The sequence below is a fragment of the Heloderma suspectum genome, chromosome 6, assembly GCF_057233095.1.
Source record: "Heloderma suspectum isolate Gila_16-S chromosome 6, 16-S_ref, whole genome shotgun sequence".
Lineage (NCBI taxonomy): Eukaryota > Metazoa > Chordata > Lepidosauria > Squamata > Helodermatidae > Heloderma > Heloderma suspectum.
Genome location: NC_139463.1, coordinates 111,647,737 through 111,719,825, shown reverse-complemented (window position 1 = coordinate 111,719,825; position 72,089 = coordinate 111,647,737). Strand labels below are relative to the sequence as shown.

Here is a 72,089-nt window from a genome sequence, read left to right as displayed (position 1 = left end):
ATGACAAAGACAAAGACTTCAAAATATGTCAGCTCAGGCAAATTAGGTCAAAGTGGGCTAGATGAAACACCTATCAGGTGGATCCACAGTTGGCTACAGAATTAGATTCAAAGAGTGCTTCTCAATGGGATCTTCTGAAATTGGGGAGAGGTAACAAGTGGGGTGCCACAGGGCTCAGTCCTGGGCCCAGTGCTCTTCAACCTCTTTAGTAATGACATGGATGTGGAGGTGCAGGGAATGCTGATCAAATTTGCAGATGACACAAAATTGGGTGGGAAAATTGGGTAGCTAATACCCTGGAAAGACAGAAACAAAATTCAAGGTGATCTTGATAGGCTGGAGCACTGGGCAGAAAACAATAGAATGAAATGTAATAGGGATGAATGCCATGTTCTGCACTTAGGAAAAAGAAACCAAATGCACAGATACAAGATGGGGGAGACTTGGAACAGCAATACTACAAGTGAGAAGGTTCTTGGAATTATGGTAGATCACAAGCTGAATATGAGCCAAAAATGTGATGTGACTGAAAAAAAGGCAAATGCCATTTTGGGCTTCATTGATAGAAGTATAATCCCAGGAAGTATTAGATCCCGTCTACTTAGTGCTGGTTCGGCCTCATCTATGTCTAGTTCTGGGAACCACACTTTAAGAAGGATGCAGACAAACTGGAGAGGGTTCAGAGGAGGGCAACAAAGATGATCAGGGGACTGGACACAAAGCCCTATGAGGAGAGATTGATAGAACTGGGCATGTTTAGCCTTGAGAAGAGATGACTGAGGGGAGATATGATAGCGCTCCTCAAGTACTTGAGAGGCTGTCACAAAGAGGAAGGCCAGGATCTCTTCTCAATCAACCCAGAGTGCAGGACACAAAATAATGAGCTCAAGTTATAGGAAGCCAGATTCTGGCTGAACATCAGGAAAAACTTCCTGACTGTTAGCTCAATATGATAATGGAACCAATGACCAAGGGAGGTGGTGGGCTCTGGCACACTGGAGGCATTCAAGGTGAAGCTGGACAGCCATCTCATCTGCCAGGGATGCTTTGACTTAGATTCCTGCATTGAGCAGGGAGTTGGACTCGATGGTCTTATAGGCTCCTTCCAACCCTACTATTCTATGATCCTATATTTGCTCATAGATGGCTAACGTGTAGCAGTGGGAGCACAGAATCAATGAGACTATGGCACACCTGGGCAGACGCTGGAAGGCTGCTGGACCAAAGTAAGGCATAGAATAGGGCTAATACTCCTATCTACCTTTCAGTGCTACACTGCTGTTTGCTCCCCTGAGCTCAAAAGGACTTCAGTCGAAATGACACCAAAGCATTTTAAGGCGCATATGTACTTTACTCAGCATACCATTGGCACTGTACAATTTTCTTAAACTCAGTTATTCCAAGCTACATCCATCCAGTTGTTATTTGCATAAAATTTTGTTGTGTGGTGCTTTGCTCTCTATTTTCAACTCTTTCACTTTATTGTTATGATGTATTCTTCTTATTCTGTTTGTATTGCTGTTTTTATCAAATTTTTGTATACTGCCTCTAGTGGATGGAGGAGTGATTTACAAATGTTTAAATAAATAATTTCAAGACATTGGCATGTTCATATGTTATATATCAATTTACAATATATTTTTCCATATCCCGTAGGATGCAATTCGATAGTCCCCGGGAGGGCAACCCAGTGATATACGGTTCATCTCCCCCCCACCCTTTGAGGACTGAAAAAGAGGCCCACCCTTGGAGGAAAAAGTCCTGAGCTCTTCCAGCTGCCATAAAAACACACTTAGTTAGTTAATCACTGATATCAGAAGTCCAACAGCAGAGATGAAGACTCCATGTTGACGTCCAGATGTACACCCCCCCAAAAAAACAGCAGCAGATCTACACCGGTTCTGTAGCTGGCATAAATTAATTACTTCCCATTAAAAAAAATATGGAGGAATTTAAAGAACAAACAAAACAAATGCATTTGTTTAGGGCTGCATTGAGGCTAATCTACCAGCTTTATGGCCGCAAATGGCATCCACTACGCCATTTGCGTCAATGTTCACGCGATAGGCCTCGCAAATATTTGCGTAGCCTATCATGTCTAAAAACAGGGACGCAAATGACATAGTAGTTGCTATTTGCGGCCGTAAAGCCGGTAGATTAGCCTAAATGCAGCCTTAAATTTAGGCTAATCTACCAGCTTTATGGTCATAAATGGCGCCCACTACGCCATTTGCATCCGGAGCCTGACTTACAGAGATACGGCATGGCAATGGCTGCCGGCCGTATTGACATTCGCCAGCGAAGCGGAGCTGGCGGCCAGCTCCGCAGGATCAAGGCAGAGCAGAGCCAGCCTGGATGGATTCCCGGGGGGAGGAACAGATCGCCTCCACCCCCGCAGACTCCCCCCCCCAGAATAAGGTAAGTGATCTGCCCATCCCTAGGTTGCACTATATGTTAAAAATACATATCTCTACACAGAAATACAGGAGGATGAGCTTGGTAGCCCTATCGAGAGAATCTGGGTTAAAATAAAAGGAGCAAAGAATAAAAGGAACCTGGTGGTTGGAGTCTACTACCGGCCACCCAATCAGGGAGAAGATAAGGATGAAACTTTTGAAAAGCAAATAGCCGATGTTTCAAGGAAGCATGATGTAGTAGTAACAGGGGACTTCACCTACATTCATAGTAAAACATAGAGGAAAGAAATGGTGGTTCAGCTATTAACTAAGGATGGCAAAATGATAACAGATGACAAAGAAAAGGCAGAAGTGCTCAATTCCTACTTTGGCTCAGTCTTCTCCCAAAAGAGGGTCTATGACTCCCCTGGAAAAGGCAAAGTACAGGCTGAAGGGGCAGGATTGCAGCTTGAGAGCGATAGGCATATGGTCAAGGAACACCTCATTATTTTGAATGAGTTCAGATCTCCAGGGCCAGATGAACTGCATCCTAGAGTAAGAAAGGAACTGGCAGAAGAACTCTCAGAGCCACTGTCTAATATCTAGGGATGGGGGAGAATTTCTCCCCGAAACTTCGGGGGGCTGAATGCCAACACATTCGGTCATCCGAAGGTTGTTCGGGAGAAATTCTCTGCCCCCCCGCCCCCCCCCCCGGGATGGGACTTACCTTTTATGAATGTTGCTCCCGGTGGCGGGTCCCGGCGGCGGTTCGGCAGGTCATCATCAGGGGCGAGGGCGGCAGCTGGTCTTTCGACCGGCTGCCGCCGCCGCCATTACAAGAAAAGTAAAAAAAAACAAAAAACCGCCCCTGTGATAGGCTACGTAATGATTAACATAGCCTATCACGGCTAGATTTGCAAAGTCAGCCGTGATAGGCTACGTTAATTGTCACGTAGCCTATCACGGGTGACTTTGGAAAAAAAAAAGCGCATACGCAAATGGCAGCCCCCATAGGGAGCTGCCATTCGCGTTCCTTATTTGGTCCCTGTAGTCTACGTAAAGATTTACGTAGACTGCGGTGAAAATAAGGGCAACGCTATTTGCGTTGCCCTTATTTTCGCTGTAGTCTACGTAATCTTTACGTAGACTACAGCGACCAAATAAGGAACGCGAATGGCGGCTCCCTATGGGGGCTGCCATTAGCCGTACGCATTTTTTTTTTTTTTGATCTGGATCTGGATGGACTGGAGCGCTGGGCAGATTTTTTTTTGATCTGAAGTGATCTGGATGGACTGGAGCGCTGGGCAGAAAACAACAGAATGACATTTAATATGGATAAAAGCCAAGTTCTGCACCTAGGAAAAAGAAACCAAATGCACAGTTACAAGATGGGGGAGACTTGGCTCAACAACACTACAAGTGAGAAGGATCTTGGAAATGTTGTCAATCACAAGTGGAATATGAGCCAACAAAGTGATGTGGCTCCAAAAAAAGTTAAATGCTATTTGGGGCTACATTAATAGAAGCATAGCTTCCAAATCCCAGGAAGTACTAGTTACCCTCTACTCAGCACTGGTTAAGCCTCATCTGGAGTACTGTGTCCAGTTCTGGTCACCACACTTGAAGAAAGATGCAGACAATCAGGAGAGGGTTCAGAGAGGGCAACAAAGATGGTCAGGAGACTAGAAACAAAGCCCTATGAGGAGAGACTGAAAGAACTGGGCATGTTTAGCCTTGAGGGGAGATATGATAGTGCTGTTCAAGTACTTGAAAGGTTGTCACAGAGAGGAAGGCCAGGATCTCTTCTCGATCATCCCAGAGTGCAGGACATGGAATCATGGGCTCAACTTACAGGAAGCCAGATTCTGGCTGAACATCCTGACTGTTAGAGAAATATGACAATAGAACCAATGACCTAGGGAGGTTGTGGGCTCTCCCACACTGGAGGCATTCAAGATGAGGCTGGATAGCCATCTGTCAGGGATCTTCTGATTTGGATTCCTGTGTTGAGCAGGGGATTGGACTTGATGGTCTTGGAGGCCCCTTTAACCCTACTATTCTATGATTCTATGATTCTTTCCATATTCATTTCAGTTAAAAGTGTAGAAGAAAATAAGATGTTTAAACATTCAAAACGGAGACATTTGTAAGGACCAACATCTACTTTCAGGAATAAAAAAGGGGTGTAACTTTTTCAAGATGGGGCCAATTCAGACTAGAGGCATGTGTGGTGAAGGGGTGGGGTTACATGTTGCAATTATCTCCCATGATAAGGTTTCCCCACAAAGAGAAACATAGCATGCCAGAAAGAATGTCCCAGCTGATACCTAATGATCTAGTTATGTCCCTACTCCCATATTAGTGTTCTATTTATTTTTCCTCATTCTGGTGAATGCTACAAAAAACATGTAATCACCCATTGCATTCGGAAGATCAGGGGGAAGTTTTCTGCTTAGCATCGGTTAACTGCCCCTGAAACTGAAGTCAGTCTTGACAATAATATGTAACCTGAGAAGACATAAAGATACTCTCCATTCTCTTATAACTGGATATGCATGTGAATAAAGCAGTATATGTGGAGAATGTTCTTTCCCTTGTCTGAACAAATGGAAGGTATATTTTAAAGTTCATGAAAGGTGTGGCTCTTTATATCATGACACTTTCTATCTCAAACACAAAACCACATCTGAAAGGCAACGGAATCATGACAGGTTTCTTAAACTCCCATGCATCATGCACACATCTTACCTGTGGAAACTTATAGAGGCTCAGTATGGGTGACATGTGGAGATTGACCTCAAAGTTAGGTCCCCCAATGACTGCTATTGTGTTGTCCTGGTGATCACATTTGTAGTTAGGGATAAATCTGCTCCGTGTGCTGAGAAGTTGCAATGAGGCAAGATAAGTCAAGATTGCACTAAAATGGCTATTATAGATATGGAAGCCCAGGGTGACATTGGGTAAGATCCTGGAATTTTTTATTATCTCCTTTACAGCAAATGCTATAGCCAGGATGTTCTGGTAGACCTGAGGAAGTAGCCTGTAATAAGGGAAGTTATGCCAACAGACTATGACTTCTGACATATCTATCTCAAAAGCATTTCTGACACTGGAAATCCTTTAGAACATTTGAGTAAGTAGTACACATACAAACATATACAGAAGGTCTCGCTTTACTGATATTGGTCTTGTTTTATGGACTGGTCGCTCCCACTCGTGCCCACTCACACTCTTCAGGACTCCCAGCGATCCCATTTGGTGAGCGCCTACCATTTTCGTGCCTTTGATTTCTACGTAAAACAGGAAGTTAAAAATGTGCATATTTAAATATGCACAGTTTGGCACTGGGGAAGCTAATAAGCACAATATAAGAGGGATTATGGGCACTCAATAAACGGGATCGCAGTGAGCCCGGGGAACTCGCCGAGCACGTGGGCTGCCTGAGCTCATGTCCAGGGCGGTGCGAGCGGGGCCGCTGCTTCGGCGAGTGCCCAGAAAAACTGAGGTAGGGTGAGTTCTTACATCCCTAATTCCATCCTTATCTCAGATGATCTGGTCCTCCCAGACTATTTCCCATTTTCTCCCTCATGGTGACATTTTCCCATACCCACCCTGGTCCTTCTGCCAACTAACTTACTTTCTTTCTTTCTTTCTTTCTTTCTTTCTTTCTTTCTTTTGCAACATTTTGTCCCACCTTTCCATTTCCAAGAGAAAAGTGATCAGGGAAGCAACAATTCAAATTCAGATACACATGGAAGTTTTGATGAAACTTTGAAAAAAAAATCACTTCGCCCAGTTTATCTTATGCACTCTTAATAAGAATGAACAGCACACTTGAGGGAAAGCATGTTCCAGTGATTGAGGGTGGGGTGATGACGTTCCTTCTCAAAAGCCAATCGGCACTAGCATACACATGTTTTTATTTTTATTTTATTTTTTCCCGGAGAAAAACTAGCTAAAGTCCAGTGTGGTCCTCCATACAAATGGGCTCATTCTTATACTGCCTGCTTGCTTGCCAAGACTGACCATTTGTGTTTACCATATAGTTTGGCAGTTCTTAAACTAACAGTTGTTGACACATCTTGGAGAATGATGCTTGGAAAGAATATGAGGTCCGTTGATCCTCTGAGGAGAAGAAGAAAAAAGGAGCGGGAGGGGGGAGGAGCAGAAGTAGGCTGCTTTTCCAAGAAATGGAAAGATGCAGGACCAACTATTCCGCATTAAGCCAATGAATCTACAACAAATTATGCAATTGTCCTACCTAGGAATGTGACATCTCTGAGATATCCTTAAAAAAAAAATACCTTACACAATTTCATCAAACAATTCATCAGAGGGACGGTTTTCAAAGGCTATTTCACTGGAAAACATGAAGATCTGAGAAATTATGCCAGCAATGATGAGATCTCCTGACTGATAATACTTGTGAAGAATAGCAAGAGGGTCACTGATGGTGCATTTCAGGGTAGGAATCTTGCAAGTCAGCAGAGGAAGCAGCATTAAGCCCAGGATTGCAGACACTGCCATCTTGCATGACATGTTACTTCTAGACAACCATTCACTTCTCCTCACACAGCCATTCATGAGGCCCTGAAAAGCACAGCTTGACTTGAAGGGCTATTCAGTCAGCTGATCCGTAGCCTGAACAATGCAGTGGAATATGTCAGAGTTTCAGATCCTTGCCTGTGTCAAGTGCCTGGTATTAATGGCAAAGGTAATATTAATAACACACTTTGGTCTTCAAACATAGTTTTGTTAGTGGACCCTTGAACCCCTTGAGAACTTCCATCAGACATAGAAATAAATGAAGATTCATTGGATAATTATAGTGGAGATAATCACCTGTTCAGCACTGCAGCCTCCCTGTGACACTGCAGGGAACAAAAAACCAAAACAGAACATAGCACCATGCTTATTAAATCTCAGCAGAAGTCTTCTGTGGGATATGGTAGCACAGACACATACATTCTCTACCCGAGGGTGAATTACATCTCAATATGTCACAATTAATAAATCATGGGTGAGAAAGCTCAGTCCATGGACTAAATCTGGCCCTTCTTGGGTCCCCATCCAGCACTCTAGGGTCTCCAAGATGGGCATGCCCCCTTCTTCTGGCCTCACACCTTTTCCTCCAACCAACAATCATTTCCCCAAACTTTTAGCTACAATTTGCTGGCATTTTTGGTGTTCTGTTTCCCCCATTTTTGACTTCAGAGCCCCCCACCACCAATGATCGAAGAGGTGGGGGGAATTGACAAGTTATTTGACAAACACAGAGTATGGCCCTGTGGGGCTAAATGAAGTATTTTGTATAGAGAGGATGAAAACTGACAACTATATTTACTAGAGGGGAATATACTTCTGTGGGGCTACATAGTGGACAGGTGGACTTGCAGTTGTGCACACTTGAAGAATATTACCATCTATATCTATATCTTTATCTACAGTATATCTATCTATATGTATATGTATATGTATATGTGTGTGTGTGTGTGTATATATATATATATATATATACATACACACACATACACACATACATACATACACACACGTACACACAGAACCCCCTTTGCACAGATTTCAAGATTCCCCCACCAAAAGAACACTTTGCGCAAATAACCATTTGCACAAATCACTGGACATGAAAATACGCAGAAAACCTTTCCAGAATTGGGGGGGGGAATCTGCTCTAGTCCAACACCACTTACCAGAACAGAAACACTGTGGAATCCTGTCAGGCTTAAATGGAATGGAATTCCCAGAGTCACATGTCCCTAATATCACCATTTACCTCTGGCAGCCCACGTTCAAGTTGAGGGATCCCCTCCAAACTGGACACATGCCCTCAAGCCTCATGACTTTGAGTGCATGTTCTCACTAAAGGGGTTTCTTTCTCCATCCACATGCCCCACTGCCTTTAGAACAAACCTAGAGGATCACCTTTTACCATGAAGTTACCTTGGGGTGCCTTTACCATGAAAGAACACCTTGGGGTGTCCAACATTGCATTACCTGTTCATCCCCTTTCCAGTACTGCCCTGGCATGGTACTGCCCTGGCCTCTACTTAGTTCCTTTCTCTGGATGAGCATTGAAGCAACCCAACCCCTTAGCCATCAGTGCATGCAGATCTTGGTTGATCTTTCACCTGGCTTTGTCCAGGCCTCTGGGGTCACCTCCCTACCACCATCTGGGGAACAATGCCGACCAGTTGATGACAATCCCTGATCATGGGAACTGGATCACTTTCAGGTCAGCTATGGGGTGTAATATCGGAGTTTTACCCTTCAACAGTCCAAGATCATTGGCGCTCAAATGGCTTAACAGCACATGAGGCTGAAGACCCCCATGTTCTTGTGTGGTAGCTGGGGTTCACTGGTGCCAGCACATGCCATGCTCGCCCACCCACTCAATAGTGGCCCACTTGTTCAGGCCCAGCTGGCAACCAAAACAAAAGGCCTTGTGTGCCTGCTGTCAGCCCAGAACACCACACTGTTGATGCAGAAAATGATGTAAGCTCAGTCCATCTTTGCCCTCAAGCCTGCAGAAGATACAACAGTCAATCTCAAATAAAATTCCAACTTTACTGCTGTGTCATGTAATGACTAATCTATGTCTAAATGTAATGAGTTTCCTAGAGAGGTTCACCTGGCACCTTTGTTCTGCTCTTTCCAGTGCCAGCAGGGGAAGGCCTTTTTTTATTTCCCCAGGCATTTCAGCATTTTTGTCTTTTAGCTCTGTTGTTTTAAATCTGCCCCTGCTGCATTGCTTCTAGGTTTTATTCTAGTTGTACTTTTATACTGTAGGTTCGAGCTTGTATATTTTATATGGCATTGTATGCTGCATATTGTGGTTTTATTTTGTGTAAACAGCCCAGAGAGAGCTTTGGCTATTCGCCAGTATAGAAATATAATACATACATACATGCATACAAACATACATACATACATACATACATACTCCTGGACACTGTCTCCCCATACCCTGAATCTTGTTGGCACTGTGACAGAGTTGTTCTCGTCTTGGGATATCATGCTATAGGATTTGGGTATTTAATGATCACAGATCATCAGTTAACCATCCTATGCATATTCCAGGTACAAAAGGTGTTGCCTAGGAATCTCTAGGTTATAATATTCCTAGTATTAATCCAGAGAGGTGTTTTGGGTTTGTTTTTGTTTTTTTGATTTTTATGAATAGAGGACTCTGAGATCAGACATGTCTTTTTATCTTTTATTTCAAAATATCTAACATTTTCCCCCATATTTTTTTAATACACTGCCTTGCATAAATATTCACAAACACCCCTTTGACTTTTCCACATTTTGTCGTTTTACAACTTGGAATTAAAATGGATTTAATTAGGATTTCTTGTCACTGATCTACATAAAATAGTCCATGATGTCAAAGTGGGGGAAACATCTACATATTTTACAAAATGATTTACAACAACAACCCTGAAAAGCCTTGATGGTGTAAGCATTCACCCCCTTTGCTGTGACACCCCTAAATAAGCTCTGGTCCAAGTTGCAACCACCTGCCTTCAGAAGTCACTAGGGGTGCACGAAAGTCACTTACCTGGTCTCGCAGCTTTTCGCGGTGGGGGGGAGGCGCTTTGCTGCTCTCCCCACGAAGTTCAGGCCAGAGGGGGGAGGCTTCCCACCTCGCCCGGCCAAAATTCAGGCCGGGGGGGAGGCTTCCCGCCTCGCCCGGCCGAAATTCAGGCCGGGGAGGAGGCGCCTCGCCTCGCCCGGCCACAAAATTAAAAGTTAAAAAAATAAAACGCCCCCGTGATAGGCTACGTGACGATTAACGTAGCCTATCATGGCTAGATCTGCAAAGTCAGCCGTGATAGGCTACGTAAATCGTCACGTAGCCTATCACGGGTGACTTTAAAAAAAAAAGAAAAAGCACGTACGCAAATGGCGGCCCCCATAGGGAGCCGCCATTCTCTTTCCTTATTTGGTCGCCGTAGTCTACGTAAAGATTTACGTAGACTACAGCGACCAAATAAGGAACGTGTATGGCAGCTCCCTATGGGGGCTGCCATTATCCGTACGCACTTTTTTTTTTTTTTAAGTCACCCATGATAGGCTACGTGACGATTTATGTAGCCTATCACAGCTGACTTTGCAAATCTAGCCATGATAGGCTATGTTAATTGTCATGTAGCCTATCACGGGGGCGTTTTTTTTTTCTTTTATTGGAATGGCGGCAGCGGCAGCCGGTCGAAAGACCGGCTGCCGCCCCCGCCCCGGACGAAGACCCGACGAACTGCCGGCCGGACCCGCCGCCGGGAGGGACATTCGGGAAAGGTAAGTCCCATCCCGGGGGGGGTGCATGGGGCAGGGGGGTGCGGAGAATTTCTCCCCGAAACTTGTTCGGGGGGCCGAACACGTTGGCGCTCGGCCCCCTGAAGTTTCGGGGAGAAATTCTCCGCCAACCCTAGAAGTCACATAAGTAGTTGAATGGAGTCCACCTGTGTGTAATTCAAGTGTCACACGATCTCAGATTAAATAATCTGTTCCTGTTGGAATTCTCCAGAGTTTGTTGGAGAGCATTTATAAACAAACATCATCATAGAGACCAAGAAGCTATGAACAGAAGTCCAGGGTAAAGTTTTGGAGAAGCACCAAGCAGGGTTGGGTTATAAATAAGTAAATCCCAAACTATGAACATCCCCTGGAGCACCATTAAATGAAATCCATTATTACAAAATGGAAAGAATATGGCACAACCATGACTCTGCCTAGAGAGGGTTGTCCATCAAAACTCAGTGACTGGGTAAGGAGGGCATTAGTCAGAGAAGCGACCAAGAGGCCAGTGGTAACTCTGAAGGAGCTGGAGAGATCCTCAGCTGAGATGGGAGAAACCATAAACTGGATGCTCCATAAAGCTGGGCTATATGGAAGAGTGGTGAGAAGAAAGCCATTTCTGGGGAGGGGAAAAACCAAAAAAACAAACCATATCAAATCCCATTTGGATTTTGCCAAAAGGCATGTGTGAGACACAGAAAACATGTGGAAAAATATCTGGTCTGGATCAAGACTGGATCACTGCAATGTGGTCTATGTGGGGCTGCCCTTTAGGCTGCTCCGGAAGCTGAAGCTAGTGAAGAACGTAGCAGCTTGGCTGCTGACTAGGGATGTACAGATTGTCTAAACTCCTCTCTGTCTGTGTTTCATGGATTGTCAGGCACCTTTTGTCCCGTCGTCCGCTCAGAGACAGATGCGCAAATAATTACATAAGTATTTACATTAAGTATTTACATAATTTACCTTAGCATGTAACATTTAGAGTATTCTCCTCCATTCTATTCGATGTTTCCTCAGCAGGAATGCATTTTTTTTTTTTTACTTTTCTTGGAATGGCGGCGGCGGCAGCCGGTCAAAAGACTGGCTGCTGCCCCTGTCGAAGCCCTGCCGAACCGCCGCTGCGACCCGCCACCGGGAGCGACATTCGGGAAAGGTAAGTCCCATCCCGGGAGGGGCGGGGGGGGCGGAGAATTTCTCCCCAAAACTACTTCGGGGGTCCGAATACGTTGGCACTCGGCCCCCCGAAGTTTCGGCGAGAAATTCTCTGACACCCCTAAAAAATAGGGATGGATGGACTCACCCATGCCCAGCTTCATTGGGCGCTTGCCGAGCTACCACCACCCACCCCTGTTCAAGATGCCACGCGAGCTTCTGGACAGCCTGGCAAGTGCCTGATGAAGCCGTAGGACCATCCAACCTCATTGCCATTTTGCTCCAGTCATGCTTTCCAAGAAACTCAAGCAGCTGGAGAGGCTGCAATGACAGAAAGGAGAGATGGCAAACTGCACACATACCTCTCAGCCACTTCCTTACAATGAGGTAACGATTGAAACGCTGCACCCGGAGAAATTTCTCCAAAATTCTCACCCTTCCCCACCATTTTCAGGTGCAGTTCCTTTGTGCCCCCACCTCCCACCCAATGAATGGTCAGAAATAAATAGGTTAAAAAATTCAGCCCTAGTGTGGTGTATGGTATGCCCAGAGGGTGTGTAGCAGATAAAACCACTCTCTGCCCCATTGCAGGCTGAACTAGCCACAGAGATGGTGTCCTAATGAGGCAGATCAAGGGGCCACAGGGGAGAAGGGGGTACACAGGACCGTCCATCCTCATAGCCATTTTGCTCCAGTCATGCTGCAATGTTGCATGAATGGCCCCTTTACAGCCACCAAAACACAGCATTCCCTTCCCAGAAAAGCCCAGTCTACCATTGTTGCACAAAATGACCACTCGCTATGAGGGCTGAGGGCTGCTGGGCACTCGCTCAGGTGCGGGGCACTCTACGAGCAGGTCCGCCAATGCCCTGCAGCTTGGCAAGTGGGGTCCGGAGTGGGAGCAGAGGGGAGTGTGTCGGAGTTCACCCCCCCACATGACATTTCACAACATCCCTATTCCCAAATGGAAGTTCCTCTAACTAGAAAAGTGCAGATTTCAGTGAGGATTTTAAAAGGATGCACCCAAACTGCATCATGTTTGCCCATTGACTAAACTGTGGAAATGAGAAAAATGAATTTTATGTGCATTTTAAACTCTGCCTCTTTCTTGTGAACACGTTTCAAACATGAACTCACACTAAAGGATGGCAGGGTGCTGTGCACTGCAGTCCATCATACTCTAATTTTGATTTGCACCCTTCCTTGGATTAGTCAGAGATTATACAATAATTTATAACACATTGTTCTTTGGGGAAGGTTTTCTTTTTCTTTTCTTTCGTTTCTTTAATGTTCTTATCATGCTATAACATCTTGGGGACCATGTATAATCTACAATACTTAAATACACAATGCTTTTGAGTAATGTTTTCTCCACATTTCTGATTGTTGAAAAACCTCATCTTGTCTCAGGATTTCACCACTTTCATTCTCTCATTTCTTGCCATTGTTGGCTTCCCCTTTCCTCAAAAAGAGTTGAAGAGAACTGAGGTAGTGTCGTGGACCTTCCTGAAAACATTTGTCACTCATCTCTAACCCCAGAACATGACACCCATGTTTAACAATGCATATACACAACCAGAGTTGCTTCTGTAAACCTCAAATCAGCAAATACTGCACTACTCCTTAGTCATGCTGACAGGTTGAAATGTCTGTTTTGCATAGAACTCAAAATGGTTGTTTAAGCACTAATTTATACATTTAGCAGAATCAGGGGTTACGTTTTCCAGAATTCAAACTTTTTGGGATTGCAGGTGTGTCCCTGTGTGTGTGTGTTATATGTGAGTAGAGCTCTCATGTGAGAATGCACACCCCTTAAAAAACTTCACTGCAGAGAGCTGGCAAGCAAATTAAGAAGAAGGTCAGACTCCACAGTACTCCCAGGCATTTCATCTTCTTCTTATTGTTACATTTCATGGTGAACTATCTAAACATACAAAAGCCTAGCTATATTCTGAAGAGTTTGAAAAACATTACCAGATGATGTTGCTGCTGGCATGAACCGGCCCTGAAACACGACTTACTTGTGATACTCTCATGGCTTTAGGGAATATATGAATGAGACCCTCCATTATTTCATCATTCCTGAATAAAGGAATACCCATGAATTATTTTGTTCTAGAAGTCTGACAGAATCATGCTGGATTTGACTTTGAGGCAATATGCAAGGTGTGTCTCTTTATTTCAGTCATGCCACTTTCTCTCTCCAAAACAAAAAACCCTGATAAGAAATAACGACTTATTAAAATCACATGTTCCATGTGCAGTGCTTACCTGAGGAATCTTATACACGTTCAGAATAGTTGCCATGTGGAGAGAAACTTCAAAGTCAGGTCCTCCAAGAATTGCTATTGGATTGTCCTGGACATCACATTTGTAGTTAGGAATGAATCTATTCCACGTGGAGAGAAGACCTATTGATGCCTGGTATGTCCACCTTGCAACAAACTGGCTATTATAGATGTGGAAGCCCAAGGTGTTGTTGGGTAACAACTGTGAGTTTTTATTGATTTCCTTTACAGAAAATACCAACGCCAGGATGTGCTGGTAGTTCTGAGTCAGGATCCTGCAATGAGAGTTGCACCCTGTGTCGAAATCCATCTGCTTTGTGTGGTATATCTATAGTGATGAACACTAGACTTAACTTTAATGTCTTTGGACTAAATGGATTGCATGCAAAGTGGTAAATAGTACCAGCTCGAGCTTAACATGCAAGGATGGTGTGCTTGGTTGGACTCAGCTGCATCAATTTGAAATCAGCATTAAAAAGTTTTCATAACTAATTTATGTCTCACTGATTTCAATCCTATACATGTCTACTCAGAAGTCAACCCCATTGAACTGAAAGGGATGTATTCACACATAAATTGATTTATATCATTCCAGTCACCATCAGTATCAATAAATACAGTAACTGAATAGTAGAAATGCAAAAGATGCACTGGAAATAACCTGAAATATTTAAAAGTAAAAGGGGGGGGGGGCATTGCTAACAGGTCAACTGCAGAAAAGCCATTATATGAGAATGGAAGGTTTTCTTACTGCTATTGGGGGTGAGTGGGTATGCTCTAGCCCTTCCTGTCAAGAGGTCTGTGGAGAATGATATAGACAGTATGTTGAAATGTTCATCTGACACAACTCAGTTAATTCTTCAGCTACACCCAATAAAGTGTAAAGTATTCTTCTTTGGCTTTCTACAACAGTTAAATGTTGGGATGCGTCAAGTGAAGTTCCAGCCATAACAGCGTCTTTTATTTCCTACATCTGGGGAAGTATCTTGGACTTTTCCCCCCAAGTCCTTCTATAATGGTGATATTTTCCCACTTCCAGACTGCTCTTTCTGCCAAAGTTATGATGATCAACTGACTTATGTTAGCCTTTAACCATATTCAATGTATATGAATTTTCCACATGAGTGAAAGGACAGTGAAGGAAAACAAAAACAAAAACTTCCCATGAATCTATGACACATCCTCCACAATGGCCTGCATAAAGAACCACCAGCCAGGACTAGCTCCAAGTGTCAGTATCATCTGGTGGGATCCCTCCTCCACCAGGAAGCCCTGGCAGGGTTCTAATTACCTGTCTCACCAGATGATGTGGTCTGCTTGCCATTTAATATCTAACAACACTCCTGATAGGAGGTGAACGCAGGGCAGTGTAAGGAATTTAAATGACGGCTATACTGAGATACCCAACTAAGCTTGGAGTGCTGGACTGGAGGCTTTTAAAGTTGGGTTCCCAGAGCAGGAATCAGCCATGAACCTTGTTGGTATACTGGGGCTCTGGGATTTGTCCAAAGGATGCCCCATTCTGGTTCTGACTCTGTAACAGTCAAACATTAAATAAGTGTGTTGCACTACTGCCCACATTTATTCCAACTGATCATTTGTGTGCACCATATAAGCACACATTTTATGGTGGGGGTTTTTTTCCCCACTGATTATATAAACAGGCTTGGATCATTGCCTGGAAGTATGAGAATTGTGATGATGAAAATACTGACAACAGTGAAGATGAAGGCTTACCTCTTTTTTTCCTGTATTTGTACTGCACCTTTCTACCAATAAAAATAGCACTCAAGATGAATACTATAGCATTCATCTAAGAAAGAGGAAAGTGCAGTACCAATGTAAATAACTCCCTCCTTTGGGTGTGGGTTCACTATCAGACCGTAATAGAGGAGTTTCCCTCTTAGTACCCCAAATAATTCCTCCGGGTGAATTCCTCAGGCTCAGGACCAATATGGAGGGTGTTGGGCCTTTCACCGATTCAACATCCTTCACAGTCCAGAGCATTACGTGCTGAGGGGCCCGGTTGCTCCACCGCCACTCCAAGCCTCATGGCTTTCTTCAGGTGAATGCGGCAACCCCAAGTAGAGGGGGTGGGGTGTCCCTGCCCTTCTGGCCTTGTGGCCCTGAAATAGGCAGGACTGGCAAAGCCTCCCTTCATCTCTAAAGATGCCTCTGCATTCTCACCCACCAAAGATAGTCAAGGCAGTTTCAAGACCAAGTGGTTGACCTTTGAGGAGTCTCTTCTTCACTGTCAGTGGCCTCTTACTGCATTACTACCATGGGAATGCAGTGGCAGCCATCTCCTCTGCTCCTTAGTTATTCTTGCCCACAATGCCTCTGAGGAGGGAAGGTACATCAAAATTAGGGATGTATGAAAGTCACTTACCTGATCTTGCAGCTTGCTTCGCAGTGGGGGGGAGGCGCTTCGCTTCTCCCCCCGAAGTTCAGGCGAGGGGCGGGAGCCGTCCCGCCTCGCCCAGCTGAAATTGAGGCCTGAGGGGGAGGCTTCCCGCCTCGCCCGGCCGAAATTCAGGCCGAGGAGAAGCGCCCCGTCTCCCCGGCCACGAACTACGAAAGTAAAAAAAAAGACCCCGTGACAGGCTACGTAACAATTTACGCAGCCTATCACGGCTAGATTTGCAAAGTCAGCCGTGATAGGCTACGTTAATCATTACGTAGCCTATCACGGGTGACTTTGAAAAAAAGAAAAAAGCGCGTACGCAAATGGCGGCCCCCATGGGGCGCTGCCATTTGCGTTCCTTATTTGGTCCCGGGAGTCTACGTAAAGATTTACGTAGACTATGGCAAAAATAAGGGCAACGCTATTTGCGTTGCCCTTATTTTCGCTGTAGTCTACGTAAATCTTTACGTAGACTACAGGGACCAAATAAGGAACGCAAACGGCGGCGCCCCATGGGGGCTGCCATTTGCGTACGTGCTTTTTTTTTTTCCCAAAGTCACCCGTGATAGGCTACATAATGATTAAAGTAGCCTATCACGGCTGACTTTGCAAATCTAGCCGTGATAGGCTGCGTAAATTGTTACGTAGCCTGTCACGGGGTCTTTTTTTTTTACGTTAATTGTTACGTAGCCTATCATGGGGTTGTTGGGTTTTTTTACTTCAGCTGTAATGGCGGTGGCGGCAGCCGGTTGAAAGACTGGCTGCCGCCCCCGCCGAAAACCCACTGAACTGCCGCCGGGACCCACCGCCGGGAGGTACATTCGGCTACAGTAAGTCCCATCCCGGGGGGGCAGGGGGGCGGGGAGGTGGCGGAGAATTTCACCGCCTATTTCGGGGGGCCGAATGCGTTGGTGCTCGGCCCCCCAAAGATTCAGGGAGAAATTCTCCACCATCCCTAAAAGAATGTGGCATCCTTTATGGTCATTATTGGGGGAACACATGCCTGTAGCCCTGCCCAAATCTATGGGGCAGGGGGCAGCTATGATTCTGCCCCCAAATGCACTTGAAAAGATTGCTCAGTATGGCGTAGCTCCTTTCTCAAACACATTGTGGGAGAAACAAGCTGAGGGGCAGAGAAGATTGCTGCTGCCATTTTCACAGAGCAGTAAAACATGTTTTGAAAGTAAGAAAGAGAGAGAGAGAACCCTGTGAAGTACAAAGAGGAGCCAATGTCTTACGGACTGCTAAAACTTTTAAGTTCCCACATGCCCTGTGTTTCGAAAAAAGCATAAGATTTTTGTTAGTACAGCCCAAATAAAAAACAAACCACAACAAAGGAACAAATGAAAAACCCTATACAATTAAGCTCAACTGAATGAAAATGGAACAAATTAGTGGTAGATTATTTACACTGCAATTCTGTACATGTATACGTACAACAAAATGTCCCATACACTTGAATGTGGATGATTAATTTCAGATAAGGGGACACATGGTTGCAGTCTTAAGCCTCATTACTTACTCCAGGCAGACCTAAGCTAGACAGGGGCTATAGAATGTTATCTTCCTCCATTGTTTCTTCTTCTCAGATGCTCCTTAGTGTTCAACTCAGGCCTCAACACAATGATGTAGCATTTTGGAGAGAAGATACAAATCAGTAAGCCTGCACCGGAGGCTATGATTGAGAAGGCCTCCACTGCAACCATATATTTCCCCCTTGTGCTCAGGTAGGTGGGAATAAAGGACAGCCAAACACTGCAAAAGACCAACATGCTGAAGGTGATGAATTTGGCTTCATTAAAACTGTCAGGCAACTTCCTGGCTTGGAAAGCCACAGTGAAGCTGACAATGGCCAGTAAGCCCATAAAGCCCAGGACACCGTAAAACATGGTGACTGAGCCTTCATTACATTCCCAAACAATCTCCTTAGTCATAGAGTGCATATTGAAATCTGGGAATGGGGGAGAGGTTGACAGCCACACAGTACAAATAGTCAGTTGGATAAGGAAGCAGGAAAGAACGATGGAAGATGCCAGTCTTTTCCCCATCCATTTCCTCATGCTGGACCCTGGTTTGGTGGCCATGAAAGCCAGGACAACTATGATGGTTTTGGCCAATATGCAAGAAACCGCCACTGAGAAGATGATGCCAAAAGCAATTTGTCGAAGGAGACAAATCATAGTCTTCGGTTGGCCAATGAATAGCAAAGTGCAAAGGAAGGAGAGCAGGAGGGAGACAAGGAGAGTGTAGGTGAGGTTCTGGTTGTTGGCTTTGACTATGGGTGTGTCCCTGTGCTTAAGGAAGATCCAGAGCACCAAAGCTGTGATGAAAGAAAAGGAAAGAGCAACAGTGGCCAAAGTGATCCCCAAAGGTTCATCATAAGACAAGAAGCTTATCTTTTTGAGAATGCACATATCTTGGTCCTTATTTGGATACTGATCTTCTGGACATTGAAAACAGTCATCCATGTCTAGAAAAGAAAGCATCAGGTTTGAAATATGACAGTCCTATATTTATTGCACAGAAATAATCATGGCTCCATTGGTAATACTGCAACCTTGCCTGCGAGTTACAGGAAGGGGGCAGTGTTGCAGTTAGCTAGCTAATGCTTGGGAACTGGGGGCATAGCTAGCCTTAGGAGCTCTATAGTCTACAGTGTGGTAATAGAGTATCTCTGCATAATAATAATACCTTTGTGTAATAGATAACATTTAGAGTAAATTTCTCCTCTGCCCACCCCTACTCACTGCGCAAGCTGCTGGAGGGCAGCTGGAGGGCTTGGCAAGTGGCCAATTTATTTATTTATTTATTTAATTTCTATACCACCCAATAGCCGAAGCTCTCTGGGCGGTTCACAAAAATTAATACCAAACACACAATAAAACAATTTAAAATCTATAGAATATTAAAACCACAATATAACAATACAACCACAATAAAATCTAGCAGCAGTGCAGGAGTTTACAATACAGATTTAAAACAGCAAAGATAAAAATTTAGAAAGCTAAAATGCCTGGGAAAATAAAAAGGTCTTCACCTGGTGCCGAAAGGAATACAATGTAGGTGCCAGGCGAACCTCACTAGGGAGCTCATTCCAGAGCCGGGGTGCCACAACAGAAAAAGCCCTCCTCCTGGTAGCCACCAGCCTCACTTCCTTTGACAGGGGCTCACGGAGAAGGGCCACTGATGATGATCTTAAGGTCCGGGCAGGCACATATGGGAGGAGGCGATCCTTCAGGTAACCTGGCCCCAAGCCATTAAGGGCTTTGAATGTTAACACCAGCACTTTGAAGCAGGCCCGGAAATGGACTGGCAGCCAGTGCAGCTGGAAAAGTACTGGCATAATATGAGCTCGCAGGCCAGTCCCTGTTAACAGTCTTGCTGCCCTATTTTGGGCCAGCTGAAGTTTCCGGACCGTTTTCAAAGGCAGCCCCACGTATAACGCATTGCAGTAATCCAGACGAGAAGTTATCAGAGCATGGATAACTGTAGCAAGGCTATCTCTGTCCAGATAAGGGCGTAGCTGGTATACCAGCCTAAGCTGATAAAAAGTGCTCCATGCCACTGAGTTCACCTGTGGCTGAAGTGACAGTTCTGGATCCAAGAGCACCCCCAAACTATGAACCTGATCCTTTAGGGGGAGTGCAATCCCCTCCAGAACAGGTTGAATATCACCTAGCCGGGCAGACGAACCACCCACTAACAGTACCTCCATCTTGTCTGGATTGAGTTTCAGTTTATTAGCCCTCATCCAGTCCATTACCGTGCCCAGGCACTGATTCAGAACAGCCACTGCCTCACCTGGTTTTGATGAGAAAGAGAGGTAGAGCTGAGTGTCATCTGCATATTGATGGCACCTCAGCCCACACCTCCGGATAACCTCCCCCAGCGGTTTCATGTAGATGTTAAACAGCATGGGGGATAAAATAGAGCCCTGTGGAACCCCATGGCACAATTCCCATGGCACAGAGCAATAATCCCCCAGCACCACCTTCTGGAATCGGCCATCCAAGTAGAAGTGGAACCACTGTAGTGCAGTGCCCCCAACTCCTAACCCAGACAACCTATCCAGAAGGACACCATGGTTGATGGTATCGAAAGCCGCTGAGAGGTCCAGGAGAATCAATAGGGTTGCACTCCCCCTGTCCCTCTACTGGCAGAGGTCATCCCACAGGGCGACCAAGGCAGTTTCCATTCCAAAACCAGGCCTGAAGCCCGATTGAAATGGATCTAGATAATCCGTTTCATTCAAGAGTGCCTGGAGCTGTCCTACAACCACCCGCTCAAGCACCTTGCCCAGGAAGGGGATGTTGGCCACTGGCCTATAATTGTTAACATCTTCTGGGTCCAGGTTAGGCTTTTTCAGGAGTGGTCTAATTACCGCCCCTTTTAAAGTGGCAGTCACCACTCCCTCTCTCAAGGAGGAATTTACAACCTCTTGGACCCAGCCGGACAACCCCTCCTTGTTTGATTTAATAAGCCATGAAGGGCAAGGGTCAAGCACACAAGTGGTCAATTGGACTTGGCCAAGCACCTTGTCCGCATCCTCAGGCCTCAGTAACTGAAACTCATCCAATAAAACTGGACCAGACGGTGCTCTGAACACCTCTACCAATGGAACTGCATTAATGGTGGTGTCCAATTCATGACGAATCTGAGCAACTTTATCCTCAAAGTGCCGTGCAAATTTGTCACAGTGTGCTACCGAGGGTTCCACTGTCTCTCTCCCTGGCCCAGAATGTAACAGGCCTCAAACCACTCAGAAAAGCTCTGCTGGATGACACTGAGAAGATGCAATGCTGGTGGAAAAGAATTCTCTCTTTGCCACCCTCACCGCCACAGAGTAGGCTTGATAGTGGGCTCTTACCTGTGTTCGGTCAGACTCAGCACGAGTTTTCCTCCACCTGCGTTCTAGCCATCTCCCCTCTTGCTTCATTGCCCTCAGCTCAGGTGTATACCAAGGAGCTGGCCAGGCTCTGCTCAGAGGGAGAGGGCGCTTGGGTGCGATCGTGTCAACCGCCCGAGTCATCTCTGCATTCCGCAGAGCGACCTGGGCTTTGACAGGAGCACCAGCCATACCAGTAGGAAAATCCCCCAGAGCCCTCTGGAATCCATCAGAATCCATTAATCTCCGGGGGCGGACCATTTTAATAGGTCCCCCACCCTTGCAGAGGGGAAAGGCTGCCAGAAGTCTAAACCTCAGCAGGAAGTGATCTGACCATGACAAAGGGTCAGATGTTAATTCCTCCACTTTCAGATCACCATCCTCCTGCCCAGTTGAGAAAACCAGATCAAGCGTGTGTCCTTTTATATGCGTTGGGCCGATGACATGTTGGGACAGCCCTATGGTTGTCATGGCGGCCATGAAGTCCTGAGCCGCCCCGGATACAGTGGCCTCGGCATGGAAGTTGAGATCCCCCAGGACCATCATCCTAGGGGTCCTCAACACCAAGTCCGAGACCACCTCTGTCAGCTCAGGCAGGGAGTCTGAAGGGCAGCGGGGTGGGTGGTACACCAACAGAATCCCTAATCTGTCCCGGGTACCCAACACAAGGTACAAACACTCAAGATCTGCACTCGAATGAGCAGGAAGCCTGGAGAGGGAGACTGAATTCCTATAGACCACGGCAACCCCCCCTCCCTGACCCTCAAGTCGGTGTTGGTGCTGCACCGAGTACCCAGGAGGGCACAGCTGGGAGAGAGTGACCCCTCCCAGTTCCCCCACCCAGGTCTCAGTAATACATGCGAGGTCAGCCCCCTCATCCACAATCAAATCATGGATGAGGGAGATTTTATTTTGGGCTGACCTGGCATTCAGCAGCAGCACCACCAGACCCGAGGGCAGACTGGTAAGGTTGCCAGGAACCATCAGGTTGGGGGAAGAACCAGAAGAGGGGACAGCTGTAAGGTGTCTAGCCCCTCTTCTCCTCAGCTGGCCTGTTAATCCCCCAACGCCATACCTCCCCCTGCCCGTGACCACAGTTATGGTGGCATCTCCCCGACCCCCTGAGTTGTCCAATAGTCCTCCCAGGCACATATTAAAATGTTAGGATATAAAATGCTCAATGATAACCGAAGGGCCACACATCCCCATGGAGAGTAGTGATTATATGCAACATGGTGGCTGCTCCCCATTCTGCCTAAGACCTTCTGATTTCCTTACTTCTCTGCTGCTGTAAATTTGCTGTATTGGGGCAATCCTTTTCTGATGCCCATCTTACTTGGGAGCTTCTCTGATACCTGTGTAACTTTGCAGCTTGGAAAGGGGCTGGGAGCAATAACTCCCAAAGGAGCAGAAACCCCATGTGCAGCTAAAAGGGGGTGGCAACTGTACAATCTTGGAGGTTTGCAGGATTGGGACCAAACTTCACACACAGCCTCTCCTAGTTGGGAGACACCTGACCCACCATCAAAACCCTGCACACTTACCCCAGAGGAGGGAAAATCCTGGGGGCAACAAAAACAGGGAGGTGCAAATAAACCATCGGGGGTTTGCAGCATCAGGACAAAACCCTCAATTGCGCATTTCCACCCCCATAACCCTTGCTGGCATAAAGCCTTTATTATCTCCAAATCACAAAATCACTATAGAGCTTTAGAGATACAGCAAAGTTACACATTTCACCGTCCTCCCAGATAAGAGTGGCAGAGACACTTCTGTTCACTATAGCGCTGTAATGCTATGGCAAATGTGCACAAAAGCAGGATTGTGCACAAAAGCAGGATTCTGCATTCCCCAGCCCCTCCCCAGCCAGTTTCCTTCTTCCTGGAAAAGTGACCAGGGAAGAAAAAGAGGGTAGGAGCTGTAACTCCCTGATAGTTTGAAGGAATGGGTCGAAACTGCACAGGTGGCATTCCCTCATGGGGAGCCTTCAGATACTGGCATGGGCAATTGCACAATTTCGCTTCTTGCTTGGTGGAAAAGTGCAGAGAAAAGGAAAAAGGGGGTGGGAGCTATTACTGCCTGTTTGCTGGAATGGGCGAAATTGCACTGGTGGGTGCTTTCATAGGGAGCCTTCAGATGCTGTACTGGATCATTGCACATTTTAGCTTCTTCAGTCAAAAGGGAGCAGCTCTTCTCCTATGCCCCCATTTTCCCCTATTCCCTGCAACTATTTTGCGCATAATTGCAGCTTGACTTGCTATGGGGATGGGCACTCCTGCAGCACTCACTGGCCACTCACGGAGCCCTCCAGCAGCATTGCGCCATGAGCAGGAACAGGCAGTGGAGGCAGCTTGGCAAGCGAATGACAAGCGTGGATGTAGGTGACTCCGCCCATCCCTAAAATCAAAACACAATTATCATTCACATTCTACACTTCTCTGAACTTTGCAATATACTTCTCAGCCTAAAAAAAACCATGTGTGTGTTTTAGGGGAAAACACATACATAAATATGTATTCTAGGGCAGGGGTGGACAGCACATGGGGTGGACAGCACATGGGCTGTAGGCTGCATGGAGCTCCTGTCACCCTGCTTTATGGCCCCACTGCCCTGCTGTCCTCTCATGCTCCCCTCAAATATAACATATTCCCCAAAACACATATGTAGAGTGTCTGGAATGCCCAAATGGCCACATTTGGTTTGTTTTGAAGCTTAATTTGGCCCTTTGGGCACTCTGTAGCCACTGTGAAGCACCAAAAGGGTTAAATATCGCTAAAGAGATTTGCCACTGAGTTTCAGCATCAAACTGGCAATCTTAAGTCTTGGAGGTGGGGGCGGATGAACTGCATGGCACCTCAATTAATTGAATATGGGCCACGGTTGTGGTCGGGGTGTGTGAAAATGGGCCCAGGACCTCTGGAAGGTCACTCTTGGTCAATGTGAAATGCAATACAATAATGTATTCATTCCCTAGATATTACAGACAGATAGGGATGAGTGAATTTGTCTAATTCTGGTCTATGTAATTTTCTTTTCTTTTTTGAATCCATTTTTATTTTATTTTTATACATGAAATAAACTCTACCAACAATATAATCAGAATCTTCAGATTCAACATTACAATATTCTAAGAAAAAAAAGGGAGGATAGCAAAAGAAGGAAAAGAAAAGAATTATATTAAACTTCAACAGGAACAAACCACATATCCAAACAGTCTTATAGCACAGGAATAGAAGCAAACAGTCCATTTCCATTGGCCATAAATTACCATACAGTTAATGTGTATTAATAAACATTAAAGGTTTAGCCAGCAAGGAATAGTAATAATAATAATTCCATAATGATATTAGTAATAGTAATAACAATAATAATAATAATAATACATAGGGAGGGGGGAAAGTTTTAACAAAGACTGGAACAAATAATTTGTATATTTTAAGTAATATCATATCTAAAAATATATTTATATGTGTACACACACAAATATGCACTTTATTACAATATAACATTTTTTAAAAAGAAGAAAGAAGAAAAAATGCAAACATTTATTCTGGCATATTGCCTAGACATCTTATCAACTAAAGCCCAAACAACACTTCAAAAGAACAGTAAAAATGGCTAAGTTCCAACTCCAGAGGCTGAGAGAGTTGGTTCCCTTATTTTAGTTTTAATACCAATTAAAAATGCTTCTGCAGCATCAGGATCCAAAAATCTTTTCATCTGGTCTTCAAAAAGAACACAAAATGTAGACAGATATTTAATATGATATTGCAGGTTAATTTTCTTTGTCAAACTTCTCGCCTTGGCGGATTGCCTTCTTCTGTCAGTGTTCACTTTAGTATTATCAAAAAAAGAACAATCTTGTCATTTGCTGGTCCCCACTGGAGCTCACCTCGTTCTCTTGCCAAACACATAAGATTTTTTTGTGGAGACTTGTGAAAATTGAACAATAACAGTCCCAAAAGTCCCTTTAGTGAGATGTATTAAACCAGGAACATGATATGCATGCTCAATATCAAGTAAAAAATCAGATGGTAAAGCAAATTGCTCATGCAAATTTTATCCATAAATTCAGCCAGACCTATATCAGTAGCCACATTTTTAATATCAAGGATACGTAGATTCGCTCTGCATGTGAAGGCCTCCAGTTGAGAAATTCAAGCAGACAAAATATTGTGAGACATTTTGATGGCCATTTCATGAGCAGTAACTCGATCTTCAAGAGTATTAATCTTCACTTCCATCATTTGAAAAGTGATATTAATTAAATCCACAGCCCCTTGAAGGGCAGTAATTGAGTCCTGAATTGTTTCAAGTTTCTTTGACTGCTATGGTAGCTGAGAAGACATAGCTTTTATCAAAGCAAGCAATGCCTCTTCATCTCCAGCATTTCTAGAAACCTTTGCCAAGGGAGCAATTGGGGAGGGGTGGGGTAGGTCGCGTTCTCAAGCCTTTCCTTTTTTCCTTTGGTACTGCCATTAGGGATGTACAAAAGTCACTTACCTTTTCGAAGGGTGACATTCACAGTGTGGGGGAGGTGCTCCGTCCCTCCCCCCCAAATTCTGGCCGGGGGGGAGGTGCTCTGTCCCTCCCCCACGAATCCTGGCCGGCTGGCTCAGCAAATGGCAGCGGCCATAGCCGCCACCGTTTGCGTCCCTGCAGTCAGTCGTGATAGGCTACGCAAATGTTCACATAGCCTATCACGGTGTTTTTTAAAAATCTAGCCGTGATAAGCTACGTAAATCTTTACGTAGCCTATCACAGTTTTTTGTTTGTTTGTTTGTTTGTTTTTTACTGGAAATGGCAGCAGCGGCAGCCTGTCAGAAGACCGGCCGCCGCCCCCGGCGCTGCTGAACCGCCGCCGAACCACCGCCGGAGGAGCCGCCGCCGCCAGGAAGATTCGCCGAAGGTAAGTCCCGTCCCGGGGGTGGCGGGGGGGTGGCAGACTGTTCCGCCATCGATTTTGGCCTCCCTGAGATTTGTGGCGAAATTCTCTGACATCCCTAACTGCCATCCTCCACTTTCCAAAGCACAACAAGCAAGTATAATTGCAGAAACAAAAAAGCAAACCCTTATGCAGATTTACTTACACTATTTGGAGCTGTTTGTCCTTATGTCTCCTAATCGCTTAGGAGTTTCAAACAGCATTCAATAGATGACACTCTGGCCTCTATTCTTAGATTTCAGCCTGCTTCACAGAAGCAGCTGTTCTTCCAAGATTTCTTCCAGATGGTACTGTAAGCTTCCCCTTTTAATTCCAGGGGAAGATAAAAATGTTTCTCAACCTTTTCATAGCTGTTTAAGATAAGCAACCTGCTGAGCTCCACAAGTCAGTGCCAGAAGCCATGGCTCCAACCGGATGATTTTTGTCTGTGTAATTTTGAGATGCTTTCCATTTAATTCCATCCCATTCTTTTTACACATTAAACTCCTTACTATAAAAATAAATACATACATATTTAAGTGTGTATTTTCTCCAAAGCTGACTTACGACTGACTAAACCTGCTTTCCAACATTTGGAAAAGTTATGAAAGCCAGTGGGTAGCTATGTTGGAATTTTCACATCAGATTCTATCCTCGTACTGAAGAATTGTGAACAACTTTTTCAGCCAGAGGGCAATGAATATCTCTATATCCTAATGCCAACAGCTCAACCTGACACCCTCCAGATGTGTTGTTGACTACAGCTCCCATGGCCAATAGACATGCTGGTTGAAAACGATCAGAGTTGCAGTCCTGCACATCTGCAAGGGGCCAGACTCGAAATCCTGATTGTGAAGGGTTCCAAATCATATGGTGGAGTCAGTATGAATAGCTGCGTACTCGAAGGCCTCCCAATTGCTGGCATCTGCCTTTGTAATTAGATATGTGGTGACATTCTTAGGGGTGTACAAAACCCCACTTACCTGGCTATGCCAGGTTCCGCTGGAGGGGGGAGGCGCTCTGTCCCTCCCCCCGGAATCCTCCCCGGGGGGGGAGGCGATCCGGTCCTTCCCCCCGGAATCCTCGAAAGCCGGCTATGCTCCGTGGCGGCTCTGCGGAGCAGCCAGCCAGGCCCAGGCCAGGGCTGTCCGCAGCCGGATTTCCGGCCGTGGAGGGCTCTGGGTAAGGGGAAAAAAAACATGTATGCAATGGCTGTAGCCGCCGCCATTTGCATACGCCTTTTTTTTTCTTTTTTACCCTGACGTTTTATGCTACTTAAAAACTTACATAGCCTATCACATCTGGGTAAAAAAAAAAAAAAACGCGTACGCAAATGGGGGCAGCTACGGCCGCTACCATTTGCGTTCCTTATTTTTCTTCATCTTTTTTTTGTTTTTTTACAGAGACATGATAGGCTACATAAAAACATATGTAGCCTATCACGTCTGTGTAAAAAAAAAGAAGACAAGATTGCAAATGGCGGCGGCGGCAGCCGGTCAGAAGACCAGCTGCCTCAGCCACAGCCACCACCGCTGCCGCCGCCGGAGCCACTGCCACCCGGAACATCCGCCCCAGGTAAGTCTCATCCTGGGGGAAATCTGCAGGGGGGCAGGGGAGGCAGGGGGTAGTTCATTCTGCCACGGAGTTCGGGAGGCCGAATGCACTGGCATTCGGCCTCACCAAGATCCGTGGCGGAATTCTCTGACATCCCTACATTCCATTGGGGCATGTGGCTACTCAGCATGGCATCATCCCAGCTTGTGCGGTGAGTTTTACCACATAGAATAATCCCTGGATATGGCTAATAGGTCTCTAAATGCTGCATATGACATTGGTTACCTTTTTGATTGGAAATCTTCCCGTCCGGACAAGGAAGGCAATCATAGCAGCAAAATGGTTTCCCTTCCTTCTTGGTCTTGCGATAACCCAAACGGCAATGATCATTGCACACAGAAAGGGGACGTGCCTGTTCATAAATGAGAATGTTTTGTGTTTAGCAGGTTTGAATATCAATATTCAGAAATCCCACACTATGGTAAAACTACCCCTGCAGCCTGGGTAGGCAGATCCATATTTGGCATTAATGAGAGAAGATAACCAGGGTACTGGCAGAGCTGTATCATGCAGGCTAGTCAAAGGGATACAGAATTCACTCAGGTATTTATAATTATGAGGGCTTACACAAGGCAGGGGAAAGCAACTCAGTGCCCTCCAGATCTTTTAAACTATAAGCTTCACAATCCCTCCCCATTGGCCATGATGGTTGTGGCTGATGGAAATTGTAGTATAAAACTAAAACATCTGTGGGGCACCCACCAGTTGCCTACCCCTGATAAGAGGTGGATGTGGTGCTCTTTGTAGGATAGCTAGGTTTGGTTGTCTTCTTCTGTTCTGTATTCAAGTGGGCTTCAGTAACATTTTCCTCTCCTCTGCATTTCTAAAAGATAGGGATGTACAAAAGCCTTACCTGGCTTCGTGCCAGGCAATCCTCGGGGGGGGAGGCGCTCCGTCTCGGAATCCTCCGCCCAGAATCCTCCCTGGCCTGCTCCGCTCCACAGCGGCTCTGCAGAGCTGCCAGACGGGGTGGCAGCAGCCGGAGTTCCGGCCGCAGCCGGGCTGCTGTGACCACAAATAGCGGCCATTGTAGTGGCCACCATTTGCATCCTTGCAGTAAGCCGTGATAGGCTATGTAACTATTTACGTAGCCTATCACGGCAAAAGGCAGGGACGCAAATGGTGGCCCCTATGCCATTTGCGTGGCTGTCTTTTGCCGTGATAGGCTACGTAAATACTTACATAGTCTATTACGGCAAAGAGTAGGGGAGCAAATGGCATAGCGGGTGCCATTTGTGCCCCTGCTCTTTGCCGTGATAGGCTACGTAAGTATTTATGTAGCCTATCGGGAACAAAGCCACCCACACAAATGACGGCCGCTATGACGGCCACCATTTGCAGCCGCAGCAGTGCAGCAGCAGCCAGGAGACCAGCTGGAGCCTCCACCGGAGCTGCCACATCCACCGCCAGGTAAGCTCTGTCCCAGGGGGATTCCACGGGGTGGGGGGAGGGGAGGCCGTTCCTCCACGGATTTCAGGGGGGTGGAGAGCCAGGGCCTGCAGGAGAAGCCACCACCACCACCACTGGGGAAGAGGCGTGCTTGCTGCTGCTGGGCCTGCTGCTGCCGCCGCTGGGCCTGCTGCTGCCGCCGCTGGGCCTGCTGCTGCCGCTGCCGCTGGGCCTGCTGCTGCCGCCGCTGCCACCACCACCAGGCCTTCCCTGTGGACTTCTGCCTGGCGGACCGCCAGTCCCTGCAGGACCAGGCCCCCAGGTACCGAGCCAGCTGTGCTGCTCCACCTGCCCCTCCCTGGAGGGGCTACATAAGCTGGCTGGCTGAGGTGGCCTGGGAGAGCCAGGGCCTGCAGGAGAAGCCACCACCACCACCACCACTGGGGAAGAGGCGTGCTTGCTGCTGCTGGGCCTGCCGCCGCCGCCGCCGCCACTGCCACCGCCACCAGGCCTTCCCTGTGGACTCCTGCCTGGCATTTTTAAGGGGATTTTAATTGTTTTGTTTGTTTGTTTTATTTTGTTGGGGGGGATTTCGTTGTGTTTTTAGGGGTGGGTAGCCTGCCTGATAGGCGGGAGCGAGGGGGCATGTGTCCACCTGATGGAGGCAGTGGGGGGAGTGTTGGGGGCCAGAACATACCGAGGCTGGGCGGCAGGCGCTGGCGGAGTGCTAGGGGCAGGCCATGCCAGGTAAGGGGAACAAGGGAGAGATGTGTAGTATCTGTCCCCTGCTCCGGGCCTGTCCAGAGCCAAAGGATGGCTGGGGGAGGCGTGACCCCATCTTCTGGCCTTCGTTTGCTGCTCTGCAATGCCAGGTCTGTTACCCAGAAAACCTCCCTTATCCATGACATGATCCTGGATGAGGGTGCAGACCTGGCATGTATTACGGAGACCTGGCTGGCCGAGGCTGCTGCTCCAACCCTTGCAGCCATGTGTCCAGCTGGATTTTCGTATGCACAGCAGCCGAGGGCTGGGGATCGGGGAGGGGGAGTGGCTGTTATCTACCGAGAGTCCTTGGTCTTCACCAGACCCCCTCTCCGGGAGACCAAAGTTGCTGAGTGCATGTACTGGAGGTTGGGCCAGAAGGGCAGTCTGGGGATTCTGCTCGTGTACCGTCCACCCCGCTGCACGACTGACTCCCTGGCCGAGGTGCTTGAGGTGGTCTCTGATGTGCGTGTACAGTCCCCTAACTTACTGGTGTTGGGGGACTTCAACATACATTCGGAGGCCATCCTCACAGGAGCGCCTCGGGACTTCATGGAGACCATGGCCTCCTGGGAGCTGCACCATATTCTAACTGGGCCCACCCATGTAGCCGGTCATGCAGTAGACCTTGCGTTTGTTTCTGGAGAAGCGGGGAGTGATCTGGAAGTTGGGGGTATATCCACCACCAACTTGTCATGGTCAGATCACTATCTGGTGATGTTGGACTTCTCGGTTCCACAACCCCTCCGCAGGGGTGGAGGACCCATTAAAATGGTCCGCCCCAGGCGTCTTATGGATCCAAATGGATTCCTGAACGTGCTTGGGGATTCTCTGGGGCATGCCAACGGCCACTCGGTCGAGACCCTGGTGGGTGGCTGGAATGCCGCAATCACTGGGGCATTAGATCGGGTGGTTCCGAAATGCCCTCTCCCCCTGAACAGGGCTCGGACTGCACCATGGTTCAATCCGCGGTTACGAGCTCTGAAACAGGAGGTGAGACGGCTAGAGCGCCGGTGGCGGAAGTCTCTCTCCAAAGATGATCAGACATGGGCTAGAGCTGTATCTTCAGCCTATCACGTGGTGTTGAAGGCAGCAAAAAAAGAATATTATGCTGCCTCCATCGCGTCTGCAGAGTGCTGCCTAGGGGTGGACGAAAGTCACTTACCTTTTCTCGCAGCTTGTTCGCGGTGGGGGGGAGCGCTTCGCTGCTCCCCCCGCGAAGTTCAGGCCGGGGTGGGGGAGGCTTCCCGCCTCGCCCGGCCGAAATTCAGGCCGGGGAGGAGGCTTGCCGCCTCGCCCGGCCGCGAACCCGAAAGTAAAAAACAAAAACAAAAAACGCCCCCTGATAGGCTATGTGACGATTCACGTAGCCTATCACGGCTAGATCTGCAAAGTCAGCTGTGATAGGCTACGTCAATCGTCACGTAGCCTGTCACGGGTGACTTTAAAAAAAAAAAAGCACGTATGCGAATCGCGGCCCCCAGTAGGGAGCCGCCATTCGCGTTCCTTATTTAGTTGCTGTAGTCTACGTAAATGTTTACGTAGACTACGGCGAAAATAAGGGCAACGCAAATGGCGTTGCCCTTATTTTCGCCGTAGTCTACATAAACATTTATGTAGACTACAGCGACCAAATAAGCAACGGGAATGGCGGCTCCCTATGGGGGCCGCCATTATCTGTACACACTTTTTTTTTTTTAAGTCATCAGTGATAGGCTACGTGACGATTCACGTAGCCTATCACGGCTGACTTTGCAAATCTAGCCGTGATAGGCTACGTGAATCATCACGTAGCCTATCAGGGGGTGTTTTTGTTTTTTTTTTCTTTTATTGCAATGGCGGCAGCGGCAGCCGGTCGAAAGACCGGCTGCCGCTCCCGCCCCACTCGAACACCCAACGAACCGCTGGCCAGAACCCGCTGCCGGGAGGGACATTCAGGGAAGGTAAGTCCCGTCCCGGGGGGGGGGGTGCGGGGGGCAGGGGGGGTGCGGAGGATTTCTCCCCGAAACTTGTTCGGGGGGCCGAACACGTTGGCGCTCGGCCCCCCAAAGTTTCGGGGAGAAATTCTCCGCCATCCCTAGTGCTGCCCCAGGAGGCTGTTCCAAGTGGTCCGGAGCCTGGTCGGTCCTGTGGCTCCGGAACCACTGGAGCATTCTAAGGCCTCCTGTGAGGCTTTGGCAAGGCACTTTGCAGATAAAATTGATCAGATTAGGTGTGTTACTCTGCACACTGTGGATACAGTTAGTGAGCAAGAGGCGGCCTGTGGCAAACCAGTTTTGTGGGATCGGTTCCAGCTTCTTCCTCCTGATGAAGTGGACAAGGTGCTTTCATCTGTAAGGCCAACCACCTGCTTACTTGATCCTTGCCCATCTTGGCTCATTATGAGCTGCAGAGAAAGACTGGTTGAGGGGATCAAGGCGGTGGTGAACGCCTCCCTTGAGGAGGGAGTGATGCCATCAGCCCTCAAGGAGGCAGTGATAAGACCGCTCTTAAAGAAGCCCTCCTTGGATCCTCAAGTTCTGAACAACTTTCGCCCAGTCTCAAATCTGCCATTTTGGGGCAAGGTGATTGAGCGGGTGGTGGCGGTGCAGTTGAAGGCACACTTGGAAGAAACTGATTATCTAGACCCATTTCAGTCGGGCTTCAGGCCTGGGCATGGGACAGAAACGGCCTTGGTCGCCTTGGTGGATGATATGAGGAGGGCTCTGGATAGGGGTAAATGCTCCTTCCTTGTTCTCCTCGACCTCTCAGCGGCTTTTGCTACCGTTGACCACGGTATCCTCCTGGACCACCTGGAGGGGTTGGGCATTGGAGACACTGTATTGTGGTGGTTCCGGTCCTTCCTCTCCGGCAGGTACCAGAGGGTAGCACTGGGAGAGGAGGTTTCGGACCCATGGCCACTTACTTGTGGGGTGCCACAGGGTTCCATCCTCTCCCCGATGCTATTTAACATCTATGTGAAGCCACTGGGGGCTATCATCAGGAGGTTTGGGGTGCAGTGTCATCAATATGTGGATGACACGCAGCTCTACCTCTCATTCAAATCTTCACCAAGGTTGGCCGTAGAATCCCTGTCCAAATGTCTGGAGACGGTGAGTGGCTGGATGGGGAGGAATAAGCTGAAGCTGAACCCTGACAAGACCGAGGTACTTTTGGTGGGAGACAAGAGGAGGCTGGGGGATGTTGACCTGGTGTTGAATGGGGTATGGCTACCCTTGAAAGACCAGGTCCGCAGCCTGGGGGTCATTTTGGACTCCCAGCTGTCCATGGAGGCTCAGGTGTCAGCTGTGAGCCGGACAGCGCTGTATCAACTCCATCTGATACAGCGGCTGCGCCCCTTCCTTCCCGACCATCTGCTCCCATCGGTAGTACATGCCCTGGTCTCCTCTCGTTTAGACTACTGTAATGCGCTCTATGTGGGGTTACCCTTGAAGATGGTTTGGAAGCTGCAGCTGGTACAGAACGCGGCAGCTCGCCTGATTAAAGGCAGCCGCCGGCGAGATCACATCACTCCAGTGCTGAAGGAGTTGCACTGGTTACCAGTTGTTTTCCGGGCCAAATTCAAGGTGTTGGTTTTGACCTTTAAAACCCTATATGGTTCCGGCCCAGCCTATCTTAAGGAGCACCTCCAGCAACACCAGACAGGCCGCTTAACAAGATCAGCCTCGGATGGCCTTCTCTCTGTCCCATCAGCCAGGACAGCTAGACTGGTGGGGACGAGGGAGAGGGCCTTTCCTGTGGTGGCCCCCACTCTGTGGAACTCCCTCCCTAGGGAACTCCGTCATGCCCCCTCTTTAATGAGCTTCCGTCGTGCATTAAAAACGTTGTTGTTCAGGCAGGAATTTGGGGTGGGTTAGGGTATTTTAAAAAAAAGGTTTATGGTAAAATTTTATTGTTTTAAATTGTTTTATGGTGGGTTGTACATCGCCCAGAGTGGCTGGGTGACCAGTCAGCTGGGCAATTAATAAATTTAATAAATAAAAATAAATAAATAAATTCTAAAGAATCCGGCCTCACTGGAGTCAGTGGTGGAGTTCTCTGACGTCCCTACTAAAAAAGCCCCGTTTGGATGGTCAGTTCCAATGTTTCACTTGGCCATGTTATCCCCCTGGAAATATTTTGTGGGGTAGATAACAGACAAGTATGAACAGGCTCTGTGTCTGTTCTAGCCTTCATGACTCAATCCCTTTTGTAAGACACTAAGAGAGCAATCCAACCCCTGCCCCCTACAGACAGCATCTGGGGCACATAGGATATCATGGTTTCCTGGATCTGAACACAGAGACAGGGAATCATGCTCCCATCCCCCCCATAGCCAATGCAGGGAGAACCACACTGGCTGCTTTAGTAGCTCACCAACGCAAGCTCGTAAGGGTGAAAGGGGGCATTCTCCGGGGAGGGAAGACTAGGATGTACAAAAGTCACTTACCTTTTTGAAGGGTGACATTCATGGTGGGGGGGAGGTGCTCCATCCCTCCCCCTGAAATTCTCCCCGGCCGGCTCCACTCCGCAGCAACTCCACGGAGCCACAGCCGGGGCCGCCCACAGCCAGACATCTGGCCACTGGGCAGCCTGCAGAGGGATACAAATGGCAGCCACCATAGCCGGCACCATTTGCATGCCTGTATTTTGCCGTGATAGGCTACGTAAATATTTACGTAGCCTATCACGGCAAAAAAAAAAAAAAAAGGGAATGCAAATGGTAACTGCTGTAGCTGCCGCCATTTGTGTTCCTTTTTTTTTTTTTACCATGATAGGCTACGTAAATATTTACGTAGCCTATCACGGCCTCCACAGGGACGCAAATGGTGTCCCTGTGTTAGCTGTGATAGGCGACGTAAGTATTTATGTAACCTATCACGACTAAAATGAAGAAGTGAATGGCGGCCACAGAAGCAGCCGCCATTCACAAAGCAGCGTGAATGGCAGCAGGTAAGTGCTCTGTTTCGCGCGCCTTTCGCGGGGTGAGGGGGTGGGGTGCTTCGTTCCACCACAGATTTCAGGGGGCCAAATTCACTGGCATTTGGCCTCACCAAGATCTGTGGCGGAATTCTCTGACATCCCTAGGGAAGACTGGTGATGTGGGAATATGAGGCATCCCCAGCCATCCCCAGCTCCCTTCCATCCCCCTGCCTGAAGCCTCCATTAGGTGAGCAAAGTCTCCCATCCAACTAAAATGCAGAGTGAGAGGCGCTAGGTGCCTTCCACTCTGCTGTGGAGTTCAGAGGCTTACAAGTACCCAGAGTGCATCCCATAGTATTGCACTCTAAGAGACAAAGGGAAACTCAGCACTGTGGTTCCCAGCAACATTTCTTCTGCCTGTGACCTTTCCACTGCCACCAGGTGGAAATCTCCCCACCCACCTGTGTTGCCCCGGCTGTGGGTGTTGACCTCTCAATTTGGAGGTGCCAAGATAGTGATAATTCAGACTCAAAGGTTTACCTACAAGGAGACTTTTTTGAGTAACTTACAGCACACAGGCATGCCCAATGGTTGGATCAGGCAGATTCTCTGAACCCAGAGCCATAAGCACAATGGGTCTTATACAATACATGTTAGCAATAAGGCAGCACAACAGCAGCAAGCAGCCCTAGCATCCCTTCTCAGCATAGACTAACAGCGCTAGGTTCTCAGAACAGCCACCTGCAGCTCAGCACAAACTCATAGCCTCACTGCTCAGGCATGGCCGGGTAAGGCTTTGTACACATTAGCAAGGAATGTTCTTGGAGCTGTTTCTCACCCTTTTGACTCATCTGTCTGCATCAAGATGCCGGTGGCTGGTTAAGGGAAACAGCAGTCCTCTGACCAAAGGCAGAGAGCATTATGGATCTAAGCCACTCTAAAACTACTAATAGCTTGGTTCAGGCCTGGGGCCTTACACCACGCCAACTGCCTCTGCTAAACTAGCCTGAAAACTCTCTGGCCCTCAGGAGTCTACCCTAGATATTGGGGGAGGTTGGCTATTAGATGTGGGGTAGGTAACCCCAAAAGCAAAGAGACCTCTGCATTTCAAACAGCAAAATCAAAAGTTAATGAAGAAAACAAAAAGTTAATAAGAAAAGGTTTACAATCTGAATGGATACCTGCACATAACAAACACAAAAACACATAGACTGTGTTTGCGTGATGCACTAACCCACAATGGTTGACTAGACATGCATTGAGGGGTTGGTTGTTCCCCCCTCCCCTCCCCCTCAGTCCTCCATGTGGCTCTGCCCAGTATTCCAGGGAACTTGGAGGCAGAACCCTTCTTGTCTGCTACGAAGTCCCCTGTCCATGGTCTGATTGCAATCCTGAATTTGGTCCCCTTACCAGTGACAGCCCTTCCAACTGTGCCAAAATGGCACATTGGAGGGTCTGTCTCTACCCCCCCCCCCTTCATCCCTGCTCCAACCATGATCCCAGCCATGGTCAGGGAAAATGGGGAAGCATGTGGGGACACAGAAAAGTGGGGATTTGAAGCAGGGAAACTCCCCCCCCCCAAGGTTCAGGGGAAGCCCTGGAACCCTGTGAATAACCTTGTAACCTTGTAAGTTATGCTTCTCTCCTTTGGACTGCCACAATAGTGCTATAGCATAACAGCAGCTAACTTTTTTTTGTTTTGTTTTTTAAGGGATAAAAAGGGGTTGTGACTGTGACCAGAAGTACAGTTGGAGTGGGGACAGGGCAATGGAAGGATGAAGGAGGGGCAGTGATGGCCCTTCCAAAGTGTCATCGCAGCACAGCTGGAGGGGCTGTCACTGGCAAGGGGAAAAGGCACTGGAAGCAGCTTGGTTGCACTTGTGAAGAGCAATTGTGACTGCACTCTGCAAGAATGGCGGGGGTTTCTGCCACACTTGCTGAAAGGCTCACTGCCTGATGCCCTCTACCCATGATGGAGCCAACACCAACCCATTGTGGGTAAAACAGCCCCTAAAACAGCCCATTTGTTGTTATTGTGTGTTGTTTAAAACCTTCTCAAATATTAACATCTGCAGGAGAGGCCCTTTAGAGGGCAGCATTACCAGCAGAGACCCATTTGTCAGACACACATGGAAGGGGTTTTCTCTTGACTTGCCCCCGAACTAGGGATGTCAGAGATTTTGCCACAAATCTTGGGGAGGCCAAATGCCAGCGCATTCGGCCCCCAGAAATAGGTGGCGAAACAGTCTGTCACCCCCCATCCCCCCCCCCCGGGACGGGACTTACCTTGGGTGAATCTTCCTGGTGGCGGTGGTTCGGAGGCGGTTCGGTGGCGGCCGGTCTTCTGACCGGCAGTTGCCGCCGCCATTTCCAGTAAAAAAAACCCCAAAAACGTGATAGGCTATGTAAAGATTTACGTAGCCTATCACGGCTAGATTTTTTAAAAAATACCATGATAGGCTACGTAAATGTTTACATAGCCTATCACGGCTGAGTAAAACAAAAAACAAAAAAACGCGCGTACGCAAATGGCGGTGCCCATGGGCGCCGCCATTTGCGTTCCTTAATTTGGCACATCTAGTCTACGTAAACATTTACGTAGACTACGGCAAAAATAAGGGGAACGCAAATAGCGTAGACATTACGCTATTTGCGTTCCCCTTATTTTTGCCATAGTCTACATAAATGTTTATGTAGACTAGACATGCCAAAATAAGGAATGCAAATGGCGGTGCCCATGGGCGCCGCCATTTGCGTATGCATGGTTTTTTTGTCTTTTTTTTACTGAGCCGTGATAGGCTATGTAAACATTTACGTAGCCTATCACAGCTGACTGCAGGGGCGCAAATGGCAGCGGCTACGGCCGCCGCCATTTGCGGACCCGGCCGGCCAGGATTCGGGGGGGGGAGGGACGGAGCACCTCCCCCCCGGCCAGATTTTTTTGGGGGAGGGATAGAGCGCCTCCCCCCCAGCCAGAATTTTGGGGGGAGGGACGGAGCGCGTCCCCCCCACCTAGAATCACATTTCGTTAAAAGTTAAGTGACTTTCGTACATCCCTACCCCGAACTGTCTAATGTGTGCCGTCAAGAATTACAATTGGTCCCAACAATCTTGTCCTTTTAAAAGGGTAAAACACACACCTTTTGAATTTAGCCTTTTAAATGTGTAGTTTTAATGTGATTTTAAAACTTTTGTTATGTTTTTGTTTTTATTGTTTTAAGGTTACATTGTTTTAATTGTTGTACACTGCCTTGATGTTTTTGTTTTTTAGCAGCAGAGACAGTATATAAATGTTAGTAATGTATTAATAACAAATAGGTAATGAGATTACCAGGGATAAACACATCCAGCTACCCTAATTAGACTGTGCCCCTTTGTTCTCCATGCCCCTTACCATAGTGATAACCTGCTCTGGTAAGTCCCACTGTTCCTCTACCAGTTCTCCAGTTCCACTACCTCTGACTCTTTCTGGCCTTCTTTTCTTCTTCATCTCTTCCTCTTCTTTTGTTTCTATGCTTCAGCCTTAGGATTTTTATCTTAAACATGGTTATTTCCCCAGTTCCAACCAAATAGGAATGTGGTTTCTTGTGCACCTTTGCCTAAATTGCTTTTCCTAATCACTGCCCCTGACCTTTGGTTGAACCTTCTGTGAACTCATTTGTTAATCTTCCTCTGCAAACATCCTGGCTCCTGTAACTGAGCCTTCTGCAAACCTTTTGCTTTCTGATTCCTATCTTCTCTAACTAATCTGTTGATCTTTTGGCTGAAACTGACCAGGACACATGCATACTGTACATCCGCGTGCACTCTCTCTCTCTCTCTCACACACACACACATAACGCTATATTTCCAAAACCAGTAAACTAAATACAAAAATGAAAGAGAGTTCTGTTCCTTTTCAAGTGATAGAAAACAGACATGTCCAATACCATAAAGGTGCTTTTTCTATTGTTGATGCATGTTGAATCTTCCCATCTGTTCTTATTGCCTAATGCAAATGAGTGTAATACCATATTTGCATGTACGGTATATTTTTTCACACCATGTGATAACTGGTTCACAGTTTGAACACTGAACCACTTTTTGGCAACCAAGAAAATGACTTTGGTGGTGGTGGTGAACAGTCATGCATGGACCCTACCTGGTTGAAACTGCGGGGCCACACAATGGCATCTTCAAGAACGGTGAATACTTCATCGGGGGGAGCCTGTGGCTCTATCCATCCAACTTTAACTCTAAGAAAAGACTGGTTTGGAAATGTCACCCAGTTCATAATATCAAATCCAGCAACCAATTCCCTGTTGGAGTCAAAGGAAACCTTTTCTCCAGGGCTATTGTTAAATGAGATGCTTCTCAGAAAAGAGCTGAGCTAAATGCAGGGGAGAAAAAGAAATGTCTAAGGACAAGACATTGTTCTAATTCAACTCCTGGTGGTTAGGACAAGCATGAGAATAGGACAGCAACTTTGAAGTGGCCATTCAAGCCCACCCCTACTCTTAACACACCTGACATGGGGGCCCAGAAAAGGCCAAATAAGGAGACCATTTTTGGAAAAGACTCACAACTTGACATTGAAATCATGAGTCTCCATTTTCCTCATGGTATCATTAATGTAAGGTTGATGATGCAACAAGTTGATCTCACATTCCATCCTCAGAAAGTGGCTTGAAAGCCTACATGTTCAAAATATGTCATCTTTTCTTGATGACCAATTTGCAGAAAACTGTTACTTAAACAATGATGTGTGTGTGTGGGCTTGGGCATGCACATTGTGTTTGTTTGTTTATTGTACTGCCAATGTTATGAAAAATCTAGAAATATGTCAGCATCAGAATTACTGAAGCCATAAATTCAGTATTCAGATTTTGAAAGCTAATTTCTTGCTGCTGTCAGACCAAGATAAATATGCTACATCCAGAACTCTGTTATTTATTTGCTGTTTTGAATGATAGAATTGGACAGAAATATATTCAGATTTTTGTCATTCCCTGTACATGTGATTATCTGATATAACTGCCCTGCTTTCAGGTTGATGGTAGAAATTCTCTGTTCCTTAAATTCTTATGTCTGAATGACTTCACATCTTTCTTTGATTCTTTTATTTCTATGTTATTTGGTAAAGTAATGCTTCAATTGCCTCTGTTTATATTGTGATTTTAAATTGTGATAACATTTGATTACATACTCTAACCCTGAATTGCACGTTGATTCATTTTAATCAGACAAGACCAAACTAATAAACCTGGGAGGGGGCATCCACTTTATAGGATGTTTCAAGCAGATGCTGAAAAACCATATGTTGGGATGCTCTGCCTCTAAATTTCCTTGCTTCATTAAACATGAAAATGAACTAGATGGCATACTAGCACCCCCCCCTCTACTTCTATGGTTCAATGACGTCTGTTATGGTTTTCAGGAAAGCACAAACCTCAGCAAGTTATTAGCCTGTCTAGGCAGAGGATCAATTTTATGCACAGTATGGATTCTCGTTTTCCTCCCACAGATAGGGTGATCTTTCTTGTGTTGGTTTGTTCAGAAAATTACCTGCCACAATGGTTGTTTTTGAAGCTTCCATACCCTTCTATCCATCATTACTCTGTATTTCCATTTGAATGAATGCATGGCATGTATGGAATGTGCCACAGCATAGACTGCATTGTAGACACTGTAGCTGTGGCCAGTCATGCTCATTTCAAAAACAGAAGCAGGAAGAGTCTCCAGCATCTCCTTCCCACTGCAGGTTGTCCCAGCCTCCACATCTGCTATGGAGTTGGGGAACAAACATTCAAATGCCTCTTCCCAGAAGACCCTGATGAAGCTGTCTTCTTCTACCAGGGTAGGATTTCTCATTTGAAGAAATGTCTGGAAACCCAATACTTCCTTTGAGTGAATTGCAAGTGATAAAGCACCATGGAGGAAGTCTATATCCCAACTTCTTTGAAAGGGAAGTGATGTGAAATCCATTTGGGCCGTCATAATCAAGATTTTATGTTTTGACTTTATTGGCAGATCCTCGTATTTTGACAGGTCACTAGACATTCTCAAAAATATCATGGCCTGAATCTCACCATGAATGATCAAGACATTAACAGTGCTTCTCATGACAACATTGTAGGTTTTAATCCCCTCCGCCACCATTTCGGTAATGTCATTGAAATATGTAATTGTTGGGAAGCTTTCTATGAAATCAAAGCAGATACCTCTTTGCACAAATGTTGGAACTACATCCCGTGCAAATCTCTCTCCATTGTCGTTATTCACAAAAATCACCCCAATCCATGTCCACTTAAAAAACAGCAGCAACTGGAGAATTCCAGTGTATTGATGGTCTCCATTTGGAAACATCCAATTGGAAAAAGCAGCATTGAATTTCTTATTTATCAGTGGAGCAGAGCCATATATGAGCTAAAGAAATAACAATTTAGAGAAGGGTAGGGGAAGAGATATTTTCAAAATTAGCAGGTGTTTAATTGGCGTGTGGCATGGATTCAGCTAAACCCTGAATCCAGAACCAAATCAAGCTGATTCAGAGAGGTACGGGAGATGTCTACATCAAAGCTTCACTCACCCGAAGCACACACTGAAGCACACCCGAAGCACCACTCTCCTAAAGACTTGTTGCAATTTCAGAGCGATGCACAGACACAGATACTACACCTACAAAAATAGATACATGTGTCTCCAGTCGCTCCATATAGAGAAAACACCAGGAAGCAATGTAGTTTTGTGACAGGCAGCTCTAGCTTCTAACCCCATTGAAATGACATATTGCCGGACTGATCAGGAGTCTTGGTTCATCCTCTCTCCTAAGAGTGTTTGTTGGAATCTATGGGATCTCAGATTGTTTAGCATTGTGTGCTTGCTTGTAAAATGGTGGATGTTCAAGTTCTTCTGCCTCTCCTACTGTGTACTTCACATCCATCATCCACCCTTCCATACTGCATATTTTATTTCACTGTGGTGAACCGTTAAACATGCAAAACCCCACCTGTATTCTGAAGTCTTTGAAAAACATTATTAGCTGATTGTTGTTGTTGTTCAGTCGTTCAGTCGTGTCCGACTCTTCGTGACCCCATGGACCATAGCACGCCAGGCCTTCCTGTCCTGCGCTCTCTCCCGGAGCGTGCTCAAGTTCATATTCATTGCATCCGTGATGCTATCTAGCCATCTCATCCTCTGCCGTCCCCTTCTCCTTTTGCCTACAGTCTTTCCCAGCATCAGGGTCTTTTCCAGGGAGTTTTCTCTTCACATTAGGTGGCCAAAATATTGGAGCTTCAGCTTCATTATCTGTCCTTCCAATGAGCACTCAGGGTTGATTTCCTTTAGGATGGACTGATTTGACCTCCTTGCAGTCCAGGGGACTCGTAAGAGTCTTCTCCAGCACCACAGTTCGAAAGCATCAATTCTTCGGTGCTCAGCCTTCCTTATAGTCCAGCTCTCACAGCCATACATTACTACTGGGAAAACCATAGCTTTGATTAGATGGACCTTTGTCGGCAAGGTGATGTCTCTGCTTCTTACTATGCTGTCTAGGTTGGCCATAGCTTTCCTCCCAAGGAGCAAGCGTCATTTAATTTCATGGCTACAGTCACCGTCTGCGGTGATCTTGGAGCCCAAGAAAATAAAATCTGTCACTGCTTCCATTTCTTCCCCTTCTATATGCCAGGAAGTGATAGGGCCAGATGCCATGATCTTCGTTTTTTTAATGTTGAGTTTCAAACCAGCTTTTGCACTCTCCTCTTTCACCCTCAACAAGAGGCTCTTGAGATCCTCTTCGCTTTCTGCCATTAGGGTGGTATCGTCTGCATATCGGAGGTTGTTGATAATTCTCCCAGCAATCTTAATTCCGACCTCTGATTCATCCAACCCAGCATTTCTCATGATGTACTCTGCATATAAGTTAAATAAGCAGGGTGACAATATGCAGCCTTGTCGTACTCCTTTCCCAATTTTGAACCAATCAGTTGTTCCATGTCTGGTTCTTACTGTTGCTTCTTGACCCTCGTACAGGTTTCTCAGGAGACAGGTAAGGTGGTCTGGTACTCCCATCACTTTAAGAATTTGCCACAGTTTGTTGTGATCCACACAATCAAAGGCTTTAGCGTAGTCAATGAAGCAGAAATAGACGTTTTTCTGGAATTCTCTTGCTTTCTCCATGATGCAGCAAATGTTGGCGATTTGATCTCTAGTTCCTCTGCCTCTTCTAAATCCAGCTTGTACTTCCGGTAGTTCTCGGTTCGCATACTGCTGAAGCCTAGCTTGTAGGATTTTGAGCATCACCTTGCTGGCATGTGAAATGAGCGCAATGGTGCGGTAGTTTGAACACTCTTTGGCATTGCCCTTCTTTGGAATTGGAATGTAAACTGACCTTTTCCAGTCTTGTGGCCACTGTTGAGTGTTCCAGATTTGTTGGCATATTGAATGCAGCACTTTAACCGCATCATCTTTTAGGATTTTAAATAGCTCGGCTGGAATACTGTCATCTCCGCTAGCTTTGTTGTTACTAATGCTTCCTAAGGCCCACTTGACTTCACTCTGGAGGATGTCCGGCTCAAGTTCAGTGACCGCACTATCATGGCTATCAGGGACATTCAGATCTTTCCTGTATAGTTCTTCTGTGTATTCTTGCCACCTCTTCTTAATCTCATCTGCTTCTGTTAGGTCCCTGCCTTCTTTGTCCTTTATCATGCCTGTCTTTGCACAAAACGTTCCCTTGAGATCTCCAATTTTCTTGAAGAGATCTCTAGTCTTTCCCATTCTGTTGTTTTCCTCGATTTCTTTGCATTGTTCATTTAAGAAGGCCTTCTTGTCTCTCCTTGCTATTCTCTGGAACTCTGCATTCAGTTGGGTATATCTTCCCCTTTCTCCCTTGCTTTTCGCTTCCCTTCTTTCGTGAGCTACTTGTAAAGCCTCATCAGACAGCCACTTGGCTTTCTTGCATTTCTTTTTCTTTGGGATGGATTTCGTTGCTGCCTCCTGAACAATGTTACGGACCTCCATCCATAGTTCCTCAGGCACTCTGTCTATCAGGTCTAATCCCTGAAATCTATTCCTCACCTCCACTGTATATTCATCAGGGATATGATTTAGGTCATACCTGAACGGTTTAGTGGTTTTCCCGACGTTCTTCAATTTAAGCCGAAATTTTGCAAGAAGCAGCTCATGATCTGAGCCACAGTCAGCTCCAGTTCTTGTTTTTACTGACTGTATGGAGCTTCTCCATCTTTGGCTGCAAAGGACATAATCAATCTGATTTCGATATTGACCATCTGGTGACGTCCATGTGTAGAGTCGCCTCTTGTGCTGTTGGAAAAGAGTGTTTGCTATGATCAGCGTGTTCTCTTGGCAAAACTATATTAGCTTTTGTCCTGTTTCATTTTGTACACCAAGGCCATGCCTGCCTGTTATCCCAGTGATTTCTTGACTTCCTACTTTAGCATTCCAATCCCCTATGATGAAGAGGACATCTTTTTTTGGTGTTAGTTCTACAAGGTGTTGTAGGTCTTCATAGAACCGATCAACCTCAGCTTCTTCGGCCTCAGTGGTTGGGGCATAGACTTGAATTACTGTGATGTTGAATGGTTTGCCTTGGATTCGTACTGAGATCATTCTATCATTTTTAAGATTGTACCCCAGTACTGCTTTTCCCACCCTTTTGTTGACTATGAGTGCTACTCCATTTCTTCTAAGGGATTCTTGCCCACAATATTAGATATGATGGTCACCTGAATTAAATTCGCCCATGCCTGTCCATTTTAGTTCGCTGATTCCCAAGATGTCGATGTTCAATCTTGCCATCTCATGTTTGACCACCTCCAGCTTACCTTGATTCATTGATCTGACATTCCAGGTTCCTAAACAATATTGTTCTTTACAGCATCGGATTTTCTTTTCACCACCAGACACATCCACAGCTGAGTGTCCTTTCGGCTTTGGCCCAGCCGCTTCACTCTTTCTGGCACTACTTGGAAATACCCTCTGCTCTTCCCCAGTAGCATATTGGACACCTTCCGACCTGAGGGGCTCATCTTCCGGCGTCATCTCTTTTAGCCTTGTGATACGTTCCATGGGGTTTTCTTGGCAAGAATACTGGAGTGGGTTGCCATTTCCTTCTCCAGTGGACCACATTTTGTCAGAACTCTCTGCCATGACCTGTCCGTCTTGGGTGGCCCTGCATGGCATAGCTTATGGCTTCACTGAGTTACGCAAGCCCCTTCGCCACAACAAGGCAGTGATCCATGAAGCGGTATTAGCTGATTAGCTGATGCTAAGAACTGGTCCTGAAAACAAGTTACCTGTGATATTGGTATGGCTTTAGAGAATACATTAAAGATGCCCTCCACTATTGCAACGTTCTTGAGTCAAAGAATACACGTGCATTATTTTGTTTCATACGTCTGATGGAACAAGATTGTATTTGACATTTATGAGGCATGCAAGGTGTGCCTGTTTATTTAAGGTATGCCGCTTTCTCTCTCCAAAACACAAAACCACATAGGAAATAGAAGCTTGACTGGCTGGCTTACTAAAATCCCATGTTCCATGGGAACAGCTTACCTGAGGAATCTTATACATGCTCAGAATGGTGGCCATGTGGAGACAGACTTCAGAATTAGGTCCTCCAATGACTGCTATTGGATTGTTCTGGACATCACATTTGTAGTTAGGAATGAATCTATTACGTGTGGAGAGAAGATCCATTGATGCATGGTATGTCCATCTTGCAATGAACTGACTATTATAGATGTGGAAGCCCACAGTCGTATTAGGTAGGATCTGTGAATTTGTATTGATCTCCTTTACAGCAAATACCAAAGCCAGGATGTGCTGGTAGATCTGAGTCATGACCCTGAAATGGCATGTACAACATTCATTTTTTCAGTGCAGCTGCTGTAGCATTGACATACACTACACATCAGCTTAAAATATATTTTTTAAATATATTACATGAATATAGGTAAAAAGTAGGAGCTCAATCTCAGCTTCGCAGGGTAGGGATGGCATGTTGGGACGGATTCAAGTTATGTTAAACCTACTTACATTCTATGATCACAGCTATCATGTGTCTCCCTGTTTTCAGTGGGATTGAAGTAGGAATAATGTATAACAAAAACCTCTGCATATCTACTCAGAAGTAAGTCCCACTGAGCTAAAAGGGGCTTACTCCCAAGTAATTAGTTAGATATCATTCTAGTCACCCTCAATATCAATTAGGAAAATAAGTGAAATGCAGAAATGAGGGACTATGAGGTGGCGGAGGTGAGGGAGCGCTGGCTCTGTGGTTGGTTCCTAGAAACCAACCAACCACCCTATAGCTGTCTAGCCACTGTCTAGTGGCTTTAGGATTGTGCCCTTAGTATAACAATTGACCTGCATAAAAACAGTTTAGAGGAGACACTAGTGGTTTGATGACTTCTAAATGGAATAGCGATACATACAAATCCTTTCTGAAAAGAAGCCCAGGGAGACTAGAATGGACAGTATGCTGAGATGTCCATCTGAAACCCATGAGTTCTACCTGATAAAATGTAAAGTCGGTGTATGAGATAAATGCACCAGTGATGTCACCTGCAAAGGTGCTGGGCTTCAACAGCAATTCCATTTTAGGGCACTTCAGTGGCACTTCTAACCATAAGAATGCATTGTAATTCCCACATCCCCAATACACCTTCCCGTTAACTCTGTAACAGTGATATTTTCCCACATCTGCACCATTCTTTCTGCAAACGTTTAACTATAACCAAATTCAGTCACTGAACATGTGAAAAGAAAGACTCACAGGAGAGAAACAGCACCTCAGAGAGGGCAAAGACTGTGGCTGCTCATGAATCAAAGTCAGAATTCTTCCGTGCTGTTTGTATGAAGAAACAGCAGGCAGGACTGGGTCCGAGTGTCAGTGACCTCTGGTGGGAGCCCTCCTCCACCAGGAGGCCCTGGCAGAGTCACAATCAGTTCTCTCACCAGCCTCAGATGGTAGGGGTCTAGCTGCCTTTGAGTCCTTACAAAGTTCCATATGTAGCATCACACTGGGGCACTGTGGGGAATTTAAATGATGGCTGGGTCCAAACATTCATCACACTTTGGAGTGCTGGGCAGTGAGTACTTTGTAAAAAGGGATTTCCAGAGCACAGCAACCCTGGGGCCCTGGCAACTGCATAAAGGATGCCCAATTCTGGTTCTGACCCTGTCACCACACGAATTCCAAACCGGCATGTTGCACCATCCACCTTCATCCCAACTGATAATTTGTTTGTTCCCTATAATCACAAAAGTAATAATGGATGATGTGGCATACATCAAAGAAAGAGAAAACCACAGGACCAGTATTTCCCCACCATTGCACTGGAGATAACCTCACCTCCACTCGACAAGGAAGGCCTGGGCAAGAATATCATTTAGATAGATATACAGTATGTTTTTTAAAAAATAAAATCCTTACACCGCATCTTCAAAGAATTCCTTTGAGGGATGTTTTTTGAAGGTTATCAGGTTAGAAAATATGTAGATCTGAGACATGATGCCACCAATGATGATGTCTCCTGACTGATAATGCTTGTGAAGTATAGGAAGGGGGTCACCAATGTTGCATTGACCATGAGGAATCTTGCACACCAACAGAGGCAAAAACACTAATATCAGCACTAACACTGACTTGAATGGAATAATTCCTTCTCTACACCAATTCATCTGTCTCACATTATTCTTCACTGAATCCTATGCTGAATAGCACACTTTGATTTGAAAGACCCCAGAGCTTGTTGACATGTGCTTCAGACTTAGCTGTTAAATGTATAAGTCATCAGACAGACAGAGCTCTGATTGTCTAGCCGAGATTGGAATGGCACAGGGGATATTAATAGCATCTTTCTGTGCTGGTCCATAATTCATGTTGTGATAGTCCCATCTCCTCTGGGACTTGGAGGAAAACAAAACAAAACAGAAATAATCACACTTGACATGATAGTTATAGGGGAGATCATTACTTGTTCAGAATTACAGGTTCTATGAGATATTACAGAAGAAGCAGTGTTGATCACATCTCAGCAACAAGAGCTACAGGGGCTTCTAATGACTGGCAACGGCAATAAGAAAAGGCCTTCAAAAAACAAAACTGGAAAGTGTTGGAATCAAAACAGAAGCTTGAGTTGCCATGGAGCAACAGGTATGATGAGAGAACCATGCCAGCTCTGACCAGCAAACACTAGGGATGTACGAAAGTGTCTTACCTTTCACGGATTATGTTGATGGGGGGGGCATTCCATCCCTCCCCCCAGAATCCTCAACAGGGGGGGAGGCACTCCGTTCCTCCCCCCCCCGGAATCCTCGATGGCTGGCTGTGCTCCGCAGCAGCTCCGCAGAGCAGCCAGCCAGGCCCAGCCCAGCCCAGAGCCATCCACAGCCAGATTTCTGGCCGTGGAGGGCTCTGGGAAAAACAAAAACAAAAACCCGTGTACGCAAATGGCAGCGGCTACGGCCGCCACCATTTGCGTTCCTTATTTTTGGCCGTCTGAATCTACGTAAATATTTACGTAGACTATGACGGCGAAAATAAAGGGGAAAGCAAATAGCATAGCAGGTGCTATTTGCGTCCCTTTTTGATTCACCGTTTTAGCCTACGTAAATCTTTACGTAGGCTAAAATGGAGAATCAAAAAGGGACTCAAATAGCACCCACTATGCTATTTGCGTTCCCCTTTATTTTTGCTGTCATAGTCTACGTAAATATTTACGTAGACTAAGACACCAAAAAGAAGGAATGCAAATGGTGGCGGCAGTAGCCTCTGCCATTTGCATATGCGTTTTTTTTTTTTTAAACCCACCCAGCCATGATAGGCTACGTGAAGATTTATGTAGCCTATCACGTCGTGTTTGTTTGTTTTTTTAAACCCAGCCATGATAGGCTACATAAATCTTTACGTAGCCTATCACGTCTTTTTTTTTTTTTTTAACAAGACTGCAAATGGCGGCGGAGGCAGCCGGTCGGACAACCAGCTGCTGCAGCCGCCGCCACCGCTGCCTGGAAGTAGGGATGGCGGAGAATTTCTCCCCGAAACTTCGGGGGTCCGAGCGCCAATGTGTTCGGCCCCCCGAACAAGTTTCGGGGAGAAATCCTCCGCACCCCCCCCCTGCACCCCGCACCCCCCCCCGGGACGGGACTTACCTTCGCCGAATGTCCCTCCCGGTGGCGGGTCTGGCCGGTGGTTCGGCAGCTGTTCGTGATAGGCTACGTGACGATTGCCGTAGCCTATCACGGCTGACTTTGCAAATCTAGCCGTGATAGGCTACGTTAATCGTCACGTAGCCTATCACGGGGGCGTTTTTGTTTGTTTTTTTAAACTTTCGAGTTCACGGCCGGACGAGGCGGGAAGCCCCCTCCCCGGCCTGAATTTTGGCCGGGGCGAGGCGGGAAGCCTCCCCCCCGGCCTGAATTTCGGCCGGGGCGAGGCGGGAAGCCTCCCCCCCGGCCTGAACTTCACGGGGGGAGCAGCGAAGTGCCTCCCCCCCACCGCGAACAAGCTTCGGCGAAAGGTAAGGGACTTTCGTCCACCCCTACCTGGAAGATCCGCCCCAGGTAAGTCTCGTCCCGGGGGGGATCCGCGGGGGGGCGGGGGGTGGCAGGCCATTCCACCACAGATTTCGGGGGGGGCGAATGCACTGGCATTCGGCCTCACTGAGATCCGTGGCGGAATTCTCTGCCATCCATAGCAAACACATAGTGGGGGAAATGGGAATCTTGCAATATATTCACTCAATGTGTAATGAGTGAAGGGAGGGAAATGCAATCCATGCTGAGCACAACAGGTGATTACTGATATTCTCATCAGCAGCCTATATCATGAAAGCCAGTGCAAGAATCTCAGATTTGCATGGATATTATGGGCCATTCAGGGAATGACACAAGAAGTCTGCTAGAAGCAACATGCTGGTGAGCAGAGTCTGGCTGTGTGCAAATTGCACTGGACTCCATGCAGTCATAGTGACAGAGTGTTCAAAGGCAAGAGAAAAGTTGCAACATCTGAATATAATGGTAAACAAATATAAGCTAAATGGAGGCATCCCAGTGTTCTTGGCAGATGGATGCCAAGAATTCTCTTTCCCAAAATATTTAGCCTAAACCAGAATAGTTTTAACTGGCTATTACTTCATTCGTTCAGAATGTAGGAACAGTGGTAAACTTCATTGAACAGTATGCATTTTGATTGCTAGCTTTAAGTTCCACCTGCAAGTTGTGACTTCTGAGAAAACTTGGAAACAACTGCTAGCTAAATGGAGGCATCCAGATGTTCTTGGCAGATGCTTCTCAGCTTTTTAATTCTCATCCCCTATCTATTTAGTCTAAATATAGCCTAATATAAACTCATTGTCAATCGCAAGGAGGTGCTTAACAAACATCTCTCACAACAGTTTGGCCTTAGTGGAAATAGTGCAAGAACTGTCCTTGTGTTCTCGTGGCTCCATCATTGGGATGTACAGATTTTGTTAAATCCTTTCCATCTGTGGCTTCTGGATTGTCAGGCATCTTTTGTTCCATCATTTGCTCATTGATGGAATCAGATTTATGTAGAGATGTGTGAGAACATAGAATCATAGAAACATAGAATAGTGGGGTTGGAAGGGGCCTATAAGTCCATTGAGTCCAACCCCCTGCTCACTGCAGGAATCTTAGTCAGAGCATCCCTGACAGGTGGCTGTCCAGCTTCATCTTGAATTAGGGATGTACGAAAGTCACTTACCTTTTAGAAGGGTGACATTCGCGGTGGGGGGGAGGTGCTCCGTTCCTCCCCACAAAATTCTCTCTGGCCGGCTCCGCTCTGCGAAGATTCCATGGAGCCGCCGGCCATTTGTGTCCCTGTCTTTTGCCGTGATAGGCTATGTAAATATTTACGTAGCCTATAATGGCAAAAAAACCAAAACAGTGAATGCAAATGGCAGTGGCTTCAGCGGCTGCCATTTGCGTTCCCCTTTTTTTTGCTGTTTTAGCCTATGTAAATATTTACATAGGCTAAAACGGCAAAAAAAAAAAAAAAAGGGAACGCAAATGGTGGTCGCTGTAGCTGCCGCCATTTGCGTTCCCTTACTTTTGCCATGATAGGCTATGTAAATACTTACGTAGCCTATCACGGCTTCTGCAGGGACGCAAATGGCATCCCTGCATTAGCTGTGATAGGCTACGTAAGTATTTATGTAGCCTATCACGGCTACATGAAAGAAGCAAATGGCGGCCGCAGACGAGGCCACCATTTGCTAGTCAGCGCGGATGGCAGCAGGTAGGTGCTCCATTCTGGGCCCATTTTGCGGGGCGGGCTTCGTTCCGCCATGGATTTCGGGGGGCCGAATGCACTGGCATTCAGCCTCACCGAGATACATGGCAGAATTCTCTGACATCCATACTTGAATGCCTCCAGTGTGGCAGAGCTCACTACCTCCCTAGGTAATTGGTTCCATTGTCATCTTGCTCTAGCAGTGAGGACGTTTTTCCTGATGTTCAGTCGGAATCTGGCTTCCTGTAACTTGAGCCCATTATTCCGTGTCCTGTACTCTGGGATGATCGAGAAGAGATGCTGGCCTTCCTTTCTGTGACAGCCTTTCAAGTACTTGAGGAGCGCTATAATATCTCCCCTTAGTGTTCTCTTCTCGAGGCTAAACATGCCCAGTTCTTTCAGTCTCTCTTCATAGGGCTTTGTTTCCAGTCCCCTGATCATCTTTGTTGCCCTCCTCTGAACCCTCTCCAGCTCGTCTGCATCCTTCTTAAAGTGGGGTGCCCACAACTGGGCACAGTACTCCAGATGAGGCCTAACCAGTGCTGAGTAGAGGGTAACTAGTGCTTCACATGATTTGGAAGTTTCCTCTTTATATCATATATTATATTTATATTATATTTGCAGGCATAGTACCAAGGTGGGCAGGAATAAGGCCTGCTAACTGTCAGAAAAATAGATATTGATTTTTTTTGTGCTATGCACCATTATGTTGTTGTTGTTGTTGTTGTTGTTGTTGTTGTTGTTGTCATTGTTGTTTTTAGGGAACTGGTGATGGTGTTCTTATTTCTTGTCAGAATTGAATGAAAATTGCAAGTTTATTTGCCCCTTCTAAGGTAATCAGGTCTTCTAAGTTTTAGGACAATGGCTCCATGAATTTATGTGCAAAAACAGGCTTGACATTTTGAGGGTCTCTAAAGTAGGGATGCCCGTTGTTTGCAAATCTGGCCCTTTGAGGGCCTGACAGATCCCTGTTGCCCACATGGCTTGGGTTGCTTTTGCAAACTGAGCAGCAGGCTTTTCCTGAAATCCAAAAAGGTTTTTTTTTGGGGGGGGGGAATCCACCTTGAAATGACATGTGCACAAATTGCAGCCACAATTTTTGTAGTTGGCATAAGTTGTGCCCATAATTTGCACCAATCATAGTTGCAAAGCATGTAATTTGCACAAATCCCAGCCCAAATTTGCTTAATTTATACAAATTGCAGCTGCAATTTGCACATATGTTAAATTTAAAGCTGGGGGAAACCTGAAAGACCGTGAGCTTGCCTGATTGGTCTGCATCAACTCGGGCCAGGACATGAGTTAGCAAGCTGAAGTCCAGAGGGCCAAACCTATGGAAGACTGGCAAACTTCACCCCATGGACATATTCCTCTGACAACCCTACTCGAAACTGGACATGCTGATCCGCATGTGTTTCTTGTGGACCATTGTTTTGAAAATAACAGACATCCTAGAGCTGTCCCTATGGAAGAAACCTGTGATATTGCAGAAGGATAGCTGCAACAGTTCATTCAAATGGGATTCCCCAATTGTGGAAGGCATGGGAAATTGATATTCTCCCACTTTTCTTCTCGTGTTTTTCTTTTGCTTTTTTCCTGACCATCTGTATGAATATGGCATGCATCATACAGCTTCATTCTGGAGCAGATCTAGTTTTGTAAGGGTGGAATCCTATCTAGAGCGGCGGCAGCCTCCAAACTCAGAGGCGACCACCTATACAATGCAGGGCAGGAGAAGCATGGAGGGGATTGTTCCCTCCACACTCCTCCTGCCCTGCATTTTTGGTTAGACAGCCGATTGTGGCTCACTAGCCATGGAACAGCAGAGCGGGGGAGGAAGCTGCTGGACGACCCGTTGGACGTGTCATACCGGCATTTCCACCCTCCCCGCCCCAGAACACCCCCCAGAATGCCCAGTTTCAGCCACCTTGTGCTCCTCTTGCGCCCGGGAAGGTCAGTCCTCCGGGAACCAACCTCGGAGCATGGGCTTCGAGGCTGGTTCCTGAAAAAGAAGATATCCTCTGGTCGTCTCGCCACTAACTAGTGGCTATAGGATTGCTCCCTAAATGAATTAAGTAATTAATATGAGGGATTGTCTCTGTATTTTATGAAATATTTCAGCACTTACACTGTACATTACTGGAACTGGAAAAAGTAAACCAGTCTAGCTGACAAGTTGAATTGTGCCCCCCGCCCTCACACACACAGAGAAGAATGAGTCGAGGGACAGATGTTGGGTGAGCTATGGCAAGGGTGAGCAGAAGGTAGATCTGGCCCTCCTGGTAGATCTCTGGGCGATTTGCAGTGATCAGCAAGTGTTCCTGACTGCCAATCCATTAACAATAGAGGCATCAAAAAGCCTCGTTCCCCTCTTTAACTAGGTTGCTAGAAGCTTGCAGAGAAATAGGATTAGACTTGCATTCCAAAGGATTTGTGTGTGAACTCCAGTTCTGGTTCTGAAAACTAAGTCCTGAGCATGTGCTCAAAGGCTGAGCATGTGTCAGATGTGGATCATCCTTCCCCCTTCACAATCAGCACCACAGGGAGACAATCTTCAGGCTGTCACTACTTTATTTTGCTCAGAACTGGCTTCTTTACAAATGCAATCCCAGGAACACTCTCAGACTGCCTCAGGCTCCTAAACCACTAATCTGCAATCCCTAATGGAGTTGCCAAGAGTTTGGGTGTGAATCTCTCTCGGTCAGACTTTGCAGTGATGTCTCTCCCTTAGGGTAGCTCCCTCCTATGATGGCTTCCAAGAGTAGCTATCCTAGCAGAGCATGTGAGCCCTGCCCCTAAATTTTCCTGGTTCGCTTTGCAATGTGCCCTAGCATCTCTCAAAGAAGGGCCCTGCAGGATCAGACCAAGGGCCCATCTAGTCCAGCATCCTGTTCACACAGTAGCCAAGCAGCTGCCCATTAGAAACCCACAAGGAGGACAGCACCCTCCTGCCCATGTCCCCCAGCAACTGGTGTACATAGGCATATTGCCTCTGATAATGGAGGTAAGATATATCCATCCGGACTAGTCACCATTGATAGGCCTTATCCAATATGAAATTGTCAAATCCCCTTTTAAATCCTTCAGAATTGGTGGACATCACTAAAACATGTGATATTGAATTCCATATTTTAACTAGACATTGTGTGAGGAAGTACTACCATATACGTATCTATCCTGAATCCACTTTCTCCACACCATGTATAATTTTGTACACTTCTATCATGTCTCCCTTCACTTGCTTTTTCTCTAAGCTCAGTTGCTTTTTCTCTAAGCTAACTTTTTCTCATTGGGGAGTAACTCCAGTCACTTGAACATTTTAGTTGCTCTTTTCAGCACTTTTTCCAACTCTACAATACCCATTTTTAGGTGCAGTGACCACAGAATATTCCAAGTGTGGTTGCACCACAGATTTGTATAAGGGCAGTATGATTAGGGATGGGTGGATTCCCTACCTGCCAGTCCATGGGGAATCCGCCCTCGGGGGGGAGGCGATCCGTTCCTCCCCTCAGAATCCTCTTCGGGCGGCTCCGCTCCGCGGTGATTCCGTGGAGATGCCGGCTGGCTCCGAAGTGCCAGCGACACAGCTGCCATACTGTATCGTGGGCTAGGGGGTATTGACTGAGGAAGCAAATGGCGTCCAGGATGCCATTTGCAGCTGTAAAGGTCTTAGTTTAAGCTAAATGCAGCCATTTACGGTGTGTAATATCGGAGCTTTACCCTTCAACTGTTCAAGATAATTGCCGCTCAAATGGCTTAACAGCACCTGAGGCTGCGGATCCCCCGTGTTCTTGTGTGATAGCTGGGGTTCACTGGTGCCAGCACATGCCATGCCTGTTCATCCACTCAGTACTGGCCCACTTGTCCAGGCCCAGCTGGCAACCAAAACAAAGGCCTTGTGTGCCTGCTGTCAGCCCAGAACCCCACGCTGTTGATGCGGAAAATGATGTAAGCTCAGTCCATCTTTGCCCTCAAGCCTGCAGAAGATACAACAGTCAGTCTGCAATCCTATTTCAACATTTAGCATTCCAACTTTGCTGCTGTGCAATGGAAGGACCAATGTAATGTCGAAATACAGTGATGACTAATCATGTAACATCGAAATGTAATGAACTTCTGCTGTTTCTGTTCTGCTCTTTCCAGTGCCAGGTATAGGCCTTTTTATCTTCCCAGTCATTTTAGAATTTAAGTCTTGTAGCGCTGTTGTTTTAAATCTGCTATTGTATTTTAAATCTCTACATTGCTTCTAGGTTTTCTTCTGCTTGCACTTCTATACTGTAGTTTTGAGCTTGCATACTTTATATGGAATTTTATTAAGCATTTTGTAGTTTTCATTTTTGTGAACTGCCCAGAGAAGGCTTCGGCTATTGGACAGTATACAAATGTAATACATACATACATACATACATACATACATACATACACACTCCTAGACGCTGTCTCCCCATATCCTGAATCTTGTTGGCATTGTGACAGAATTGTTCTTGTCTTGGGATATCATGCTGTAGGATTTGGGTATTTGGTGATCACCGATCGGCAGGTAACCATCTTATGCATATCCCAGGTACAAAAGCTGTTACCTAGGAATCTGTAGGTTACAATATTCCTAGTATTAACACAGTTATATTTTTATTGTTTTTTGTTTGCTTGCTTGTTTGTCCATTTTAGAAATAGAGGACTCTGAGATCAGACATGTCTTTTTATCTTTACTTCCAAATATCTACCTTCCCCTGCATGCACACATTTGTAATACACTGCCTTGCATAAATATTCACACACACCCCTTTGACTTTCCCACATTTTGTTGTGTTACAACCTGCAATTAAAATGGATTTAATTAGGATTTCTTGTCACTGACCTACATAAAATAGTCCATGATGTCAAAGTGGGGGAAAAGATCTACATATTTTACAAAATGATTTACAAATAAAAAACTGAAATGTCTGGATTCTGTAAGTATTCACCACCCCCTTTGCTGTGATACCTCAAAATAAGCTGTGGTGCAACCAACTGCTTTCAGAAGACATATAATTAGATGAATGGAGTCCACCTGTGTTCAGACCAGACCCACATGATCTCAGATTCAATACACCTGTTTCTGGAAGGCCCTAGAGTTTGTTGGAGAGCATTTATAAACAAACAGCATTCTGAAGTCCTAGGAGCTATCAAAAGAAGTCCAGGATAATGTTCTGGACAAGCGCCAAGCAGGGTTGGGTTATTAAAAGAAATAATAAAAAAATCCCAAACTACGAACATCCCCTAGAGCACTGTTAAATCCATTCTTCCAAAATGGAAAGAATTTAGCACAACCATGACTCTGCCTAAAGAGGGCCGTCCACCAAAACTCAGTGACTGGGTGAGGAGGACATTATTCAGAGAAGCAACCAAGAGGCCAGTGGTAATTCTGAAGGAGCTGGAGAGATCCACAACTGAGATAGTAGAAACTGTCCATGGGACAACTATCACCCAGATGGTCCACGAAGCTGGGCAAGATGGAAGAGTGGTGAGAAGAAAGCCATTGCTGGTGGGGAGGGAATCCCATTTAGGTTTTGCCAAAAGGCATGTGTGAGACACAGCAAACATGTAGGAAAAGGATCTCTCACTCAAATCACTTCAGCTTTGGAGGTGGCTAAAGTACAGAATCTATTCTGTAGGTCCATTAGGGATGGGTGAACATATGATGTTCAATGTCATTGAGGTTCTCTGGATTGTTTCTCAAAGCTTGTTTCAGCTTGTTGGCATTTCCAAATACTACCATCTCTCTCTCTCACACACTCTCTCTCTCTCTCTCTCTCTTTCTGTCTCTCTCTCAAGAATTGTGCCGGCTGCTTCTATGAGGTCAGAAACTCTACCATGGAGAGGGAGCAAAGGGTGCATTCAAGTGGGCAGGGAGGGGAGGAGACTGGAGAGGCTGGCCTCCTTCCCTGCCCTCTCAGAACAGATTTGTATATACATCAAGTCAAACATCCAACAGAATCATCCCACTCGCTCATGTATTGAAAATGTCTAGCAGGAGGAGCAGCGGAAGTAATGATCACCGATGCCACTCCTTCTGGTCTGCACTGGACACTCATAAACATCCAAGTTCAGAGGCTAACAAGCACTGAGGATGCACCTGATTTTTCTTTTTTTATTTTACATTTTCTTCTTCTTAGTTGGTCCCTGTTGTTCAGCTCAGGCTTTACCACAATGATATAGCACTTTGGGAAAAAGATACAAGCCAATAACCCAGCACTGGAGGCCAAGATGGAAAAGATCTCTACACCCACCATGTATTTGCCTTTGGTACTTAGTTAGGATGGAACAAAAGACAACCAAACACTGCAGAACACCAACATGCTTAAGGTGATAAATTTGGCTTCATTGAATCTGTCAGGTAACTTTCTGGCTAGGAAAGCTACACTGAAGCTGACAATGGCCAGGAAGCCCATAAAGCCCAGGACAGAGTAAAACATGAGAGCTGAACCTTCATTACATTCCAGAAGAATTTCATCAGTCATGGAGTGGTTGTCAAAATCTAGAAATGGGGGAGTGGTTGACAGCCACAGAGTACAAATAGCCATTTGTATAATGAAGCAGGAAAGAACAATAGAAGTTGCCAGTTTTTTCCCCACCCATTTCCTCATGCTGGACCTTGGTTTGGTGGCCATGAAAGCCAGAACCACAAGGATGGTTTTGGCCAATATGCAAGAAACAGCCACTGAGAAGATGCTGCCAAAAGCCGTTTGCCGAAGGAGACATGTCACCTTCTCAGGTTGGCCGATGAATAGCAAAGCACAAAGGAAGGAGAGCAGGAGAGAGATCAGGAGAGTGTAGGTGAGGTTCTGGTTGTTGGCTTTGACAATGGCAGTGTCCTGGTGCTTAACAAAGATACCAAGCACAAAAGCTGTGAGAAGAGAAAAGAAAAGGGCAATAGTGGCCAAACTCATCCCCAATGGTTCTTCATAAGACAAATACCTTATATCCTTTGGAATGCAGAGGTTCCTGTTGTGGCTTGGATATTGTCCTTCCGGGCATGGAAAGCAGTTGTCCATGTCTGAAAAAGCAAGCATGGGTTAGTTCTCTAGACACAGAATTCCAGAGCCTCAGTATTATAAAGCCTAAAGCAACCTGCAAGGTCAAAAAAAAAAATCCAAGTTTGCAAACTTCTCTTCCTATTATATTTGCAGATGACACAGAATTGGGCGGGATTGCTAATGCTTTGGAAGACAGAAACAAAATTCAAAGTGATCTTGATAGACTGGAGTGCTGGGCAGAAAACAACAGAATGTCATTTAATAGGGATAAATGCCAAGTTCTGCACCTAGGAAAAAGAAACCAAATGCACAGATAAAAGATGGGGGATACATGGCTCAACAACACTACAAGCGAGAAGGATCTTGGAATTGTTGTCGACCACAGGCTGAATATGAGCCAACAATGTGATGTGGCTGCAAAATAGGCAAATGCTCTTTTGGGCTGCATTAATAGAAGCATAGCTTCCAAATCCCAGGAAGTACTAGTTCCCCTCTACTCAGCACTGGTTAGGCCTCATCTGGAGTACTGTGTCCAGTTCTGGGCACCACATTTTAAGAAGGAAGCAGACGAACTGGAGAGGGTTCAGAGGAGGGCAACAAAGATGATCAGGGGACTCGAAACAAAGCCCTATGAAGAGAGACTGAAAGAACTGGGCATGGTTAGCCTTGAGAAGAGAAGACTGAGGGGTGATATTATAGTGCTCTTCAAGGACTTAAAAGGTTATCATAGAGAGGAAGGCCAGGATCTCTTCTCGATCATCCCAGAGTGCAGGACACAGAATCATGGGCTCAAGTTACAGGAAGCCAGATTCCGGCTGAACATCAGGAAAAACTTCCTGACTGTTAGAGCAACACAACAATGGAGCCAATTCCCTAGGGAGGTAGTGGGCTCTCCCACACTGGAGGCATTCAAGATGAGGCTGGACAGCCATCTGTCAGGGATGCTCTGACTTGGATTCCTGCATTGAGCAAGGCGTTGGACTCGATGGCCTTGTAGGCCCCTTCCAACCTTGCTATTCTTTGACTCTATGATTCTATATTTGAAAGAAGGCATTCTGTTCCTGGCATAGCAGAAGTTTCCTGAAGCATCTCAATAAGCGAAGCGAAGCTCTATCCCTGCAGGGCTTTCTCTCCCTGGATATCAAATGCTGTATGTTACTCCCTACCTCCATCCTTTTTTTTGTTCTTTGTATCAAGGTGATTCATACAGTTCTCAAAGCACATGAGTTCTAATATAGGACAATATCCTATTATCCCCACTACCAAAAAGTATGAACAACATTTTAAACTTGAAGGCCATGCTTTTCTGTACACTAAGGTGGATATGTTTCCCTACGATACACATTTTTGCATGCACCTTTCCCTGATAAATAATTTTTTATGCAATGTTTGGATTGTAGACTCTAACATATTATTCAGAGAAGTGAACAGTTTCAAGGATCACTATGTTCCAACTTCTGTATCAGTCCATGACATCTGAATAATGTGAGTTCACTAAAAAATGTGCACCAAACCATTTTCTCCGCAATTCGTACTGTGCACATTCTAATGTCCATGTATGTCATCAACCCTCTATATGGAATTTCTTACCTCTTTGGTTTGAAATCTTCCCTTCTGGACATGGAAGGCAATCATAGCAGCAAAATGGCTTCCCTTCCTTCTTGGTCCTACTATGACCCAAATGGCAATGGTCATTACAGAGAGAAACGGGTTGTGCCTTTCAGTAAAAGAAAGACAAGTTTGTGTTTGGACTTTTCAGCTCTCAGTTCAGCTGGTGACCCTAGGGATGTATGGAACACTTACCTAGTTTCATCCAGGGACATCCGCGGTGGGGGCAAGGCACTCCGTCCCTCCCCCCAAAATCCTCGACGGGGGGGAGGCGATCCATTCCTCCCCTCCAGGATCCTGCTCGGCCAGCTCTGCTCCACGGCCAGGCTACAGAGCCATCGGCCAGGCCAACCCACAGCGGGGCCTCCAACCATTGCCAGGCTGCCTCAGACGCAAATGGCGTCCTGAGTAGGGGGCACCATTTGCGTCCCTGTGGTAGCCCGTGATAGGCTACGTAAATATTTACGTAGCCTATCACGGCTAAAGCGGGGATGCAAATGGCGTCCCCATGCCATTTGCATTCCCTTTTTAACTGTCATAGGCTACGTAAATATTTACGTAGCCTATCACAGAGAAAATTGAAACGCAAATGGCATAGGGGACGCCATTTGCGTCCCCGCTTCAGCTGTGATAGGCTACGTAAATATTTACGTAGCCTATCACAGCTAAAAAGGGAATGCAAATGGCATCCCCTATGCCATTTGCATTCCCTTTTTAACTGTCATAGGCTACGTAAATATTTACGTAGCCATTTGCGTCCCCGCTTCAGCTGTGATAGGCTACGTAAATATTTACGTGGCCTATCACGGGCTACCACAGGGACGCAAATGGTGTCCCCTACTCAGGATGACTTTTGCATCCGCAGCAGCCCAGCAGCAGCTGGAGCCGCCACTGGAGCCACCGCTGGAGCCAAAGCTGCAGCCGGAGCAGCCTCCAGGTAGGGTCCGTTCCGGGGGGCTTTCGTGGGGTGGTGGGAGCAGGTTCTCCATTCTGCCACAGATTCTGGGGGGCTGAATTCACTGGAATTCAGCCCCCCTGGGATCCGTGGTGGAATTCTCTAACATCCCTAGGTGACCCCTTCTCCAAAACCTTGCCAGTGGAGCTATTAGCACCAGCTATTTCAGATCAGATACCCTCCCTCCCAATAAAATGTTGCAGCATTTAACCAGCAACCATTCACCCAGCCAATGTTTTGGGATTTTTTTCCAGGTAAAAGATTTCATCCTTTGCTACCAAAACTGTTATTTTGGTAGCAAACCAGTACTTCACTTTGATTAACTAACAGTGCATCCCTATGCACGTTTACATAGAAATAAGTTCTGCTGAGTTCAATAGCACTTACTCCCAGGTCAGTGTGTATGCAATTGCAAAACAAGTAAATAAATATATAGCTAAAGTGCAGCATCGACTAAGGGACATGCACAGCCTTTTCATTCATGTGCTTGGTGATGTTACATTTGGCCAAGTTCATTAATTAGATCACCCCGGGTGGGTGCATCAACAGGGATGCACCCACCCGGAGAAGGAATTTTGCTGATCTTCATGGGACACCATTGGGAGGGTGATGGTTTCTTCTTCAGACCTGTCTCTCAATGCTCCTTAGCTCATTGGGAAAGGGACCAGAATCCCTCCATAACTGGCTGGTGATTTGTCCAAGCCTCTATCATCACACATGCAGATGTGTAAAGGTGAGCACCCAGGACCATCTCAAGCCTCAATTTAAAAGGACATATAATTCCCCTTGTTGCCACTCAGACCAGTTTCTAGGCATGATAATTCATCTGTCTATGGAAATAGGCTTCAGCCCAACAGAAAGGTTATCCTAAACCTCCCCATCTCTTTCTGGAGGATGATCTACACATGTAGCCTCCAAACCCTTCACCCTCCTCTTTCCTATTGTGTGTATCTGTTAATTGGCTCCTTCTTTAAATTGATTTGGTCAGAGCCTCAGCTTTGAGTTATCCTTCTTTGGTGTGCTACTGCAAAGGATTGCAGCCAAGACAGCTTTTTACGCCTCTGTCTTTATGTTGTATAAATGGCCCCTTTGCATTCATCAATTACGCAGCATCCCCTTCCCAGAAGAGACCAATCCACACCACTGTTGCACAAAATGGCAGCTCACTCTGAGTAGGGATGTACGAAAATTCTGCCATGGATCTCGGGGAGGCCAAATGCCAGCACATTCGGCCCCCTGAAATCAGTGGCAGAATGGCCCTCCACCCCCCGCCCCCCTGGGACGAGACTTACCTTGGGAGGATCTTCCTGGAGGCGGCGGCTCCGGCGGCGGCTCCGGCGGCGGTGTGGCAGCGGGGTGGCAGCGGCAGCTGCGGCAGCCGGTCTTCCGACCGGCTGCCGCCGCTGCCATTTCCAGTTTTTTGTGTTTTTTTTTTAAAGGTGATACGCTACGTAAAGATTTACGTAGCCTAACACGGCTAGGTTTTTTAAAAAAAAATGTGATAGGCTACATAAATGTTTTCCGTAGCCACCGCCATTTGCGTCCCTGCAGTCAGCCATGATAGGCTACGTAAATGTTTATGTAGCCTATCACGGCTGACTTTAAAAAAAATACACAAAAATGCGCATATGCAAATGGTGGCGGCCATGGCCGCCACCATTTGCGTTCCTTATTTTGGCACGTCTTAGTCTACATAAACATTTATGTAGACTAAGACGGCGAAAATAAGGGGAACGCAAATAGCGTAGCGTCTGCTACACTATTTTCGTTCCCCTTATTTTCACCATCTTAGTCTACGTAAATCTTGACGTAGACTAAGACGTGCTAAAATAAGGAATGCAAATGGCGGCGGCCGTGGGCGCTGCCATTTGCGTACACGCTTTTTTTTTTTTAAAGTCAGCCATGATAGGCTGCGTAAAGATTTACGTAGCCTATCACGGCTGACTGCAGGGATGCAAACGGCGGCGGCTATGGCTGCCGCCATTTGCATCCTGGCAGGAGACGAGGTTCGCGGCCGGAGGGACGGGGCACCTCCCCCCCCGGCCAGAATTTCAGCGGGGAGGGATGGGGTGCCTCCCCCCCACCCAGAATTTCGGTGGGGAGGGACAGGGCGCCTCCCCCCCACCCAGAATTTCAGGGGGAGGGACAGAGTGCCTCCCCCCCACCGCGAAGCAAGCATCGGGATCAAGTAAGGGACTTTCGTCCATCCCTACCTGGCGCCAAAACTATCAACTTGAGAAAGTTCAGTGAGGGGTTGAGGAGGAGGGAGGGGGGAAGGGGGGAGGGGAGGGAGCTTTGGTGAATGGAAACTCGAGTTGCCCAATCAGGGCTGAATGTAACCCAGCAATCTCCAATCAGTGAAAGTGGTGGAGGAAGGGGGACGACTGAATAACTGGGAAAAAATGGCTGCATTTCAGAGACAGGGATCCAGAACTGAGTCAACGCAGAGGGGATCTGAAGTGGTCTGAGTTGAAGCAGGACTGATTCAGAGGGTCCAAAGCGGCATCCAAAGCGAAGAAAGAGACCTTCTCCCAGAGCTTCATTATTTTGGTCAGGACTGCTGATAAGAACTCATAAATTAATTCAAATACAGTGCCTAGAACCACAGACTACCACAATTCATAATCACAGTGCAAACAAAGAATATTGAAGTAGTCTATTGGAAAACAGCCGTGCAAGAGTCAAATAAATTTTGAACTTTGCAAATCAGTTCTATGACAAATGATCACAAATACAAGCAATGGCAATCATTTGAATATATTCTTTCTTGAGATTGTGATGGTCATTTGCAAAATTTGTGCTTTAGAGAAAAGTGGACATTAAAAATGCACAATGCATTTTCACATTAGTACCCATTTGGTTATGCACTTTTAAAACATGGTCCAAAATCCATGCTTTTCACATTCAAACTGGGGTGGGGGGCTTGAATCAGAAATGGGAACAAAGGGGGCCATACTTTAAGATGGAACTTGGAAAACCCCCACAAGCTCGACCCTTGCTGATACTTTTGTCCTTACCTCTTAAGTGGCATTTTCCAGGCCATCATATCAAGCATGCGGAAAATAGCAGGAGGCGTACATGGCAACTACAGCTGTGCATTACCTGCCACAGCTGTTGATTTCGAAGCTTCCACAGCCCTCCATCCATCATTCTTCTGTGTTTATATTTGAGTGAATGCGTGGCATCCAAGGCATGTGCCACAGCATAGACTGCACTGTAGACACTGTAGCTGTGGCCAGTCATGCTCATTTCAAAGACAGATGCAGGAAGAGTTTCCAGCCTCTCCGCCGCAGTGCAGATTGCCCCACCTTGCTCGTCTGCCATGGAACTGGAGAAAAAACATCCAAATACTTCTTCCCAGAAGACCCTGATGAAGCCATCATCTTTCTCTAAGGTAGGATTTCTCCTCTGAAGAAATGGCCGGAATCCCGACACCTCCTTTGAGTGAATTGTAAATGATAACGCACCATGGAGGAAGTCTATGTTCCAACATCTTTGAAAGGGAACTGATGTGAAATCCATCTGGGCTACCATAATCCAGACTTTTGCCTTGAATGGTAAATCCTCATAATCCGACAAGTCAGGAAGCATTCTCAAAATGATCATGCTCTGAAGTTCACCATGAATGACCAGAACATTAGTAGTGCTTCTCATGACAACACTGAAGGTTTTAATCCCCTCTGCCACCATTTCATCCATGTTATTGAAATATGTAAGTGTTGGGAATTTTTCTATGAAATCAAAGCAGATACCTCTTTGAACAAATGTTGGAACTACATCCCATGCAAATCTCTCTCTATTGTCCTCATGCACAAAAATCACCCCAATCCATGTCCACTTAAAAAACAGCAGCAACTGGAGAATCCCCCTGTATTGATGGTCCCCATTTGGGAATATCCAATGGGAAAAGAAGGCTCTCGGTCTGTTATTTATGACAGGTGGAGAGCCATATAATAGCTAAAGAAAAAAGAAAGAAAGAAAGAAAGAAAGAAAGAAAGAAAGAAAGAAGGGTAGATAGAGACCTTCAAAATAAAGACATGCAAGTGTGCATTGATACACTTTTGAAAGTATAATGTGTGGTTGTGGTGGTGGTGGTGGTTGTTTTTAATTTCCCACTGACATGAAATATTCATTTTTCAAATTTTGTCATCAGGAAAGTTTTATGTACCCAGAGAATTCAATTCCCCCCTCTTTTTTTGATTAATCTAGGTATGAGAGAACCAGGAATTCTCAAGTTTGCTGAAACTCTCCGAACTTTACTTCAAAACATGGTTCAGCTCTTTCTTATTGTAATTTGCAACATTGGGGGGGGGGAGTTTTGAACATGCAAATTGTGCATTGTTCAAAAGTACCCCCACCCCACATTCATTAAAGCAAAAAACCCTCACACCTTAAAAATATCCAGCTTTGACTTCCGGTTGGAATCAATTTCGCCCTCACAGCATTCCACGGAGTCTCCATGGGACGCTATCTCAAACAGCTTTTTAAAAGGTTGAAAAACCTTTTCATCTCCCCCCTGGAATTAAAAGGGTGGCAAGGCAACATCTGGATGAGATCTTGGAGAAAAGTACTCTCTGAGAAGCAGCGGGGGGGCTGGATTCCGAGACTAGCCTTCCAGAGCTTAATCATCACAAAAAGCTGTTTTGAAACTCCTATCTAATAGGAGAAAACAGAGCTGACATGTTCCATTGTAATATATGGATTAAGAAATATCAACAACATCTGAGGGATAGTTTAAGAAATGTCAACAATATTTGAGAATATTTGAGGACCTGCAAGATTTGCTTGAAGAGAAACATGGCTACAGCGAGGAGAAAGAAAGGAACTGCATCACTGCCCACTCCCCCGTACCTCCTTTGGCAAAGGCTCCGAGAACAGAAGATACAGGGGAGTTACTTACTCTGAATAAAAACTTTATCTTCACAATTTGTGGAGCAAGCTAAGAGGTTGGATTCAATTCAAAATTCCATCACCGCCCTGCAAGGGGCTGTGGATTTAATTAACACTTCTTGGCAAAAAATGGAGGTGAACGTTAACAAGCTGCAAGATAGGCTGACAATGAACGAAATTATGACACAAGCTTTTTTCAAAAATTTATGTCAGACTTTCCCAACTGAAGGCCTTCATGGGCAGATCCAATGTACGTATTATTGGTATTAAAAATTGGCCTAGTGATGTAAATTTGCCTACCTTCGTAGACAAGCTTTTGCATGAGATACTCCCTGTGCCATCTGATTATTTACTTGATATTGAGCAGGCATTTTGTGTGCCAAATGCTAAAGGGACTGGTTATATGATTATAGTCCAATTTGTAAGAATCTCCACAAAGAATTATATCCTGTGTTTGGCAAGGGAGGGTGGAAACCTTTTTTGGAAACAAGATAAAGTTATGTTATTTCCAGATTACATCAAAGAGGTGGCTGATAAAAGAAGGCAATTCATCAAGGTGAAAAATCTGGCAAAACAAATGAACTTACAATATCACTTAAAATATCCTGCTACATTTTGCATTGTTTCTGAAGGTCAGATGAAGAAGTTCCGAAATCATGAAATAGCAGAGGAATGGCTGAATGTAAAAATGCATGAGATTTCTGTTCCAGCCCCATGAACTGGATTCTTTAAGCAAGTTTTGTTAACTGTCTATGTTTAGTCTGCATGATTCAGGCTAGGCCAGAGATAACTGATTATACATATATTCGTTTTCTTTCTTTCATTTTTCTTCTCTTTTTTATTTTTCTTTAAATTCTCATTCTCTAAAATGGATATGATATGCTGTATGTAAATATATTGCTTGAGGGTGTATTGTGCACACTCATTTATATATTTAGTATAAAATATATTACTGACTGTTGTAAGGTTGCTTCCAAGCTTTATTATTATATAACATTATAATTTCATATTATTATTATTATTATCATCATCATCATCATTACTATAAGACTACTTAGTAAGATTTTTGGTTGGTTAAACTGTTAAAGAGCCTCGTGTGGTGCAGAGTGGTAGGCGGCAGTATTGCAACCAAAATTCTCCCCACGACCTGAGTTCGATCCCCCAGCACAAGCCGGGTCTCGGGTAGCCGGCTCAGGTCGACTCAGCCCTCCATCCTTCCGAGGTCAGTAAAATGAGTACTCAGCTTGCTGGGGGAAAGGTAGTCATGACTGGGAAGGCAATGGCAAACCACTCCACTATAGTCTGCCATGAAAACGCCAGCAAAAGCGACGTCCCTCTAGGGGTCAGTAATGACCCAGTGCTGGCGCAGGAGGAACCTTTCCTTTCCTAAACTGTTAAGCTTTATTATTATTATTACATTCTAATTTAAGAGCAATATATGGTTACTGGGAATGAATTGTAGGCCTGCTTCCTTGCTATAAGACTGATGATATGATATTGAAATCAAATGTAAGGTTGATTATTACATTGTAATATTGCTAATGTTACAGGTATAGTTTTTAAACTAGAATGGGATTTGAAGCCCATGTGTATTGGAGTTTAAATTTAACCCTTTAAAAAAGAAAAAAATCCTTCCCCCCCCCCTTTTCCTTTCTCCTCCTTTTCATTACTGTTGTGTCCTCCTAAGAATATTGTATTGTTGGGAAATTGTAGTTATTGATCAGGTTGTTGGTATTTTTTTTTTATGTATAAAGACAAAAATAAATAAAACATATTATATATATATATATGTGTGTGTGTGTGTGTGTGTGTGTGTGTGTGTTTTCGTGTGTGTGTATCTCCAGCTTTTAAATGCCCAACTTTAAAAATGCACCAATTAAAGTGACCAGGCTGGCCAGGGAAGGAAGAAGGAATTGCAGCCTCTTCCCTTCTCTGGCTAAATCCCATTCCACCTCATGGATCTCATGGATCACTGCTTCCATGCCACTCATTATGGTTCTGGTGCAGCATTCCACTTGGACTGGCCCTGGAAGGGAGGAGGACTTGTGCAAGGTCTTCTCTATTCCCTGACCACCCAGCCCCATCTTGATCAGCACTTCAATAGCACCTATGGAAATGCTTCACCATTGCTTTACCTGGTCAGGGAGGACTGCTTGTTTAGCACTTATCCTCAATGCACCCTCACCTTTCCATGCTCCTTCAGGCCCAAATCCAGATGGGGAGGAAGGAGTGTCTGGGAACAGTAAAGATGTCCCACACTGTTCTGCTTTTCTTTTGCCTTAGGAAGCGTCTGAGCCTTCACTGAATTGATTCAGTTGTTGGTTGACATAAACTAGAGATGCCACAAATAGAAGAGGCAGTGGGAGTTCATGAGAGCTGCTGAACAGCCACTGGTCTACACCTGGTATAGACTTGGGCCAACACACCTGCCACCCTTCACTGACCTCAACCAACAGACAAGGGAGAGAACAACACCGAAAGATGCCAGGCTGCTGTGCACTGCAGTGCTATGTAGTATCTCTTAGAAAGTCACCCCTTTATATTCTAAACTGAATTTGCAAACTTCCTTGCATTAGTCACAGACTATACATTATAACACATTGTTCTTTGGGGAAGGATTTCCTTTATCCTTTGATGTTCTTATCATGCCATAAGATCTTGGGGACCATTTAGAATCTACAATACCTAAACACACAATGCTTTTGAGTTATTTACACAATGTTATTTACCTATTACTGATACTTCAAAAGCCTCATCTTGTCTCCAGATTTCACCACTTTCGTTCTCTCATTTTTGCCATTGCTGGCTTCCCCTTTTCTCAAAAAGAGTTGAAGAGAACTTTGGCAGTGGACCTTCCTGATAACATTTGTCACTACTCTCTAACCCCAGAACATGATGCCCATGTTTAACAATTGAATACACACAACCAGAGTTGCTTCTGTAAACCTCAAATGAGCAAATACTGCACTACTCCTAAGTCATGCTGACAGGTTAAAATGTCTGTTTTGCATAGAACTCAAAATGGTTGTTAAAGCACTAATTTATACATTTAGCAGAATCAGGGGTTACATTTTCCAGAATTCAAACTTTTTGGGATTGCAGGTGTGTTCCTGTGTGTGTGTGTGTGTGTGTGTGTTATATGTGAGTAGAAATCACATGTGAGAACGCACCCATCCGAAAAAGCTTCGCTGCAGAGAGATGGAAAACAAATTAAGAAGAAGGTCAGACTCCACAGTACTTCCAGGCATTTCATCTTCTTCTTATTGTTACATTTCGTGGTGAACTATCTAAACATACAAAAGCCTAACTATATTCTGAAGAGTTTGAAAAAACATTACCAGATGATGTTGCTGCTGGCATGAACTGGCCCTGAAACACGACTTACTTGTGATACTCTCATGGCTTTAGGGAATATATGAATGAGACCCTCCATTATTTCATCATTCCTGAATAAAGGAATACCCATGAATTATTTTGTTCTAGAAGTCTGACAGAATCATGCTGGATTTGACTTTGAGGCAATATGTGTCTCTTTATTTCAGTCATGCCACTTCCTCTCTCCAAAACAAAAAACCCTGATAAGAAATAACGACTTATTAAAATCACATGTTCCATGTGCAGTGCTTACCTGAGGAATCTTATACATGTTCAGAATAGTTGCCATGTGGAGAGAGACTTCAAAGTCAGGTCCTCCAAGAATTGCTATTGGATTGTCCTGGACATCACATTTGTAGTTAGGAATGAATCTATTCCGTGTGGAGAGAAGACCCATTGATGCCTGGTATGTCCACCGTGCAAAAAACTGGCTATTATAGATGAGGAAGCCCAAGGTGTTGTTGGGTAACATCTGTGAGTTTTTATTGATTTCCTTTACAGCAAATACCAACGCCAGGATGTGCTGGTAGTTCTGAGTCAGGATTCTGCAATAAGAGTTGCACCCTGTGTCGAAATCCATCTGCTTTGTGTGGTATATCTATAGTGATGAACACTAAACTTAACTTAATGTCTTTGGACTAAATGGATTGCATGCAAAGTGGTAAACAGTACCAGCTCGAGCTTATCATGCAAGGATGGTGTGCTTGGTTGGACTCAGCTGCATCAATTTGAAATCAGCATTAAAAAGTTTTCATAACTAATTTATGTCTCACTGATTTCAATCCTATACATGTCTACTCAGAAGTCAATCCCATTGAACTGAAAGGGATGTATTCACACATAAATTGATTTATATCATTCCAGTCACCATCAGTATCAATAAACGCAATAACTGAATGGTAGAAATGCAAAAGATGCACTGGAAATAACCTGAAACACTTAAAAGTAAAAAAAAAGGGGGGCATTGCTAAGAGGTTAACTGCAGAAAAGCTGTTACATGAGAATGGAAGGTTTTCTTACTACTATATAGGTTTGGGGTGAGTATGTACATTCTAGCCCTTCCTGTCAATAGGTCTGTGGAGAATGATATAGACAGTATGTTGAAATGTTCATCTGTAGGGATGTCAGAGAATTCTGCCACAGATCCCAGGTAGGCCGAATTCCAGTGAATTTGGCCAACTGGAATCCGTGATGGAATGGAGCAACCAGCCCCACCACCCCACGAAAGCCCTGTGGAATGGAGCCTACCTGGCTGCGGCTCCAGCGGTGGTGGCAGCGGCGGCAGCTCCAGCAGTGGCGGCCACAAAGGGCGGCTGCTACACCAGCCGCCATTTCCGTCCCTTCCCTGAGCCATGATAGGCTACGTAAATATTTACATTGTCTATCACGGCAAAGAGCGGGTACGCAAATGGCATCCACTGTACCATTTCTGTCCCTGCTAGGAATGTTCGAATCCCTTACCTGGCTCCACAGTGGGGGATCCAACATAGGGGGGAGGTGCTCCTTCCCTCCCCCCGGAATCTTCCCTGGCCAGCTCCGGTCCGCTGCAGCTCTGCGGAGCCACCGGCCAGGGCCGTCCACAGCCAGAGTTCCGGATGTGGCAGGGCTGCTGTGGCCAGAAATGGTGGCTGTCATAGCAGCCACCATTTGCATCCTGCCAGGCTGCCGTGATAGGCTGCGTAAGTATTTACGTAGCCTATCACAGCAAAGAGCAGCGGCACAAATGGCAGGCGCTATGACATTTGCACCGCTGCTCTTTCCATGATAGGCTACGTAAGTATTTACGTAGCCTATCACGGTTAAGGCAGCCACATGAATGGCATAGTGGCTGCCATTGGCATGGCTGCCTTTACCGTGATAGGCTATGTAAATACTTACATAGCCTAACATGGAAAGAGCACAGGCGCAAACAGCATAGTAGCCACCATTTGCGTCCCTGCTCTTTGCCGTGATAGGCTACGTAAATACTTACGTAGCCTATCATGACAGCCTGACAGGACACAAATGGTGGCCGCCATGATGGCCACCATTTGCGGCTGCAGCAGCGGGTGAGAGACCAGCCGCTGCCGCTGGAGCCGCCGCCGGAGCCACCGCCGGAGCTGCCACCGCCACCTCCGTCTCTGCCCCAGGTAAGCTTCATCCCGGGGGGAATCCGTATGGTGGCGGGGGGTGGGAAGCCTTTCCACCACGGGTTTCGGGGGGCTGAACGCCAGTGCATTTAGCCTCACTGAAATCCGTGGCGGAATTCTTCGCCATCCCTAGTCCCTGCTCTTTGCCATGATAGGCTACATAAATATTTATGTAGTCTATCATGGCTCAGCGAAGGGACGCAAATGGCAGCCGCTACGCAAATGGCAGCCGGCATCCATTTGCGTCTGCAGACCTGCCACAGCCAGATGTCTGGCTGTGGATGCACCCAGCCGGCGGCTCTGCAGAGTCGCCATGGAGCGGAGCCGGCCGGGGAGGATTCCAGGGGGAAGGGATGGAGTGCCTCCCCGCCCCCACGGATGCCTCTTATGAAACAGGTTAGTGGTTTCGTACATCCCTGTTCATCTGACACAACTCAGTTCATTCTTCAGCTACACCCAATAGAGTGTAAAGTATTCTTCTTTGGCTTTCTACAACAGTTAAATGTTGACATGCTTCAAGTGAAGTTCCAGCCATAACAGCGTCTTTTATTTCCTACATCTGGGGAAGTATCTTCCACTTATTTCCCAAGTCCTTCTATAATGGTGATTTTTTCCCACATTCACACTGCTCTTTCTGCCAAAGTTATGATGAACAACTGACTTCTGTTAGCCTGTAACCATAAATTAGCCTGTAATCATAAATTATTAGTCTGTAACCTCTAAGGAATTTAAATGACGGCTATACTGAGATATCCAACTAGGCTTGGAGTGCTGGACTGGAGGCTTTTAAAGTTGGGTTCCCAGAGCAGGAATCAGCCATGAT

At 46.0% G+C, this 72,089-nt stretch overlaps 1 protein-coding gene and 1 pseudogene across 1 annotated transcript; both read right to left on the bottom strand.

Moving 5' to 3' along the window:
• Positions 1-18,115: 18,115 nt before the first annotated feature.
• LOC146342534 (vomeronasal type-2 receptor 26-like) lies at positions 18,116-45,877 on the bottom strand. Its single transcript, XM_084807883.1, has 4 exons — positions 45,590-45,877; positions 40,577-41,437; positions 28,205-28,331; positions 18,116-19,026 (listed from the first exon to the last, which is right to left on the bottom strand). Exons 1-4 carry the CDS (start codon positions 45,875-45,877, stop codon positions 18,116-18,118), a joined length of 2,187 nt encoding a protein of 728 aa, XP_084664009.1.
• Positions 45,878-57,379: 11,502 nt separating this feature from the next.
• Positions 57,380-58,327, bottom strand: LOC146342533 (vomeronasal type-2 receptor 26-like; annotated as a pseudogene).
• Positions 58,328-72,089: the final 13,762 nt, after the last annotated feature.

Bases quoted from the DNA above. Each gene is read 5' to 3' on its own strand.
- LOC146342534 (XM_084807883.1), bottom strand. From the start codon at position 45,877: ATGACTCAGATCTACCAGCACATCCTGGCTTTGGTATTTGCTGTAAAG. The intron at 41,438-45,589 runs GTAAGCTGTTCC...TTATTTCTTTAG, and splicing joins GCATGTATAAGATTCCTCAG to CTCATATATGGCTCTGCTCC. The intron at 19,027-28,204 runs GTAACCAATGTC...TTTCTTTTCTAG, and splicing joins GAAGATTTCCAATCAAAAAG to ACATGGATGACTGTTTTCAA.